Source organism: Arvicanthis niloticus, chromosome 1 (genome assembly GCF_011762505.2).
Source record: "Arvicanthis niloticus isolate mArvNil1 chromosome 1, mArvNil1.pat.X, whole genome shotgun sequence".
NCBI classification, from domain to species: Eukaryota; Metazoa; Chordata; class Mammalia; order Rodentia; family Muridae; genus Arvicanthis; species Arvicanthis niloticus.
In genome coordinates, this window is record NC_047658.1 from 119,840,708 (window position 1) to 119,912,796 (window position 72,089).

General features: G+C 39.5%; 3 protein-coding genes across 3 annotated transcripts; 1 reads left to right on the forward strand and 2 right to left on the reverse strand.

Moving 5' to 3' along the window:
* Positions 1–745: 745 nt before the first annotated feature.
* Oosp2 (oocyte secreted protein 2) lies at positions 746–16,128 on the reverse strand. The gene is made up of 5 exons (XM_076930514.1): positions 16,053–16,128; positions 9,304–9,485; positions 7,464–7,567; positions 5,350–5,545; positions 746–880 (listed from the first exon to the last, which is right to left on the reverse strand). The coding sequence occupies exons 1-5, from the start codon at positions 16,126–16,128 to the stop codon at positions 746–748; spliced, it is 693 nt and encodes a 230-aa protein (XP_076786629.1).
* Positions 16,129–25,704: 9,576 nt separating this feature from the next.
* Positions 25,705–33,835, reverse strand: LOC117704500 (oocyte-secreted protein 1-like). The gene is made up of 5 exons (XM_034496672.2): positions 33,760–33,835; positions 31,340–31,521; positions 30,633–30,730; positions 26,368–26,487; positions 25,705–25,894 (listed from the first exon to the last, which is right to left on the reverse strand). The coding sequence occupies exons 1-5, from the start codon at positions 33,833–33,835 to the stop codon at positions 25,837–25,839; spliced, it is 534 nt and encodes a 177-aa protein (XP_034352563.1). The 3' UTR covers positions 25,705–25,836.
* A 4,958-nt stretch (positions 33,836–38,793) lies between these two features.
* On the forward strand, positions 38,794–51,176 carry LOC117723331 (oocyte-secreted protein 3-like). The gene is made up of 5 exons (XM_034522923.1): positions 38,794–38,866; positions 41,613–41,791; positions 43,758–43,855; positions 46,195–46,333; positions 51,075–51,176. The coding sequence occupies exons 1-5, from the start codon at positions 38,794–38,796 to the stop codon at positions 51,174–51,176; spliced, it is 591 nt and encodes a 196-aa protein (XP_034378814.1).
* Positions 51,177–72,089: the final 20,913 nt, after the last annotated feature.

The following is a 72,089-nucleotide window of genomic DNA, read 5'->3' on the forward strand; positions in this document are numbered from 1 at the left end:
TCAGCTTAGGTTGGGACCCTGTGTCTGAAGCCCTCCAAGGCTAGAACTCAGGTAGTGTTGTATGGTAGAAATGGCTTGTTCCCATATATGGTCTCTGTGAGAGCTTTATTCCTACAACCATTTTCTGCCTAGGCATCTAAAGTGTCTGCAATAGTCTTTAAAATCTAAAAAATGGCCTTATAGCTCTTGCATCTTACATGCCTAAAGAATTGGTGACAAGGTTCACATCATGCACCTTCTCTGGGGCAGGCTCACATATTGCACCTTCTCTGGGGTAGGCTGACACCTAGGCTTACTTGAGCCATGGTTAAAGCATCTGGGAAGTGCTATTCTGGGATATTAGGAGCAGAGTATTAAGAGCTTTGTTAGGGAGCCCTTGGCATCTATCCTGCTTTCATATCCCCAAAGGATTCTGTTTTTCAAGAGCCCTGGGCTTAAAAAGCAGCTTTGAAAAGCTCCAAAATCCTTTGTGGGCTTCTCTCCCATCATCCATGATCCCTTTGTCTATGCTAATTTCAATTAGTCACACATGTGACTTTGCATTCTTCTACCGTCTGTAAATATTTCAACTCTGACCTTTTAGTTTATTTTTTCAATTACAAATTCCACCTGAAGCTCTTCTCCTCTTGGATCTTACTGTTGTGATAATGACCATACAGCAGTTGGAATCCTCTTAAATTCTACATTTTATAAAGTCCTAGGATGTAAACATGACCTCTTGTTATGTCACAGGGTATTACAGAGCTCAAGTTAGCCTCAGACTCACTGTGGAATTAAGAACAACCTTGAGCTTCTGAGCTTGCTCCCTCTGCAGGTTTCTCAGATTATAGGCATGCATCTTCACAGTGTTTGCAGAGTCCTGGGGATTCAAGTCTGAATTCTGGGAATAGCAAACAACCACTCTATCAAAAGAAGTACACAACCAGCCCATGCACGAAATCTTGCCAACTTCCTTGCAGCTATGTAATAAGGATTGTTGGCACCCGTACTCTGCCTCAATGCCTTGCCTCAACGCTTTGGGGCTAAGTGCTCTGGTCAAGAGAGAGAATGGGGCTCTTGGGGCAAGAGACTCAAGAATGGAGACAAGACAGGGAGTGATCAAGTCTCTTCTTTATCAAGTCTCTAGTCTCCTTTATCAAGTCTCTCTTCTTGAGTCTCTAGTCTCTCCTATTGAAGGGAATTCTGAGGTATTTATATACACAAGCAGGAGAACACAGGTGAAAACACTTTACCACATGCACCATACAGCTGAGGTCACTAAACAGCAAAACAAGCTATGTGGGATAAACAATATATTTATCAGAGTGTGCTTCAGCTGTTATAGGCTTTTGACAACCAAGTCTTTCATCAGGGTATATGGTTCCAGATGGCTGCAAAGTTGATCCAGCCGCTTTCTACTAAAGTTGGCTCCCAACAGGTCCCCCTTTTTAAATTTTTTCAAAAGGGAAGGCTGGGAAAACTTACGGAAACTGTGCCTGTCCTAGGTTGGAACAAAGGACCCCAGCCTCACTTAAGATGATGAGGCCTCCCTTATTTTAGGGGCAAGGGTCTCGATATGCTCTCTTACCCGTCATTGGCTATCCGGCTTAGCGCGTAAGTTAGGGGTTAATCCTGTCAATCTTGATGACAGAGTTTTCAGAGTCCCCTACTTCCAGCCTGTAATATTGGACCTGTATGGGTTTCATTTGTTATCTGTTGCCATACTAAAGCCATCAGTTTGTTGAACAGCATGAACCCGAGAGACAAGAGACTTAATATCTAAACTGTTGATATAAAAGCAACACTCTTTAAGGCAACACACAACTTCCCCTGTTGGAGAAGTGAAAGGTCTAAGCCTTGTACCCACAAATTTTCAATAGAAGAAATTATACCAATGAAATCCTTGATTTTTGCATCAGCTTAGTAACAATTATATAGATAAAAGACAGCCTAATATTAACCACCTCAGTCCCCAAGTCCAGGGAATTGGGGCGCCGACTCCTCATTAACTTCTTCAAGCTGAACATGGGCGTTGAGATATTAGAAGAGGGGTGAGGGGTAGGGTAAGTTGATAAGCCTCTGACATCTGTCTTAACTTCATCCAGCTGGAAGTCTTGGGCATCAGTGAACATGCAGGTGATATGAAGATTCATTCACCAAGGCTGTGTATTCTATAATATACAAATCTCAAAACAAGTTTTAGTATCAAGACAATTATTTTGATTCTCTGAAATCTAGTGTTCTGGAGGCCTACCTCTGTCATGTCTGATCCATATAATTCTGGAAGACATAACTACTACCTTAATGACCTCATCAGAAAACTCATAGAAAAACCTTTTTTTTTTTTCCAAATTAGCCTTTCCTTAAGCCAGTAACCAGAAAAACCTTTACATTGAGTTTTTATCCAGAAAAATATAACTATATAACTCAGAATCACACCCATTTTGAAGGTTAAATCAATTAACATTATCATTCTGCTTAGCTCTGTCTAGAGCAGCCTTCTATTTATTCCTCGCATCTTTAAAGCCTTTTTCATGTTTTTACTTATTTCTTGCCCCATTTTCATTACTATAACCTTTATTTATTTATCTGTTTGGCTCTCTTGACTCAGAGCAGTCTGCAATTTACTCCTTGCATCTTTAAAACCTTTTTCATCTGTTTCTACTTACTTATTTCTTGCCCCGTTTTTGTTACTATGCAATCACCTTTGTTTCACTTCCGAATTCAGCCAGCTCCGTCAGTCGACTGGTTCTCCAGCGCAGGGTGTCTTCCACTGTATCCCCCTTACTGGAGCCCGACGTTGGACGCCACAATGTTGTGGCTTTTACTCTACCTTAACGCTTTTGACTCAACGCTTTTGGGGCTCTGTGCTCTGGTCAAGAGAGAGAGAGAGGCTGCAGGGGCAGGAGACTCGAAGAATGGAGACAAGACAGGGTGTGATTCAGTCTCTCCTCTATTTTCTCAAGTCTCCTGTTTTTTTTTTTTGTTTTGTTTTGTTTTTTGTTTTTTTTTTGTCAAGTCTCTCTTCTTGAGTCTCTAGTCTCTCCTATTGAAGGGAATTCTGAGGTATTTATATACACAAGCAGGAGAACACAGGTGAAAACACTTTACCACATGCACCATACAGCTGAGGTCACTAAACAGCAAAACAAGCTATGTGGGATAAACAATATATTTATCAGAGTGTGCTTCAGCTGTTATAGGCTTTTGACAACCAAGTCTTTCATCAGGGTATATGGTTCCAGATGGCTGCAAAGTTGATCCAGCCGCTTTCTACTAAAGTTGGCTCCCAACAAAGGATGAACTTGACTCTAGTTCCCAGCCCCTTGTTCCTCGTTGCTACAATCGCATGAGAAACGCCTGTCACATCCATGTACCTGCCAATATCCCGAGTAATATCAAGAAAAAGGTAAGGTGGAGAGTCCATGGAAGAGAAAAAGGATGAAAAGTGGGGTCCTAGTAGTCATAAATACCAGATCCTGGGTGGAAACAGCACATGAAAGAGGAGGAGGGCATGATATCACAACTGAAGGATAGTTTGGGGGTAAGAGATTGTAGGGATGAGGTAAACAGAAGTTTGGCAGCGGCCCTATAGTCAAGGCTGACTCCAAAGCCCAGAGCCAAGTGCAAGGACAGGTGAAAGATAGACCTAAACAGAGGTCACAAGGAATTGGTGGGAAGGATGGCGGTAAAATACAAAACACTTTGCCACCTCTACTCCCAGGGCACCATTGCTTTTGATGCCGCTGCCACCACCTGAGAATTGTTTCAACAAAAGTCATTGCAGGTGGAATATCACAAAACAAAAAAAAATCAACAAGAACATTAATTAGAGGGTGAAGGAGGAAGCACGAGAAAATGGGGAAAAGCTGGTTTTTTTTTTTTAAATTTAGAGCTGAAAAGTCATAAAAAGAACTTGAAGTTTCAGCTGTGTTGTTTGTAAATTGAAAATGGAAGTAACCATTTCAACAAGCACTACAAATGGGTTCAAAGAATGGAAGGCATGTAAAGAAAGCACTTCAATCACACGAAGTGACATTTTAAAGGTCAAAAATCGGCACCTCTGTAAGCTTTAAACCAGCACTTTTTTTTTTTTAATAGAAAAACTAAGGCTATGAGAGAGAAGCTTACATAATTGGTGAAATGAAGAAGGGAACTGGATTTGTTTCTGGCTCATTCTTAAACCGCCATGTACATTTAAGATACATTGCTTCCTCACCTGAGTCTAACCAAATGGCCTGTGAGGTCAGGCACCTGGATAAGATGTTTTAGAATCATCTTCCTGAAGCCAGGCTGTTCCAGCACTGTTCACCTTATCCCCTAAGAATGTTGAAAGGAGAAATTCCACGCCACTTCCTCTATTAGTCAACTCTTCCACTGCCATGAAAAACTCCTCAAGAAACACACTTGAAGGAAGATATAGTTTGTATAAGTTACAGAGACATCACCTCTGTGCTAATGGGCTTGTGCTGAGTGAGGGCTTTCTGTTGAGAGGGAAAAAGATAGAAGTACTCAGAAATAAAAAAAAATCTTCCAGTGGGCTGACCCACAGGATGAATCCAGGCCTGCAAACCTTGGTCAGTTGTTACAAATGCAGATGAAACATTGCAGAAGGGGAGGAGACATCTGACATTAAACTTCAGTGATGGGAATATTTGCTTAAATTCAAACCATGAATTGAATTTAGATTAGAGTCTATTCTCATAATCATCTGAGTATGCTGTCACCTTAGTTTTAGAATGAGGCTTTTTTGAATTAGAACACTATAAACATTATTAAAGTATCTGCAAACAAGAGACTATTTGTCTTTCCTAGGAGTTAGCTTCTTAGTTGTTAAAATGTAAACTAGGCCCAAAGTTTTTATTCTGATGCATTAATACACCCATCCCTGTTTATTATTCTTCCTGAAAAACGTTTAAAACCTGTTTCTATTGGATCAAAATGTGTGGGCTGGTAGGATAAATAAGCAGCTAAAGGGGCCTACCACCTGTCCTGACAACCTGAGTTCTAGCCCTGGGACTCACATAGTTGAAGAGAAGAATCAACTCCCACAAGTGGTCCTCTGTCCTCTACACAAGCATCATGGTATGTGTGTGCTCCCACAAACACCACCAGCAGCAGCACAATTTAAAACTAAACATTAAATGTTCAAATTTCCCATTAAGGACATATTCTTGAATCTAGGTACAAAAGAGAAAACAAATTTTAATTGAATAATATAAATTGCCTAATAGGTAACATCTAATTTACAAGCCATACACATGAGTAAAATAATCAAAGAATACATCTTTATAATCAGAGCCTTTATTTAATTGGTGTATAGGAATGAGATATCTAAGGGAAAACTTAATGCCAATATTGTTTTCTTACTGAAAAAAAAGAGGTTTGTCTTGCAGGGAAATTTGTGATGCCAGCACTGTCCCTACTCCTATTCAAGGACGAAGCAGCGTGGTGAACATTTAATAACCCCAACTCTTCTGGTGTAGCTTCAAAATCAGTCATAAAGATACTCTCATGTGGTTTTAGGTCCTCCTCAGTAGACACTGGCATAAGCCACACTGACTTCCTAAAGAAAAGGGGAACAGAGAGAATCAAGATTGGAGTTCTTGGTGCCATAGCTTTCCAAATCAAAACTTTGAGTCAAATTATTCTTATCGTTATTAAACACCATCACATCATTATCAACTTGATAACTTATAAGGCAGAGACAACAGAATCACTGCAAGTTCAAGACCGTCTTTACCTAGTGAGTTCCTGGTCAGTAACTCGGTTGGATTTCTGAAGGTGAATGAATGGATGGATATTCAGGTACAACCTTAAAGTCTATGCACCAAAGCTCTGCTTGTGTCTGTTTGTCTGACTAGCCACCATTTTTTTTTATTTTAGATTTATTTATTTTATATGTAAGAAAGTTCTGCCTGCAGGTATGTATGCATACCATGTTCATCCCTTGGTGCCTGAGGAAGTCAGAAGAAGACTTCAGATCCCTGGAACAGGAGAGATTGATGGCTGTGAACCATCATGTGGGTGCTAGGAATTGAACCTAGAACATCTGCAAAAGCAGTAAGTATTCTTAATCACTGAGCCTTCTTCCCAGTCCATTGCCATCACTTTGTCAGGCCAAAAACAAGAACGTAATTATTGTTGACAGAGGAAAGTCCATTCATCTCTATTAATACGGAAGCCTCTGAAGAAGCACTAGCTATGAGACAATGGGTCAGAACTCCACATTACAACCAGCATTTAGTGGTATATGCAAAAGATGATACATTTGTGTATGTATATGCATGTGTGTATATATGACTTAATCAAGTTTGGCATTAATTGGGGTTCTGGTACATCCCCAGAATGTCACTAAATCCCTCAACCTAGTTTACCTTAGAAACATAGTTATATGGGAGGTCATAAATATTACCAAGGTAAATGCATTTTCTGCCACTGAAATCCACATGTGCGGGTGGTAATGATGGTAAATTTTATCTTATGTGTATTTTATCACTGTGAAACAAAAACAAACAGACATATAATTTGCCACATTAAAATATATTACACATTTTCTCTGAGCTCTAAATTCCTTTTTAATATGAAGTATTTTTGTACAGTAAATAAGGTTATAAGTTGTTTTATAATTTCTACATTTGCCCCCTAAGAGTTTTTAACATTCGATATAAACATTTCTATGACATGGCGAGTAGTGCATCAGGATGCTATTGCATTTCATCTCAAAGTTCCTATGGGGCACTTTCTGGATCCAATATTAGTTCCATAAAATTGCAAACAAGATATTTAATCATACAGGTGAACAAACCCTTCTTCATTCTCTACTAGTTCCTATTAAAACAGCAGATTTGTTTTCCACTAACATTTTAGCCATGTAGTCTCATAACATAAAATAAAGTTTATTACGAGAATTGTACTATAAGTGAGATAACAGCAGAATACATTGATGCCATGGACCAGCGGCTCAACAAGTAAAGGTTCATGCCAGATAGTCTTATGACCTAAGTTCAGTTCCCAGACCCCACAGGTTGGAAGCAGAGCAACAATTCCCACAACTTTCCCACTGACCTCCATACTGTGGCATATGCACCCACAAATATACACAAAATAATTAAATAAGTAAATATAAAACAAACTAAATTTCATATTCCCAAATTAATATGTGTGTGTCTCAATGCCTAATTCTTCTATTTATTAATGGTGATGAAGTACTTTATCTTGATTTGTAGCTGTAAACTACAAAACTGTAAAATAATCTCTGACTACTAGACTATATGTTAGGCCCTTTCAACTCCGTAGCGTTTTGATTGTAAAATTAAGTAATATATTTTACTTTTAAAAATGTAAAATAATAAGGTATCTACTGAGGTGTTTTATGAACAGTTACTTAGGGTTTGTTTGAATTCTTGTCATGGGCATGTCAGGATATAGTGTCTAAAGTCTCTGTTCAAGCAGCTCAAAGGAGAGAGAGCCACAGGACTCACCGAGATGCAGAACACTTCAAAGGGACTATCTGGTGTCTCAAACAAGGATTCCTTGGACGAAAGTACATCTCAGTTTCAAAACAGACTGTTTCTTCTGAGATAATCTAGGAAATCACACTGTTTAGGAGGAAGGTATCCTAGCAACAGAAGAGCCACTCAGAGGTGAACACAAAACAGAAATCATCGATATTTCAAAAGGTGGCTTCTGTCATTCTCAGGTGCATGTGAAGTTCCAGCCACTTAACAATGGGGCAGAAAAGGAGCACTGTAAGGGTGAACTGAAAGTACTTTTAGACAAGAGCATCCTAAGTCACTGGAGCAAACTGCCATTTAACAGTCTTTGTAATAGAATATCAGTGAAAAGCATTCGGTAGTTATTTCTGAGTGCCTTTGTCTCTCTGTCTTTCCACTTTTCCCTTTGCATCTCTCTGTCACATCTCCCTGCTCTCATGTGTGTGTATATGTACATGTGTGTTCACACATGCACACATGCGCCTACACGCATGCATGTATGTATTGTTCTCTTGTGTTTGTACATGGCCTGCATGTACTAGATGCACATAAGTGTGTGGATATACCCACCCATTTGTGCACCTGAAGAGGCCAGAGCATAATGTAGGTGTTTTCTTCTATCATGCTCCAACTTACTGCTTCAAAGCACGGTCATTACTAAACCAGAAGCTGACCATTTGGGCTAGGCTTGCTGGCCAGCAAGCCCTCATCACCCACCCATCTCTGCTCCCCAGTGCTAGGATTACAACCACACCTCCCTTTTCACATGGTTCGCAGACTTTCAAACTCAGGTTCTGATGTTTGCAGAGAAAGCAATCTTACCCACAGAATGATTTTTTCAGCCTTCAGCAGTTTTTTTAGTAATACAATTTAGAGCCAAATAACAACAAAAAAAATAGTTTAAAGCACAAGTTCTGGAGATAAATCAGTCTGTCTTATTAGTAAAACCTCACCAGCCCATTAACCACGCCTTGGCCAACTGTGCAAACCCCCCCCCATTTGAAGCTCCAGGTGCCTAATTTTCCAAATGCAGTGCCCTATCATAAGTGATAAGACAATCAGTGAATGGCTCCAAAATATTACTATAGTATAAATATAAACTTTAAAAATCTATAAGAAAACAATGTCCCAAAATGAAATTACAGTTTTAAATTCATTCCTAACTGAATAGCTAACAGATTTTTAATTACAATGAAAATCCACTCCTGTGTAGGCACACATCCTAATGAAGCATGGGTAAATTTCAGATGACTAAACTGACTTCACTACTGAATTGAACATTTCATATCATATGCATTACCAGGATTAGTGATATGAAATATTAGACATTGAATACAATTTAAAATTGTTTGTGAAGGGGCTAGGAAGATGGATAGGTGAATAGAAGTGCTTGAGACTCTCAACCCAGTTTGCGTTCCAAGCACCCATGTCAGGTGGCCTACAACTGTCTGTAATTCCAGGGGATCAGATGTCCTCTTTTGGTTTCATAGACACCTGTACATATTCATGCACAAATATAGATAAACAGAAATAAAATGTTGCTTAAAAACTTATTGCCAGGCTTCTGTGAAATAGACTAGAATCTTTTTAAATTACTTGAAATCATTGCCTGCATCATGAGAGTACAGATTTGTGCTACAAGTTTCTGGGCCTGAAAATGAACCAATAATTGTGGAGGAATGCGCATGGGAGCCTAGTGTGCTAGAGTAATTAGTTATTATTAGTACAATCATGGATATGGCTCAGTTAAGAAACCACAATGTTAGCAGTAAACAAATAAGCATGACAAAACACATTACTTTTACAAACAGAACTAAAAAGTTCTTACCTTTGTCCTGATGCCACACTGAGAAATAGGGTATATAAAATCATATTGATGTGTGTGTATTTTAGTTGCAGAACAGCCCTGTCCCAGGACTAATTCATCAGGAAAAACATATAGATTATATCTGTTGTGAGAAGTAGCACTAACGATGACCATCATCCAGTCCTGAGAACAATTTACATTCACTGCAGAAAGACACACATGAGAAACATCAAGTGTGTATTAACTTCGAGAAAGCACTAATTTTCTGTCAAGAGTAAATGTAGCTTTAAAAAGAGCCTATGACCGGTCTCCATCTACACCCCAGAGCTAAGGCTGTCCCACAGACCTCCTCATCCAAGTCCTGCCCAGAGAGAGCTGATCTCCCAGGAGTGCTCTCACTCCTAAGCCAACAGGTGAGAGTACCACTTTTGCTCCCATAACTGTCCAAAGAGAAACCCAGCAGGAGTGCACAGGGCACAGGAACAGCAGAGCAACTGATGGAGACTAGAAGTATCCTGTCCTCAGAAAACCTAGGAAAGAGCTCAGGAGTCATAGACACAAGCATCACCAACAGAATACAAGAGATAGAAGAGAGAACCTCAGGGGCAGAAGATACCATGAAAAACACTGACACAACAGTGAAAGAAAATACAAAGTGCAAAAAGCTCCTAGCCCAAAACATCCAGGAAATCCAGGACACAATGAGAAGACCAAACCTAAAGTTAATAGGTATAGAAGAGATTGACGATTTCTAACTTAAAGGGCAAGTAAACATCTTCAACAAAATTATAGAAGAAAACTTCCCTAATCTAAAGAATGAGATGCCCATAAACATACAAGAAGCCCACAGAACTCCAAATAGACTGGAGAAGAAAAGAAATTCCTCCCATCACATAATAGTCAAAACACCAAACACACAAAACAAAGAAAGAATATTAAAAGCAGTAAGGGGAAAACATCAAGCAACATATAAAGGCAGACCTATAAGAATCACACCAGACTTCGCATCAGAGACTATGAAAGCCAGAAGATCCTGAACAGATGTCATGCAGACCCTAAGAGGATACAAATGCCAGCCCAGATACTATACCCAGCAAAACTATCAATTTAACATACATGGAGAAACCAACATATTCCATGACAAACCAAAACCAAATTTACAAAATATCTTTCCACAAATTTAGCCCTACAAAGGATAATAGATGGAAAACTCCATCACAAGAAGAAAAACTACATCCTAGAAAAAGCAAGAAAGTAATCTGCTTTCAAACCCCCCCCCAAAAAAAAGATAGGCACACAAACATAATTGCATCCCTAACAACACAAATAACAGGAAGTAACAATCACTTTTCCTTAATATCTCTTAACATCAATGGACTCAATTCCACAATAAAAATACATAGAATAACAGACTGGGTACATAAACAGGACCCAGCATTTTTTGCACACAGGAAATGCACCTCAATGTCAAAGACAGACACTACCTCAGAGTAAAGAGCTCGAAAACAATTTTCCAAGCAAATGGTCCCAAGAAAAAAAGCTGGAATAGCCATTCTAATATCCAATAAAATCTACTTTCAACAAAAAGTTACCAAAAAAAGATAAGGAAGGACATTTTATACTCATCAAAGAGAAAATATACCAAGATGAACTCTCAATTATGAACATCTATGCCCCAAATGCAAGGGTACCCACATTAAAAAAAAAAAAAACTTTACTAAAGTTCAAAGCACACATTACACCTTACACAATAATAGTGGGAGACTTCAACACCACACTCTCATCAATGAACAGATCATGGAAACAGAAACCAAACAGAAACACAGTGAAACTCACAAGTTATGAACCAAATGGATTTAACAGATATCTATAAAACATTTCATCCACAAACAAATGAATATACCTCATGGTATCTTCTCTAAAACTGACCATACAATCCGTCACAAAACAGGCCTCAATAGATACAAGAAGGTTGAAATACTTCCCTCCTATCAGATCACCACAGACTAACGCTGGTCTTCAATAGCAACAAAACCAACAGAAAGCCCACATACACATGAAAGCTGAACAACTCCCTACTCAATGATAACTTGGTCAGGGAAGAAATAAAGAAATTAAAGACTTTTTAGAATTTAATGAAAATGAAGGGGTATATCATACCAAAAACTTATGGGACACAATGAAATAATGAAAGCAGTACCAAGAGGAAACTCACAGCTCTAAGTGCCTACATAAAGAAACTGGAGAGAGCATACACTAACAACTTGACAGCACACCTGCAAGCTCTAGAACAAAAAGAAGCAAATACATCCAAGAGGAGTAGACAGCAGTAAATAATCAAACTCAGGGCTGAAATCAACCAGGTAGAAACAAAAAGAACTATAGAAAGAATCAACAAAACCAGGAGCTGGTTCTTTGAAAAACTCAACAAGACAGATAAACCCTTTAGCCAGACTTAGGAGAGGGCAGAGAGACAGTATCCAAATTAATAAAATCAGAACTGAAAGGGGAGACATAACAGAAACTGAGGAAGTTAAAAAAAAAAAAACCATCCTATTACAAAAGCCTATACTCAACAACTGGAAAACTCTGGATGAACTGGACAATTTTCTAGACAGATACCAGGTACCAAAGTTAAATCAGGATCAGATAAACCATCTAAACAGTCCCATAACCCCTAAAGAAATAGAAGCATTCATTAAAAGTCTCCCAGCCAAAAGAAGCCCAGGATTATATGGGTTTAGTGCAAAATTCTATCAGACCTTCAAAGAAGACCTAATACCAATATTCTTTAAACTACTCCACAAAATAGAAGCAGAACAACACTACCCAATTGTGGTAAGCCACAATTACCCTCATACCTAAATCATACAAAGACACAACAAAGAAAGAGAACTTCAGACCAATTTCCATTACAAATATCTGTGCAAAAATACTCAATAAAATTCTCTCAAATCAAATCTAAAAACACGTCAAAACAATCACCCATCATGATCAAGTAGGCTTCATCCCAGGGATCAGGGATGGTTCAATATATGTTGAAAATCCATCAACATAATCAATGTTGAAAATCCATCAACATAATCCACTATATAAACAAAATCAAAGAAAAAACACATGACCATTTCATTAGATACTGAGAAAGCATTTGACAAAATGCAATAGTTCTTCATGGTAAAAGTCTTGGAAAGATCTGGCATTCAAGGCCCATACCTAAACATAATAAAAGCAATATACAGCAAGCCAGTAGCCAACATCCAACTAAATCGAGAGGAAATTGAAGCAATCCCACTAAAATCAGGAACTAGACAAGGCTGCTCACTCTCCCCCTATCTATTCAATATAGTACTTGAAGTTCTAGCCAGAGCAATTAGACAACAAAAGGAGGTCAAAGGGATCCAAATAGGAAAGGAAGATGTCAAAGTATCACCATTTGCAGATGATATGATAGTATACATAAGTAACCCCAAAAATTCCACCAGAGAACTCAAACATGATAAACAACTTCAACAAAGTGGCTGGATACAAAATTAACTCAAACAAATTGGTAGCCTTCCTCCACTCAAAGGATAAACAGGCTGAGAAAGAAATCAGGGAAATGATACCCTTCACAATAGTCACAAATAATATAAAATACCATGGTGTAACTCTAACCAAGCAAGTGAAACATCTGTATCTTTTGGAGAACTTCAAGTCTCCAAAGAAAAAAATAGAAGATCTCAGAAGATGGAAAGATCTCCCATGCTCATGGATTGGCAGGATTAATAGAGTAAAAATAGCCATCTTGACGAAAGCAATCTATAGATTCAATACAATCCCCATCACAGAGTTAGAAAGGGCAATTCTCAAATTCATTTGGAATAACAAAAAACCCAGGATAGTGAAACTATTCTCAACAATAAAAGAACTTTTGGGGAAATCACCATCCCTGACTTCAAGCTGTATTAAAGAGCAATAGTGATTAAAAAAAAAAAAAAAGTATGGTATTGGTACAGAGACAGGCAGGATGATCAATGCAACAGAACTCAAGACCCAGAAATGAACCCACACACCTATGGTCACATGATCTTTGACAAAGGAGCTAAAACCATCCAGTGGGAAAAAAGACAGCATTTTCAACAAGTGGTGCTGGTTCATCTGGAGACCAGGATGTAAAAGAATGCAAATCTATCCATTCTTATCTCCTTGTACAAAGCTCAAGTCCAAGTGGATCAAGGACCTCCACATAAGGCAAGATACACTGAAACTAATAGAAGAGAAAGTGGAGAAGAGCCTCAAACACATGGGCACAGGGGAAATTTTCCTGAACAGACACCAATGGCTTATGCTGTAAGATCAAGGATCAACAAATGGAACCTCACAAAATTGCAAAGCTTCTGTAAGGCAAAGGACACTGTCAGTAGGACCCATGGCTCCAGCCGTATATGTAGCAGAGGATGGTCTTGTCAGACATCAATGGGAGGAGAGGTCCTTGGTCCTAGGAAGACTCAATTCATCAGTGTAGGGGAATGCCAGAGCAGGGAGGCAGGCGTGGGTTGGTGGGGGAGCACCCTTATAGAATCAGGAGGAGGGAGGATGGGATAGGGAGTTTCTGGAAGGGAAACAGGGAAATGGGATAACATTTGAAATGTAAATAAATAAAATATCCCCCAAAAAAGCAACAAAAAAAAGTAAAGCACCAAAAAAGAGATAATTTATACAATTAATTATTTTGTAAGTCACCTTCTGCTACAAAAGAAAAAAAGAAAAAAAAAGAAAGAAAGAAAGAAAGAAAAAGAAAACCTGAAGGACTTTGGGATCAACATTATTTTCAAATACATCTGCCTAATTATTCTCAAATACATAAATAGATGTCTAATATTTCATAGGTGAAAACCAGCAACATCGGGGATGAGAAGATAAAATCACCTATGATTTTTTTTTCCTTCTGAAGAACTGAGATCCCAGAAAAGGTGCTATATTCAGGAGTGTGTGAAAGGGAATACTTTATCCCCACAACCTTTGTTGAAATGGATGTAGAGAAAATGTGGTCCAAAAATCTCAAAACATGAGAGAAAGGAGTCAGAAGAGAAAACTCACCCTCCTCACAGCTTCACGGTGCTGGAAAAGCCACCCTCAGATGAAACTTACCCTTAGCCTATACATTGAGATCTTCAGGAAGCCAACCACAAAAGTTACTTTTAATGCATGCATTGGGAGGAACTTCCCATAATGGAAAATATATGTGGTCAACGAGTGTGAGGCTACAGCGGCCTCCAAAAATCAACCGGGCCTGTGACTCTTTGAAGAAGCCATCATTAAAAACACAAGGTGAGTTTGGGGGAGTTTGGGGGAAGGCAGGTGTTCTACATCTATGTCTTTGTGTGTTTAAAATGTTATGCTAATATGCCCTAAATAGAATCAGGAAGAGCTTCCTTAAAAGAGAGAGATAGAGATAGAGATAGAGATAAAGATAGAGATAGAGATAGAGATAGAGAGGATATAGATATCACCACCTAAGATTAAAACTAGATTTGAAAAGGTAAGTGGACCTAGGCATACTGAAAGTCCATGCTCTTAAGCTTTGCTCCTGCCTCCCATCACTACATTTCAATCAGTTGGGCACTTTATGGTAGTCCCTCCAACATCTGAAAAACTACTGAGAACCACACATAGCTGTTGAATACATCAACTTAAGCAATTCTTCCTGCCCCCAAACAGTAATTAGGACCAGGGCACAAATACCTTATTCAATCTGTCCCAGAAAGCTGGAATCTGCTAGTACCACTTCCTCTACATGCGCTATTTCAGCCATTAACTGCTGCACTAGCCTAAAGACTGCATTGTAAAGTGAAAGGATACCAGAACCTGCATATGGCCCTCACTCCTACAAAGTTTACAAGCCAAACAGACAAAGAAACCTGTATTTTAGTTCTAAAAGAAACTCCACTTCTAACAAAAGGCAATAGACAAGCCAACTTTGAAAATAATAACACAAGAATTCTGCCTTGGAAAAGCTACCATTTAGATCTTAAAGCTAGGAAGTATCTTAATTCTAGGTGAAATGGCAGGGGGGGGATATTAAAATAAACCTTTAAACATGACAGACTTGATTATCTTGGTCTTCTTGGCTTCCTAGAACCATCACTATCTGATAAGGGTGACTGGCAGAGCAGTATGTTTGTGTGTGTGTTTCTGTAGCCCAGGCTACCCTCAAAATTGTTATGTAGCCAAAGGTGTCTTTGAAATCCTGATTCATCAGCTTCACTTTCCCAAGTACTAGAATTATATAGACTTGTGTCACCACAACCAGGTAGGGCAATACTTTTAAAGTAACAGGAAGCAATGTCATCATCAAGAAATATGGAGATTCTGAATGTGGGAAGGTCAGTTTCAGAGACACAGTACCACTAATTTCAATACTATCAAGTACAGATCATTGGCAGTAGGTTTGAAAAGGCAGACTGAGATGCAGAGCCATGGAATATTTCTGTAAATGAGATACGTTATACAGAAAAGACCAAAGCATAGGAAAGGAAGATGTCTGAGAACTTAGACATTAGGCAGAAAGAGGAAACATGTAGATTCACAAGTCTGCTTTGCCTGAAACTATTTGTCTTCCAGAAAATTTATAGCAACATCACAGCTCTTTAGGGAGGAAAGAACCTGCATGGAAATCAATCACTAAACCCTATGTTTTCAAGGAAGCATCCTCCAAAAGAGCCTGCATGGGAGGCAGCCAATCGTTCCACACCACCCTTTCTAGGAAGTATCTCCAAATGCTCATTTACCATCAATGTCCCAAGCACGAGTCCAAAGCAAGACAGTAAGGTGAACCAGGACCTCTAAAGCTGTAGAGACCCCCATTTGGGCAGACTTCCAGCTCAGCACCACTCAGAAACAAAGGGAAAATCACGGCTGATTTAAATGATTTTGTGTGGCAGCCCGTGCTCAGCTGCCTTCATTTTTCTTGTTTAGGTAGCCTGTAGAGGTGAGGGGGCTCTCGTTGATGTGCTAACTACCTAAAACTCAGGCTCTCCTGATTATTTACACCACAGATCTCAAAGAGGCATACCTGATAGGTGGATCTTGATCTAGTGGATGGCCCCACCACTGTGCAGCACAAATTAGATTCATTAAAGTATCACAAAAAGAAGACAGAAAGTTGGGGGTGAAAAGAGGGCTAGAGCTGAGAAAAAATAGGGGGAAGAGCCAGGACTAAGTATTATAAAAATACAGTGGTGAGTGTATGAATTTTTCAATAAGAAATATTTTAAATGTTTCAATTGATAACTATTTGCAATGGACTGTTAAAATGACCTAAATGCCCCCAATTACAATATTGACAGTAACTACTATGTTGTTGGAAATAGTTTTTATTGCATAATTTTTAGGCATTATAAGGTTTGAACTGATATGTGAATATTCTAAATCACATATATGTGAAATCAAAAACCAGTTATTTACTAATTGACATGATTGAATGGCCAATTCATAAAACAAATAAACAAAAAAGCATGATTAAAAAGTATATTAAGATTAAGAATATAAATCCCTAGAAAGGGGAAACCCAAAGGAAAACACACTTTTTTTAGTATGACAAAACCCTACAGATCCAGCTCAGCTGTTTCCTTCTAGCTGGTGTTTTAGTTACATCAGTCATTTCAAACCTTGTTATCATTTTACCAGAAGAAAATACTTTATATGGATGCATAACACACAACTTTATGCATAGCCCAATACTAAGCAATATAGGTGCCAGACAAGTATGTTTGCTTCATATTCTAAATCTGTCAGTCATGGCATGAGAATGACAGTGTAGTCTCTTTTTTTATTTTTGAAACTAAAATATAATTATCTCATTTCCCCATTCTCTTTCATCCCTTTGAAAACCCCTCAATGTGCCCCATCTCTATGTTCCCTCTCAAATTCACATCTGCCCTTCTTCTCTGTTGTTAAACATCAATACATATGTGTGTGTACATATCTATAAAGGAAATATAAATCTACATATTCCTAAGTATGTAGATACAACCCACTCAGTCTATATCATGTTAATTGTATGTATATGATATCAGAGCTAACCATTTGGAGTTGGATAATCAACTGGGGGTCTCCTGCCTTCAGTGTTCCTTACTTGCCTGTAATTCTCTTTGCATATGACAGAGACCATTACAGAAAACCATAGCCAATAAAACTGCAGAAAAGAAATGATCATGCAGTGCCCACAGATGCATCTACAATACAACTGTTGGAAATCAACAGCTAACAATACATAAGGAGTGTGAATTGAATGTGTATTATTGCTTAGTTACATGTGAGTAATATTTTCAAGGTTTCAATCTGTTTCAGGGTGTAGGGTCAATTCCATGTATGTTTTGGTTTCTCATCTGCAGAAACAAGCAATTCTGCAGGTAAATGTTTGAAAAGCCATGTATCTGCACTAACATCCTCAGACTCCTGCCATTATCTCAACATAGTGTGATGCTCTCTGCAGCATTTGTACTCTACCAAGTACCAGAAGCAATTTAGAGATGATTGAAAGCATTTGGAAGTACATATAGTGGATACACAAAAAGAAAAATTATGTGATATAAAGGGGAATTACATATATGAAGATGTGGGCATCTGTGGAGAGATCTGGAGCAAGTCCTCCAGATACTCTGGACAGATGTACAAGTGCAAGGCTTCTGTGAGTGTTACTGAGAGAATGTCCATTCCTAGCATCACATGAGCAGATGAGTAGCAAGATCCCTAAGTCTGTGCTTCACACTATGCTCTCCATCATGAGAGCTTGGATGGGGGCTGAAGAGATGGCTCAGCTGTTTAGAGCACTGGCTTCTTTTCCAGGTGAGCCGGGTTTGATTTCCAGCACCCACATGGCAATTAACAACTGCAACTCCAGTCCCAGAGGATCTGACACTCCTCCTGACCTCTGTGACACTATAAGCACACAGTGCACTAACATAAATATGGGCAAAGCACTCACACACATAACAATAAATAATTTTTTAAAAACTAAAACTTGAATAGCCCAGTCACCAACTACCAGAGGAGGATGAGATAAGCCATATGCTACTTTTCTCTCGTTTTCTTTTTCTAAACATTTCGCCCAATGTTACTAACATTTCTCTTGTCATCTGACATATGTTCGGGCTACATTTAATTTTAAACTATGGCGATATAAACCTTTAAGATAATTCGAAAAGACTTCTACTAGGTAATAGCTTGAACTCTAGACTTACTGGCCATCCTCTCCAGTCTACTCAGGTAAACATAGAAAATTAAACAAGCTAAGGCTAAGCTAGGGTTCGAGCATTGCTGGAAGAGATGCTGCCCATGCCCCACCTCTTACTAAGGAACTATTGGCAGGTGATAACTGATGGAGGATAACCATTCTTTTTGAGGGTGGAGCCACAGATAAGTTCCCCAAGCTTATGTGGGCAGCACTAACTAGACTGAGTTATCAAAAATAGCGATGGGGACTGGAGAGATGGCTCTGTGGTTAAGAGCACTGACTGCTCTTCAAGATGACCTGAGTTCAATTCCCGATACCCTCATGACAGCTTACAACCATATATAACTCCAGTTACAGGGGATCTAAGGCCTTCTTCTGACCTACTCAGTCACTAGACATACATGTGGTGCTCAGGCATATATGCAGGCAAAACACCTATACTTGTAAAATAAATTAATTTTAATTTAATTTTTAATTTAAAAACATGAAGTTGGGAGGCAAGGAATGAACACAACCCAGTCTTCACTTTGCATTTCTAATACAGAGTTTTGCTATTAGTGAGGAAATATAAAATATAACTAAAAAAAGAAACTGAATAGAGCTGGCAAAGCAGAGGTAAGATTTTTAAACCTTATTTAAGCACTTTTCAGGTGTTTGGAAACAAGAACTAATGTATTCCAAGCTAGTCTTGAGCTATATTATAGCTGAGGCTAACCTTGAGCTCCTGACTCTCCTGCCTCCATATGCCAGGTGCTGGGATTGCATGTGGGCCTGGATTTATTTAAGCAAATAAAGTCAATAGATGGTCCTAGGAAACCTGGGGATTCAGACTAAAACCGAACACTATATTCTTCATGTTGCTGCATGTTCAGATGTGTGCACACACTGCTGCCTGCTGAGTGCCTCTGGACAGGATCCCACACCGTCTGAGGCCATCCTTGTATTCATTCCTGTATCCTTGCTGAAAGTGGTAAAACATGTTTGCTTTATTAAATGTCGGCCCTTCAGTGCAATCTTCTCAAGGCTGTGAGTGACAAAGAGAAAGCAGTCAGAAAGCACTACAGCCGCACATCATCGGGCAAAGATCCTCTTAGTGGCAAGCTTTGTTCATTGGCTTGTACCACATACTTGACCAACCTTTTTATTCAGTAATCTAATGGGTTTGTACAGGAAATTGTACAAAATGTGTATTATAAGGCAGGGACCAGGAAGTAGAGGCTATGCTGGAAGGACCTCTCAAGCCTATCTATCTATCTATCTATCTATCTATCTATCTATCTATCTATCTACCTACCTACCTATCAGCACAGAGGTGCCAATTAGTGTGACTTGGCTGGATGAGCTCAACACAGGGGGAAGTATAAGGAATTAAGATTAGCCACATGGAGACTAACCTTTAATCCCAGAATATGAAGATTTCAATAAGGATGGGTCTCCTAAAGTTGGTACTCCCTAAGGAAGGGGATGTGTTATGGAAGTGGGGAATTCTTATGTTTTTTCAATAGGAAATAAATGATAGGGTCTGGTGCTGCTACTATGACTGAGAATCAGTTTTCTGGACTCTCCAGTATGGGAATCATGAATTGTCTTAGTTAAGGCTTGACTGAAGTAAGGTTAGTATGTGGGGACCTATATAAGGAAGCTGTGAACTGTGGACAGTACAGAGTGCAGAATGCTCTTCCCACTGGGTAGCCTGCTAGAAAGCATCGCATAAATTATGATAAGTGGATGCACATAAATGCAAAAACATGAAGGAAATGTCCAGGCATGTGGCACATTATCTCTGTGTGAAAGGCAAAGGCCTGGGTGGAATATTTATGACTCTTTTCACATGACTAAAGATGATAAGACATAATATCCAGTGTATTCCCTCACTGTATGTCCAGTTTGCTTAAGCAAACTGAAAATATGATCACGTGTTTTGCTTGATTTAATAATAAAATGAGACATGCTTTGTTTGCACTACTCCTAAGCTCAAATGCTTGGAGTCTCTTGGTTTCCCCACACAGATCTTTTGGCATATCCTTTGATCTGTGGAGACTTAGGCTTGCTGTCTATGGTTGACATAATAGATCAAAATGAAAACAAAAACAAAAAAGTTCATATGGGGTTACTTCACATCAACATAAATAAATGCCTACACTTAAAAATACTACTCATGGTTCAACGGCAAAAAAATAAGTACACCAAAAATATACCCTGAGGTGCAGCATACTAAATGTGAATTATTTCCATTATAAGCCCAATAAAGTAAGTCCATCTATTTGAAACAAAGACACTATTCACTTTCAAATAGTCAAATTTATCAAAATATCATAAAGAATTTAACAAGTATAAATTTACTTTTTAAAAACCAAAACAAAAGAACAACAAAACAAACAAACAAACAAACAAAACCCTGAGCACTTGCCAGGCATGATGGTTCATGCCTTTAATCCCAGAACTCAGGAGGGAGAGGGGTGGGAGCATCTCTGAGTTCAGGGCCAGTCTGGTCTACATATTGAATTCCAAGACAGACAGAATTACATGGTGAAACCCTGTCTTAGAAGAAGAAGGAGGAGGAGGAGGAGGAGGAGGAGGAGGAGGAGGAGGAGGAGGAGAAGAAGAAGGGGAAGAAAAAGAAGGGGAAGAGGAAGGAAAAGGGGAAGGGGAGGGGGAGGGGGAGGGGGGAGGGGGAGGGGGAGGGGGAGGGGGGAGGGGGACGGGGAGGGGGAGGGGGAGGGGGACGGGGAGGGGGAGGGGGAGGGGGAGGGGGAGGGGGAGGGGGAGGGGGAGGGGGAGGGGGACGGGGAGGGGAGGGGGACGGGGAGGGGGAGGGGGAGGGGGAGGGGGAGGGGGAGGGGGAGGGGGACGGGGAGGGGAGGGGGACGGGGAGGGGGAGGGGGAGGGGAGGGGGAAGAAGAAGAGGCTTTTAGCATTTACTGATTGGATTTACCGATTGTGGGGGTTTGAATGAGAATGACCCCCATCGTCTCATATTTGAATGATTGGTCACAGTTGGTGGAATGGTTTGGGAAGGATGAGGAAGTATAGTCTTGTTGGAGGAGAAGTGTCACTGGAAATGGGCTTTGAGGTTTCAGAAGCCCACAGCACCCCAGTTGTCTCTCTCTCTGCTTTGTGCTTGTGGATCACATGCAAGCTCTCAGCTACTGCTCAGTGCCATGCTTACCTACCTGCTGTCATGCTCCCCACCATGATAGTCATAGCTCCAATGTTCTACAACCATTTCCTCACACCAAAACAAATCAAATGCATTGTCATAAGTTGCTCTAGCCATGGTATCTCTACACAGAAATAGAAAGGTAAGTCAAAGAATTCTGGTTTTAATTATTCCCTTTTTTATTTTATATTTTATTTACATTTCAGATGCCATCCCCTTTCCCCATTTCCCCTCCCTAGAAAACCCCTAATTATTCCCAAACCTACATGGATCCTGTGGAAGGTATCCCACGGGCAGTTGCTTAGACTCATTTATTGTGTACGACTCTGGGAAGAGCTCAGGGCTGAGCTGTGTAGCTAACAGTCAGTGTGCTTTCTTTTACTTTATTGGTTGCACTCATTTTCATGTGATTTGGGCCAATTAGGATGAGTACTCCAGCACTCTTAGCAACATGTACTCAAAAAGCATAGAACTTCATGGTAAAGATATATCTGATCACTTAAATGCACAGATGAATTAGAACACTCTTTTGAAGCCCAAATCCAAGCTGAGATAAGCATCCTCTTGAGTATTCCATACATTAGTGGGGGAGAAGGAGCTATCATGCAGTCTAATTCACAAGCAAGCTCCCATACAGTAACCATAAAGAACAGGTTGCCAGAGACTTCAGAAACAACTGATATAATCTGACACCTGTGAAACAGCCAGATCCTGGCTTTAATGTTTTAAAGTTCCCATTTATAGTACTGTATAATGCCTACAACTTCACTAAGAGGAAAGCTTACAGAACATGCTTTATATAATTAAGATCAACTGAACTGTGATGATTGAAGAAGACTGTCACCACAGTTGGAGCATCAGAAATGTTCAATAGTGCTAAACTCCTATAACCCGTGTCTTGCTCAAACTTCAAATCATGTGATGTTTGTCATCTAGTTTTATACTACAACATAAATCAGCTATCATCAAAAGATACAAGACTTGGGGCTAGAGAAATGAGTCAGCAGCTAAAGTCATATGCTGGTCTCGCAAAGAGGTTGAGTTTGATTCCCATCACCCACATTGGGTGATTCACAACTACTTGTAACTCCAGCTCTAAGGAATCTAACCCTTTGGGCCCCACAAACACCTGTACACATGATGTAGATGCACACACTGAGACATACATGTATATGCATAATTAAAATAAGTGTTCTTTAAAATACAGGATTTGAAAAAAATGTCATTTACCATTCAGAGGCACATCAAGAGAACCCTGAATGTTTGATGAGCCATTGCCCACTATCCATCTAAATCACATGTGTTCTCATAAACAGCATTAAATGTAACATCCTATGACAAAGGCCATGTTCTAAATCTGCATTGTAAATCATCAGACATGCTGGCACTGAGCACTTGGGGTTAGGGAATCCTGCTTGACTAAATAACTAAATTCTAGTTTTGTGCAAAGATAAAAGTTACATGTGGTACTCCAGGTTACTGTGTTGGACAGGATGGTGTGGAGGTAACTTAAAGTTTGAAAGACACAGAATTTTCAACCCATCAGAAAACATGAGGTCATAGTGACAATCTGTGAAGGAAAATCACGAGTAACTGAAACTGACATTGCTAAGTCACAAGGTAACTTAAGAGTAGTCCAGACACTTCAATACCTGACACAAAGATCAAGTACATCAGTGGAACTTGAACAACAAATTAGAACACAGAACTGATTTGATAAATGTTTGTAAAGTGGAAACTTAAGGGTTCTTTGGAAAGTCAGTTGTGTCAGATGGTGTTTTGCTGCTGCAAACACATGAAGGAACATTTCTCTGAAGCAGACACAGGTCAAAGGATGTCCTGCTAATGCAAGCAAGTGAAAAGACATGTGTGAAGGATTCTTCTCTAATGACACACATGTGTTGGTCCACTTTACACTGTGTAGTTGAGCTCCATTTGTCAGGAATAGCTGATAAGTGGTGGTATAGCCCTCTCTGCTTCATCCAGTATGCATGTGTCTTTGTGTGTGCCTATTTTTTTCTTTTCTTTTCTTCCTTCTCTTCTCTTTTCTTTTTTCTCTGGCTCATGAAGAGTTAAGGAACTCTGAGCCTCTCGTGTGGCCAGTGAGAGGTTAATGAGTCAAAGAGAAAAGAGCCCAAGTAACAAAGATTCTTTTCTTATCCCCTGCCCCTAGTCATCAGCATTTGGCCCCAGTCACCAATGCCATCCTTTCTGCCTTACCAGGGTACCTGAATGTTGGGGCTGGAACCCAGCACAGTCTACAAAGCAATCACTTAGAACTGAACATAACTGAATAATGGTCAGTTCCAACTTTATAACACATGGTCAGAACATGAAGTCCTATGCAACTTCCTCTCAACACAAGTATTTTGTATACTACAAATCAGCAAGCAAATGTTCAGAAAAAGATTTAATCTGAAATTATATTTCAAAAAGAAGAAGTGGGATCAATTCTGGGTTAAAATAGGGCAAGTATTTGAGATGTGTAGGTGGCCCCATCCCTCAAGCAGGGGCTGTACCTATCAACTGGAAATGGTCTCTACAGGTTCTATCTCCCTTGTGTTGGGCATTTCAGCTAATGTCATCCCCATTGGGTTCTGGGAACCTCTTGCTTACCTGGCATCTGGGACTTTCTAGTGGCTATCCCCAGATCCCCATCCCCAACTGACACATACTTTCTTTCAATTTCCTGGCCCTCTGTACTTGTCCCCCAACTCCTCTCACACCTGATCCTGCCCTCCCTTTATTCTCCCACCCCTCTCTCTCCCAGTTTCCTCCCTCCATCTACCTCCTGTAATTTTGTTTCCCCTTCTGTGTAGGACTGAAGCATCCATACTTTGGCCTTCCTTCTTGAGCTTCATATGGTCTGTGAGATGTATCATGGGTATTCCAAGCTCTTGGGCTAACCACTTATCAGTGGGCACATACTATGTATGTTCTTTTGTGACTGGGTTACCTTGCTCAGGATGATATTTTCTAATTCTATCCATTTGCCTGCAAATTTCATGAAGTCATTATTTTTAACAGCTGCGTAGTACTCTATAGTATAAATGTACCACATTTTCTGTATCCATTCCCCAGTTGATGGGCATCTGGGTTGTTTCCAGTTTCTGGCTATTATAAATAAGGCTGATATAAACATAGGGACTAAGAGTGGAGCAGAAACTAAAGGAAAGGCCGTCCAGAGACTGCCCTACCTAGGGATCTATCCCATCTGCAGACATCAAACCCAGACACTATTGCTGATACCAAGAAGCACTTGCTGACAGAAGAAGCCTGGTAAACAGGCTCCCAAGAGGCTCTGCCAGAGCCTGACTAATACGGATGCAGATGCTTGAAGCCAACCACCAGACTGAGCACTGGGACCCCAAGGAAAGAGGGGAAAGACTGAAGGAGCTGAAGGGGACTGAAGCCCCATAGGAAGAAAACCAATTATCAATTAACCGGACCTCCCAGATCTTCCAGAGACTAAACCACCAACCAAAGATTACACATGAAGGGACCAATGGCTCCCGCTGTAGATGTAGTGGAGAATTGTCTTATCTGGCATCAATGGGAGAGAAGGTCCTTGGTCCTGTAGAGGTTTGATCCCCTGCATAGGGGGATAGTAGGACAGTGAGTTGGGAGTGGGTGGGTGGATAGGGGAGTACCCTCATAGAGGCAGGGGGAGGCAGGAGGGGATAGGGGCTTGCAGAGGGGAGACCAGGAAGGATGACAACATTTGAAATGTGAACAAGTAAAAGAAAAGGAAAAAGAAAAGAAGAAAAAGCAACATTCTTTGACCAGTGTAGTGAATGGTTTTAAGAGAAAACTCAATGGGGAGGACAGATACATGACATTCTCCCAGAATAAAGTATTATAGTAAAAGGTTTTTCAAGAAAAATAACTATTTATGACATTACACTTAAAAATATGCACATTAGTCCTTCAATAATTAGACACAGCATTAATGGGAAAATTTTATTCCTTAATCAGATTCTATACAGTTAAAAGCAGAGACAGTTCTCTTTTAAAAATGAGAATATATAAAGGTTGCATGCCACTTTACTTAAAATTGCAAATTAGTTTCGTTTTTAAAAGGGGATAAGAAATCACCAGACCATCTGCATTCTGGAGAAATGGAGAACCAAAAAGTTTTAATCCATGAAGCTGGATACTTCAGCAGGCTTAGGCCTGCTCATTCCGGAAGCCTGAGGCTCCCGGAGACCCAATAGTCTTCAGTTGATGTTGAAGAGCTGAAAAGATAAAATATGATGTCATCAGAGGACAGTGATGACAACTATAAATATGTGCTCAGGAAGAAGGCTATCCAGGTGACACTGCTTCTTTGGACCACCAATTGTAGGTCTCAACATAGGTACCACCCACTTTGAGGGCAAGCCCTACTCCACTCAGTTAATCTTCTTTGGAAAGATCCTTACAGACACACCCAGAGTTATGTCTCCTAGACTTGTCTTCAAGTAAGACCAACTATCACAGTACCCAAGAGGGACACCATTAATTCCTATGAGATCTCTACCATCTAGTAACAGACTAACAAGACCACTATCATCTTTAGCAATTTAAACAAACACAGGAAGGCCTGACCTAGAAGCTGTTTAAGAACAATGTGTCTTTAGTCAAACGGGACATGTCCTTGACTGTTTCCTTGGCATATTTTAAGTCATGCCTGACAAAGATGTAAAATATTAGTTTGGCTTCTCCTTACTTTGCTGGCATCGTTGGAACAGCTCGCTCATTTCTTCTTACCGTCATATCTACTTCCCATTCAGGAGGGTCACCAGTGAAATCTCCTCTACTTTCTGCTTCACAGAAAAGAGGAGACCGACTAAAACCGAGGAAGAAAAAAAAAAGAGAGAAATATCACAGGGTGCTGAAGATCTATTCAGACCTTAAGAGTTTAGAAAGCTCCACTCAAGGCCAAATTTCAGTGACTAATAGACTCACTGATTTCCTCTTATTTTTTCAAAACATTACAAAACAATGATTGTTGAGCATGGGTTCATGCTCTGATTCCAGCATTGACCAATCAATAATCTTGGGCAAGAAATTCAACTCCACTGTGCCTGTTTCCTCACCTGAGAATTGATGTCATAGCCATAATTCATGAAGTTGCCATAAGTAACAAATATTTCTATTTGTTCACTTGAATACCTTATTCAAGTGAAGCACTTACAACATAAGCCTATGATATTGGACTTTAAAATCCTAGCTGTGGTGGGCAGCCAAATTACAACTGATCAGGTACAGAAAACATGTGTCAGTAATCAGCCACAAATGAGTCATTTGTATTATCATCATATGCTCATGTGTACAACACACACACACACACACACACACACACACACACATTATAAAGGAAGAGGATATTTAAAGATGATAAGAGCTGAAGGTCAGGGAGGAACAGACAGAATATCTCTGAAAAAGGCAGGATGAAAATGGAAGGACCTCTGCACCCATGAGCTCACAGTGCCTGTGGTTCCCTTCATAAGACCTGCATAAGATCAATCCAAGTCACATATCATGGAATGGGAAGAGGTTTGAGCCCTCAGCCCTAACTGAAGAGTTATTAATACTTGATGGCATCTTGAGGAGGAAGAGTCAGGTTTTTTTTTTTTAATTTGGCTCCTGGTAGATCAATCATACTCTAATGGGTGACCCCACACCCAGCACAAATTGGAAGGGCACAATATTTTTTTTTAAATCAAAATATTAACTATCATATTTGATTCTGTTTTATTGGATATTTTATTTATTTACATTTCAAATATTATCACCCTCCGGAAACTCTCTACCCCATCCTTCCTCCTCCTGCTTCTATGAGGGTGCTTCCCAGCCCACCCACCCACTCCCGCCTCCACACCCTGGCATTCCCCTTCACCGAGGATGTGGAGAAAGAGGAAAACTTCTCCATTGTTGGTGGGATTGCAAGATGATACAACCACTCTGAAAATCAGTCTGGCGGTTCCTCAGAAAGTTGGACATAGCTGAGGACCCAGCTATAGCACTCTTAAGAATATACCCAAAAGATGCTCCAACATATAACAAGAGCACAATATTTTTTAAGTTCAAAGAGAACACAGGCTCCCCTAAAGACATGATATCCTGTGTCTTCCCAGAAGATCCCCTGCACTCAGAGCAGTTGGTAAGGACCCCCCCCCCCCTCAAAGTCCCAGGGCTGCTTCTGGAAGCCCAGTGGACTTGGGATACATCATCCCCCCAAATCCCTGCCCACTGAATACCACTCGCCTTCTGCCTGGTCCTTTCTGCTGGGGCAGACTGCTAGCTAGTCTGCTCCCCTGAAGACACCATATCCTGAGCCATCTCAGAAGATCTGTTGCACTCAGAGCAGTTGGTAAGAACCCCTACCCCAACCCACCCCATCCCATCCTGGAGAACATCTTCACTCAGGACAACAACTTGCCTACTCCTCTGAAAACCCAATAGTCTGAAGGCCTACCAGGAGATCTACTGCAGCCAGGGCAACAAATCAGTAGCTTCTCCATGCCTCTGAAGAGCACCCAGTTAGAAGGCCTCACAGATGGTCTGTTATAGTCAGGGCTGCAGACCTAACAGGAGACCTAAAGCAATCCAGGGGAGACAGACTCCAGACAGAGTCACCCAGACCAGCAAACACCAGAGATAACCAGATGGTGAGAGGTAAGCGCAAGGCCATATGCAACAGAAGTCAATATACATGGACATCATCAAAACCCAGTTCTCCCACCACAGCAAGCCATGAGTACACCAACACACCTAAAAAATCAGAAAGCTAAACTAAAATCCTATTTCATGAAGATAATAGAGTCATTTAAGGACAATATAAATAACTCACTGAAAGAAATACAGGAAAACACAGGTATGCAGGTAGAAGCCCCTAAAGAGGAAACAAATCCCTTTTAAAAAAATACAGGAAAACACAATCAAACAGGTGAAGGAATGGAATAAAGTGGTACAAAACCTAAAAGTGGAAGTAGAAACAATAAGGAAAACACAAACGGAGGCAAACCTGAAAATGGAAAACCTAGGAAAGAGGTCAGGAATTACAGATGTAAGTCTTACCAACAGAATACAAGCGATAGAATCTCAAGTGTAGAAAATACCATAGAAGATTGACACAACTGTCAAAATTCAAAATGATAAAAGTTTCTAACCCAAAGCATCCAAGAAATTCAGAACACAATGAAAAGACCAAATCTAAGAATAATTGGAATAGAGGAGAACGAAAATTCCCAACTCAAAGAACCTGAAAATTGTTGGGAGCCGAGTTTTAGCAGAAAGCAGCTATCAGCTTTGCAGCCATCTTGAGCCATATACCCTGACATGAGACTTGTTTTTCAACAGCCTACAACAGCTGAAGCACACTCTGATATCCCACATATTTTGTTTTGCTGTTTACTGCCCCCAGCTGCAAGGCACATGTGGTATCCATGCCTGCAAGGCATGCAGTTCACGTGCTGTCCACGTGCTATCCATGCCATACATGTCTGTAAGGTGCACGTGGTATCCACGCCTGTAAGGCTTATGTCATATCAACACCTGCAAGGCACATCGTATCCATGCGCCTACAAGGCACGTGACAAAAGCATATAAATACCCCAGATTTCCCTTCAATAAAGGAGACTTGATCAGACCCTCTGTCTTGTCTCCATTCTTCGAGTCTCTTCCCCTTTCTCTCTTTCTCTCTCCTCTCTCTCTCTCTCTCTCTCTCTCTCTCTCTCTCTCTCTCTCTCTCTCTCTCGACCCTGACCCGCAGACCAGAGTGGTAGCTTGGGCCAGGAAACAGTGGCCGCCAAGCATGGAGTGGAGAGGGCCACAACAGAAAATGTCTTCAACAAAATCATAGAAGAAAACTTCCCCGACCGAAAGAAAGAGATGGTCATAAAGGTACAAGAAGCCTACAGAACACCAAATAAATGGGACTAGAAAAGACAATCCTCTTGTCACATAATAAGGAGGAGAGATATGGGAGGGAGACAAAAACTGGACTGTAAAAAAAGATTAAAGAATAAAAAAATAAAAAAAATTTTTAAAAAGACTGGCTCACATTAAGTTACAGTGAGGTCTTTTAAACTACAAAAAAAAAAAAAGAAAGAAAAAAAAGAAAGAAAGAAAAGACAAAATGAATGGAGCAAGTCAGCCTACAGCCTGGGAGCGCTTTCAAACTTTAAACTAGGCTAATTCCTTCCATTACTATGCATTGTTCAAGGCTCAGGAACCTGTCTAGACTGAATGTCATATGTCATAAATGTCATTCTCAGCCCCTCTGCTGGAACCTGTGTGAATCCTGGGGCTGATCCCCAGCAGATATTAAATACCTTTAATTTTTTTCTTTAGATGATTTTGAACATAGAAATCCAATAGTTTGCTCCCTAAAACCCTGCCAAGTTTATCATAACTTTGCTAAGACCTGCTTAGAGTTGCTAATGATCTACACCTTAGACTTTCTCATGGGGATCAACTAATAAGACACAAAAAGAAGCTTAATCTCAGCCTGTGGGTATGATTTGAATCTGCTCTCTCTCCCTGTGGCTTCAGTGCCATGCACCCACCACCTATGCTGGATGCTGGCCTTAATTTGTCTGATATATTTCTGTATCTTTCAGGATTTTTTTCTCTCCATCCTGAGTAAACTTGAGTGTGGACTTGTTTCTAAAGACTTTCATTGATTAGCTAAGGGAAACTAGTGAGGTTTTCAGTCTCTCTGACTAGTACTAGAAAAGTGAATTAACCTCCTTCTTTTTTCCAGCATACTAACACTCTAGGAGATCACTGTAATTTTAAAAACCCAGGGCCAAGGATAAAGAGATTTATATTCCCATTAGGCTTTGGGTCCTCCTACCACCATACCCCTACACCCATGTCCATGCCCACCCTGGGTTGTGTGATTTAACATTTGGGGCTGGGGTCTTTTATCTAAAGGGTAGAGGGGAAGCCAGAGCCTTGGACCTGTGAATGGCATATGGCACTCACCTGTGCAGAACACAGGACAAACGCATCTCAGCTCGTAAGGAAGTATTTTTTGAGATATATGTAAGTTTAGTCTCAAGCAGAGTGACATCATGAAAAACCTACAAGAGTAAAAGAAAATTTTAAATCTATGTTTATCTCACAGATCTCAGGAGACTTCAAAGGATTTGAGTAGGAGCTTATAAGTACTTCAGGTTCTCAAAGAGAGAAGGTCATTTTTCCAACAATTACTCATAGAAAGCAGAACTAATTTCTAAATAAAGAGATGGGCTCAATCTGGTATACTTCCTGGATGTAAAAGCCATATAATACTTGTTTATTGAAAGATCAGATCATTTTTTTCATATTTTTAAAAAATCATGTGCTTACACCTTTTTTCCAGAAGCAGAGTAGAAGGTAAAGTGTTGCTTATTGCAGAGAACAGCAGCTTTCAGATAAGCCAAAGCCCATTTGGAATCAATACTTCTGAGAATTTCACTTAAATAATCAACTCTGGGCATTTGTTTTGATATTGGGACTCATATAATCTATGCTGTCCTTGACAGCATAGGTTACTGGTGTGCTCCACCAAGCCCAGTTTCTGTGCTGTTAGGGACTAAACACAGAGCCTCAGGGATGCCAGATGAGTATTATAGCCACTGGGATGCATAGACACAGCCACAGTCCCTGTGTCCAAGGAAGGGTCCATAGACACTAGTGTTTCTGCTTACTTTATTGACAATGCCGCAGGCGTAAGTACGGTAGGTAAACTCATAGACATCATTTGGCCAGACGGTGGTCACAGGGCAACCAATTCCTAAAAATACTTCATCAGGTTCCATAAAAATATGGGGAAATATCGTAGCCTTAACCCTGAGATAGAACCAGTGGTTGGCACATCGCAGACGAATGGCTAAGAAAGAGAAAGGAGAACATTTCTGTTAATAGGCTGTATGGGAATCATCACAGAACATTTGAGCAAAGCTAGTTAATACAAGGGTTCATCCCTTAAAAAAATAAAACATGTTAGAGAAGCAAGTCTGTAACAGATGATCGCCTGTGATTAGTTCATGCCTAAGAAACTCATATACACGCCTATCTACCAAATATATACTTTTAGTAAGCCTGTCAGAGAGAGAGACCAATACACATTTAAAACATTTTAATTCTATTCTTTTTAGTTAATATTTTTCTTAGAACGAGTCTGACTATGTAGCCCTGGCTGGCCTTGAACTCAGAGATCCACCTGCCTCTGCCTCCCAAGTGCTGAGATTAAAGGTGTGAGCCACCGTGCACCAGTCTCGAAGTCAGCAATTTATACAGCTGGAATATTAGAACACATTTCGATTGTAACATGTGTGATGGACAGAACATGCCCTGCACTCCTGATCACTCCTCCTCCTCTACTAGTCCTGTTTTCACTTCTCTACCCACACAGCCTCAGGGTTCATAAATGCTCAAGGGTTGATGTAGTGATAAGCACTTGTCAGTAACACTGTAACCTACTTATTAAACCATGCTTGTTTGATATCCCTGGAAGACCTGCTCTTTTGTTTGTTTGTTTGTTTGTTTTGTTTTGTTTTAAGGAAATGGAGGAGTGAATCTGGGGAAGAAGGAAGGTAGGGGGAGAGGGACTGGGAGGGATAGAGGGGAGGGGAAACTAGGATGTAATGTATGAGAGAATTTTTTTAAAGTAAAAACAAAACAAAAAAAACACTAAGTGTCAAAAGGGGAAAAAAAGAACACTACAACCAAACAATTTGGTATGCATGAAATTTGAGAGAAGATAATACCACATTCCTCTTTTTAACTCAGAATCTGGAGAAAATATTCACACGCATACACACACACACACACAGACACACACACAAATAACACATTAGAAGTCCTAACAATAAGAACAGAAAATAAAAACAATTTGAACAATTTGCAATGTATTCATTTCATGGATTACAAAGTAGTAATTAAAATAAACCAAATCAATGCTACAAATATCTTTAAATAATACTGAGCCAAGTAAAGCTGTAGAATGAACTATAAATAAGACTTCAGTTGCCTGCAAAACATACTTCTGTTTCTCAGAAGGTGAAGTGAAATTATGAAATATGCAGAGGAATGGCTGACTAGTAATCTTCCATGTGAATAGAGAGAAGATGCTGAGAAGATCAACCACAAGGACTCACACTGTGATTCCCACTGTATCCTAAGTAAACATAAGCAAAAGATGCAAGTCAATGGGAATTTAATAAGTCCAGATGATGAGGTAGTGGAGAGTAATACAATTCCTAGAGCTGTCTCCTTTAAAGAACTTCTAATTAAAAAAAAAAAAAAAAAAACATTAATCAATCCATTAAGAGTCTTGCAACTTCCCTGGCATCAAGACTGTATTGTCTTGTTGAAAGTAATTTGACAAAAATACATAACTTTTTATTGTAATTCTAAACTTTCAAACTAAGACTCTACATTCATATTTAGACAACTAAACATTTTAGTTTGCTTGAAGTAGACTTGTTGGCATTTAAGCTGAGGAAACTGGATCAGTTAGAAACCTTACTACAAGAAGCTGACCTTCCCTCTCAGAAACTGTGGCTCTATAACAGAGAAGGTCAAGGAAGGCTGAGCCACTGCAAACAGCCCTTTCCTGCAAGCCACAGGAAGCCTGGGTTCTTATACTTATTTATTTTTGGATTTTTGAGACAGAGTTTCTGTATATCTCTAGCTGTCCTGGAACTCCCTCTGTGGACCAGGCTGGCCTTGAACTCAAGAATCTCACCCCTGCCCCTGGCCCTGCCCCTGCCCCTGCCCCTGGCCCCAGAGTGCTGGATTAAAGATGTGTACAAGTAAGCCCAGTGAATTCTGGATTCTTAACAGCCCAAGAACACTTCTGTGCTTTCTAGTCCACTCCACTTTCCTTAAAACGAACTGACTTCAAGTATCGAGCCCCCAGAATGTGACATGGTCTGGAAAGAGTCAAAAGAAAAGGGGAGCTGGAGAAAGAAAAAACTCAAGTTAGGACAGTGTCTAGTCTCAGTAGAATTGTGACATTCTAAGAACATGCAACTGAAAGAAACCAATCTATATGAAAAGGTCTAAATGCCACATCCCTCAGCACATGTTAAGAAATTCCAGTTCTCTAAGTCATGAGTGATACCTGACCAATCATCAGCACAAGTCTTCATAAAGGAAAGAAGCAGGAGGAGTCCCTGTAAGCCCAGGAAAGGCTTCATTGCCCAGACTGAAAAATCAAACCCCACAGGGGAAATGAGAGACAGGAAAGAGTAAGAGGCCTTCTTATGTGCTGGACCAGAGGACCTTCAGGTGGGAGTAATTAACTAGCACCTTTAACAGCACATGTGCCTGCAGTTCCTTGTCTGACGTGTAACACTTTAAGTATTGAAAAGCTAGAGTGAACATGATGTAAAACCTGCCCCTGGAGTGTTCTCATAGCACACTTGAAACTCCAATCCAGCTCTCGATCATGGCTGCAGAGAGATGAGACTTCTGCAGGTGATTCACAAGAACAGAAGCCTAACTTTTGTTAGATCTGTACAATTATGTATAGATTAGTTTTATATACTTTCTTAAAACTCCCTAACATCCCAAAATATCTGTGTCTCTGTATCTGAATGTTGAAGGGCTGTCTAAGAATATAATTGTCCTGTGTAGATGAGAATGCAAAGACCCAACCCCATGAGGCCTCACATAATCATCCCACCAATCCACCTCTGAGTGTAGCTCTCAATCAGACTCACCTAAAGAGTGTTCTTTTTAATACACCACGGATGAATTACATCTGTTCTTTTTTCTGACTGAGCAAGACTAGAGTGGGACATGGAATTTACATTTCCAAGTTCCCAAGTTACACTGATACTAATACCTTCAGAATCTCTGGGGCATGGGGACTTGCCTTTACAGAGCATGCTACGTTGATGCTCGTTAGCAGGTTTTGTTTGCAAACTTAAAAAAATACACACATCACCTGAGTACCTTGTTACAGAGCAGGTTCTAACTCAGAAGTGGAGGTAAGACCCAGAGATGCTGAAGTTGTAATAAATTCTCAGGTGACACCAATGACTCTCTAGGACTACATTTCAAGTAGCAAGGCCTGAAAATAATTTACACCACATTTAAATGCCTTTCTTCCAAATGAAAAGTGACACTTCTCCAAAATGAGAAGTTAAACTCTCACTATGAAAAACATCTTAAGTGCACAGTTGAGTGTTGGGAATGTAACTTCATAGTGTGAAACTTATCTACTTTTCGAAGCCCTAAAAGTTTGATTCCTAGCACCCCAAAATATCAGATCCAGGCTCATCCTACTTTTTCATCTCTAGATCATCAGTTATTTGAGTTCATAATATTATAGCATGAAAGACAGAGCTACTGAAAGGTAACATGACTAGAGGACTGTACCATTTCTTGACTGTATTGCCTGAAATGTATTATTGCACTAACAGTCTTTTCTAATAGAAAGCTGGGGTTGTAACTGAAATAGTAGACATCTTGCCTAGCATACACAAACCCCTTGGTTTGATCCTCAGCACTCCAAAAATTAGGTGTGATTACGCATGGGGCTACATGAGATGCTCTCTCAAAACAAAACACACATACCAAAATAATTAATTAACTAATTAATTAATAACAGTTTTACATAGTCACTATCTCCAGGTCTTAGTAAATCTATTGCAAAAATAAGAGACAAAGATGTAAGAATAGAAAAAATGTAACTATTTACCACTTAACAATTTCTTGAGGTTGGTGAGTTAGTCCAGTGGTAGAGCACTTGCCCAAAAAATCTCAAGATCCTGGGTTCAAACCCCAGCACTTTAAAAAAAAGAATTTCTCAAGTATATTCAACCCACTTGTAGTACAAAAACATAGTCAACCTGAAGAAGTTCTTATATTTGCTGTCAAATAAATGAACAAAACATTCTACCATACTTAAATAATCATGTGTTCTCTCTCTCTCTCTCTCTCTCTCTCTCTCTCTCTCTCTCTCTCTCCCTCCCTCCCTCTCCCCACCCCCAACCGTGTGTGTGTGTGTGTATGTGTGTTTGTGTCTGTCTCTGTGTCTGTCTGTCTGTCTGTGAACATGCATTAGCAAAGGTTCAGTCTGGAATACAATGCTATCACCTATGGTCTCTATACATCTAAATTTCAGCATCTTAGATAACTGGGAGTTTGCACCCTGGGACCTACTTCTCCCCTTTTATATCCCTGCTATTTTTTATTTCTTAATACAATAAGGATGTATGCATCCAATCTCTAATTTTTCCTCTGCTTAAATTTATATAAATTCTCAGTTTTAAAAAATTCAAAGTATGGGAAGCTGGAGAGATGAATAAGCAGTTAAGATCACTATTTACTCTTCCAGGGCAACCTGTGTTCAACTCCTACCCACATGGTGGCTCACAAGCATCTGTAACTCCAGGAGACCCAACAGCCTCTTATGACTTTCACAGGCACACATATAATGTACAGACAAACATGCAGGTTATATATGTTAGTTAGTGTTTTTAAAACCCCGAGTACTTCTTTTTCACTAAATGGACACAGTGTCAAACTGCCATTAAATGTTTATGTTTGTGCCCATAGTTTAGCATTGCTCTCAGGTTTCATCAGAGAAGTTCTGTTTGCAGTGGGCCATGGTCAGTGCACAGACTCACAACTAGTCAGGGGGTTGAGAATAAGTACTGTTTGGAGTTTATCCCTAAATGGGCATCTACATTACCTTCACCAAGGTTCAAGGAGCATCTCTGTAGAAATGACCTCTATATGTACAGACATTCAAGGACCATCACATAATAAAGGCAGAAAGGATGTAAGATCTGGGGGACAGGGAGAGGAGATGTAAAATGTCCTCCAGAATGACATAGCTGTTGTACACATAAACTCACAGGAGGAGTGACTATTCTCAGGATAAATTGTACAAGATGACGTCCTCCAACATACCATTACAGATGAAAGAGAGGCTCGTAAAGTCTCACCCTTCCCTGAGGAACAATAGGCAATTAATGATTGCTGGAGGAGGGGAAGCCATATTCTTCTGTGATGGCATATATTTATATATACATACACATATACACTTCATACACACATGCATACCTTCTGGAAAACGTTAGAAAGAATCACAATATCTATATATCACTAAGGAATATATTAGTTAAGCATTTAGATTTATATTTTTAGCAAATTTTGTACTTACATTTTGAATCATTTCATGGATTTTCTTTCATTTTGGCTTTGTTTTAGGTCAGAGGTTTGAGACAGGTTTTACTATGTAGTCCTGGCTGTTGTAGAACTCCTTATATAAACCAGGCTGGCCTCAAACTCACAGAGTTCTGCCTGCTACTGCTTCCTGAGTTCTGGGATAAAATGTGTGTGCCACCACACCTGGCTAGGGGATTTCTTAAAGTTGCTTGGTTAACAGAACTCTTCCCCCTTTCTGCCCCAACATACTTAGGTGTCAAGTTTGCTATACCTAGTTTAACTTTTAAGATATTGTGAAAAATTAATGATATTTTCAGAACTATCTATCTGATGCCTCTCAAACTATCTCTGAAATGGAAAAAAACTGAACAGCATAGTATAGGAGGTTTGAGCTGGAAGCTGCATGTTTGATGTATTACAGTTTTATTCTAGGTATACATAAAACTTCTCTTTCATGCTATAATATCTTTTTCATGTGTATAAAACTGTTTTTCAGATAAGTCTTCCCCGGACATTTTCACATGCTCATTTTACTGTTGGTTATATTAAAAAACATAATACTAGCATCCTGAACTTGTACAATAAATACTAGTGTAGAAGTTTAAAAAACATTTATTGACATGCCTGGAGAAAACTTAAGACTTTTATGGTTTGTTGGTTTAAATGAGAATGTCCTCCATAAGCTCATATATTTGAATACTTGCTCCCCAGTTTGTGGAACTGTTTGGGAAGGATTAAGAGTACGGCTTTATTGGATTGGAAGAGGTGTGGTCAGTGGGCGAGGGTTCTGAGATTTCAAAAGAATCCCCAGTGCTCTGTGCCGCTCTCGGTCTCTCTCACTTTCTCTGTATCTATCTATCTATCTATCTATCTATCTATCTATCTATCTATCTATCTCTCTATCTGCCTATCTATCTATCTATCTATCTGCCTATCTGCCTATCTATCTATCTGCCTATCTATCTATCTATCTATCTCTCTATCTATCTATCTATCTATCTATCTGCCTATCTATCTATCTGCCTATCTATCTATCTATCTATCATCTATCTATCTGCCTATCTCATGGTTGTATCTCTAGATGTGAGCTCTCAGCTATTGCCCCAGCACCATGTCTGCCTGCCTACTGCCCAGCTCCCCACCATGATAGTCATGGGCTCTTTATTTCTGAACAGTAAGCCCCAAATAAATGCTTTCTTTTGTAAGTTGCAATAGAAAAGTAATACATGTGGATCATGGAAATTTTTTAAGCCTTCAGATGAAACACTCTCTCCAGAAGTACATATTACTCTCTTAGGACATCCTATAGTGCCTGGGACTTAAAACCTGTCTGTTGGTCTAGAAAGGCTCATTTACAAAGATATAAGATATTAAAGGCTTAGACATGTCACTCTAGTAAGGACATTATGAAAACACTGAAGAACACTGGGCTCTCTTAAGGTTGTTTTAGAAATGGTCAATATTTGAACCTCTATTTGCCTCTCCTTCCTGGGTTGTTAATAGTAAGTAACCTCCGCTAAGTTAGCTCCTTATACAACAATGAATTAACTAATTAATGAGTTACTCAAGTAAGCTAAATATTATAAACTTGGGACAGATGGCTTCAACCATAGATGACAAAGTACAGCATTGTGTAAGAATCAGTGGCATCCCTAAATCTACTCATAGAATACCAAAAACTGGTCAGCAAATTGGTTACCTAGTCAAGCATTTTCAGGTCTTACACAGTTAGTTCAAAAGCACCTCATAATGTGTGGCTGTATTCACTTAGCCAATACTATATATTTCTAGCCCATTTGATAAAGGAAGACTTGGGAGCTGGAGTTGATCCTGTGTTAAAGTTTTTTTTTTTTTTTCCTGAATTGGGTTCATTGAATACATCTGAGCATAGCCTTAGGTATAAAAACACTTTTGGCTTGCTAGTTCCTCTCAACTACCCAATACCTGAGGAGGTCCCAGGCTGAGGTCTCGCATGATGAAGGCCTTCATTGCTTCAGGACTGCTGCTGCTCATATTTGGGATGTGGAGCTGTTCTGGGATAGAGAAAGGTATCAGGGTGGACCTTGACTGGTGAGGTTTTCAAGGGGTAGTTCTTAATAGGGTTTTATCATTCCATCTGAAAAGTTAGAGACTTCATTCCTAGCCCTCTATGTTGTCTCTCCCTGGATTACTAGAACATTATTGGCCCGACATACACGTTTTACAAACTTAATTCTCATTATCCATGTCTTCTTCTCCCATCCTCCCATAAGTAAAGGTGTTCTGGACTCAAGTCATTACATTTGCTGAGGTTCTCAGAGTTGGATTTCCTACCACCCAGCCACTTCCTTCTACATAGGCACTCTTCAGGTTCCTACCAGGTCACCCTTGAGCCATCTGTTCTGCATGATTCTCTCTTCCTATTGTTATCTGTCTTTTAACAGTTTCCTACATGCGTTATTCAACCTTCTTAATTAGCTTTCCTTATGTAATCATCTCTCAAGCCCTCCCTATGTCATTGCACAATTCTTTTTAAAATATTCTCTATAAAAGCTTCTTAAACATTCCAGTGTTTTCCTACAGCCAACTCAGTGACACATAGACTGCATCCCATACAGACTAACCCCAGGCTGCTTTCAGATATGAGGAGGTCTAAGTTTCGCAAATGACTAAGCAACCTTGCTTGTTTCACCACTGGTATGATGGGACAGAAATCATTTAAAATACCTTCAAGTCCTGCAGACCACCACAGACTCAGCTCAAAAAAGACAAAAGTTAACTTAAGAGTTTTCCAAAGAAACTATTAGAATGTCTCAGAAGGAAAGTTGACTGAATCTGGGTACTAAGAATAATGTGTGTACAACACTAATGAAATACCTTGCTTTCAGATTTAAAAACAGTATTGAGGCTGAGAATGTGCTTATCATATGTGAGGCTCTTGCTTTGACCCCATGAGCCAAAGAAAGTATTTTCTGAGAACTGTAAAGTTCTTTAAGTATTATAAAATTTTTCCGAGATCAATTTTAGAGCCTAGCAGTCCCTGGGATCCCCTCACTGGCTAGTGGATCTCAGGCTGTACTGAGTGGTGTCAGCATTGCACTGCAATACTCTGAAACTAGTCAAGTACTGGTAAATACTGTTCAGCTTAGAGGAAAATGTACTGGCAGATGGAATTTTCTAAACATTAAGCTTTAAACTTTGTGTATTTATTACTGTTTTATAGTAATATTCGGCATAATATAGCATATTATATGCTGCTAATTCACTGTCATTTTATACTTAATATACTAATATTTTAGTGTCTAACTGAATTTGAAAGATAATCTTCCTATTGATGAGACTTTAGAAAAATTATAGAACTTCTTTAAGCCTCAGTTTTACCAACTGCAATAAAGTTTATACCAAACACACACAAAGAATAATGTGTGTAGTATTTGGAGGACAAAAAGGAATTCCTGGAGGTAACACAGTTATTGTGGAACCTTGGGAATAATATTGTCATTGCTTACAGGAAGGGTGGGGTGTTAGAGGGCAAGAAACATTCCCTACTCTTTGCCTTTTTATAAACAAAAGGAGAATTATGCAAAATACCTGTTGCAAATGTGATAGCCCAAGCTGATGAAATATGACCAAAAGTAATTAAACATTTTTAAAGAACTGGAAAAATATTACTTAAAAGTTAAAGAGCTTTCAAAGACCGAGAAGTGGGGGTCTCTGAGATGGTAGGAAAGGGATGTAAGCAAGAGGACCCTTCCATCAGCATAGAGCAGCTTCGAAGAATGAAAGAAATGAGGCTGGAGGCAGTGACCTCTGCAAGGCTGCTGAGGCGACCCACGTAACCAACAGTGATGGAGACGAAGGTACAGCCAAGTAGAAGTTGATGGGAGATCAATTTTGAAAGTAAAAGTGAATTGACTCAGTGGGAGACTGTGGGAAGGAAGAGATGTGGGAATTGGGACTAGATCCTAAGGCTTCAGGGTTGGTGAGTGTGGTGCCATTGACTGAGAATGAGGAAATACAAATTGAAGTGATGTAAAAAACATGGGTTCCATGTAAATCATGTGCATGCTGAGGAGGACTATTTCGAATATCCTTTGTATATCTGATAGCTAATTGAATATTTTTCCTAAAGCTCAGAAGAAGAGTCCAGCAGAGGCATAAATTAAACATTCTGATCTCCAGGGCGGTGCACTGAAGTGGGTCCATAAAGCATAATGTTCAGACTCTGCTCTTTATTCACTCTTGGATCTTGAAAGACTTGCATCTTCTCTACACATGAACTACATGTCTGCTACTATTTGGCATACAGCCATGGCCTGGAAATTAAAACCTAGGGGCCATGAAGATGGTTCAACTAGTAAAGTTACTTTTCATGCAAGCATAACATTTTGAACTCAGATCTCCACCACGCAGAAAAAGCCTGTAATCCTAGTGATTGGGAGGCAGAGACAGGATTGCCAGGGTTTGTTGGCAAACCTGTTGGCAGTTAATCTAGCAAAGATGGCAGGCTCTTGGTGAACCCAGTATTAGCACTCTAATAAAAGTACAGACCTCTGCTTTCATCCTAAATAGTCACTATGGTTAATCTCAGGCAGAACTTGTTTTTTGTGTTTTGCAAATTGATTCTATTTGAGGAATATCAATAGGAAGAAAAGAGAAGGGGAGTCATATCATGAAAGTAATCATCTTTGCCCACATCCCTAAACTCTATTAATTTTGATTGAATTAGGTTTTTCATTTCCCCTAATTTGGATCAAAGTTCTTTGCTATGTATTAAGGTGGAGCAGCTGATTCCTTTTTTATCTCTTTCAACAGTATCCATGAAATGCAATTACTTTAAACTCCTCGTTAGAGCTAAAAGGGCACTGTTTTATCCAAATGAACTGGTTGACCCTGATGAATTATTCCTGGGGCCAGACTGCCCAGTAACTTCCATGAGACCAGATGAACTTGAGTTTTATTATGATATCAGTTCCTGTGGGATTTTCATAGAGGTAAGGGAAGGAATTGTTTTTCTTAGTGCTATCTGTAAAGTCTTCTCAAGTATTGTTTCTGTTCTTGTAATATATACATAACACTAGTGTTACCATCCTAGTGCCTCAGCCTAAGAGAAACACAAAGAATTTTTTGTTATTTCTATTCATTCACCAGAGACTATGTATAGGATACTAGGCATGAATAAGAAAACTATAGGCTTTCTATAAAAATAAGTTAGTGTTCTATTAATATGACACACATTATTTTCACATGGCTTTTTACATACCTAATCCTACTGGATCAATCCTGCTTCTACTTATATAGAGTGAGGAATTGGGGCATAACAGTCAGCCATGTAAACCAACACATGTAGTTAGAACATAGCAGAGCAAGGATCAGAAAAGAGGCTTGCTGATGCCTAGTCTGAACTTGTTGCTTTAGTTCTATGATGACTCTGAGCAGAATGAAATGAACAACAATGATAAAAAAAAACATCCATAGAATATATCCCTAGGGAAGTATCCTATTGTACTTGACTTACAGATCTGTCTCTATCACTAACCTATAGCTTATTCTTGAGGGTAACTCCTTAGTGCACTGTGCTTAGTGCCCAGAACTTTAGACAATATAGAAAGTTTCAAGTACCTCCAAGGTAAATTTAAAATATTGTATTTATCTTCATTTGTGTTGCTGTAGTCATGGAAATAAATGTGTTCTTCTAGGAACCTAAACTTCATGTCGTATGTATGAGATAACATAACCAAACTGACACGAAGATCTTCCAGTTCTCTCTGCCTCAAAATATATTGTCTATCTTGGTCTATTTCTGAGCCTATGCTTACCCACAGCAAGATGATTTGTTTCTGATTTGTTTCCACGAATCCATCAAAAGAAATCCAAAGGCATTTTGAGGTTTTTAACGGCTAAAAGCAAGTGTCAAATATAGAGCCCTTCATAGAAGTGAAGTCCATCACTATCAAGTGGAGACAATCTTCTCTACATGGGGCAGTGGGCAATTTGGGGATACAATACTTATGACTCCATCCAAAGAGGGGAAGGTGCAGCTGATATCTGGTGAGGAGGAGCAGGCTTTTAGCACCTGCAGGCACAGGCCCCTCCACACATAACAGAGAGCTACCTATCCTATGGTACAAGGGCCACAGCTAAGAAACAGGTCAAAATACCTACACTGATTTCTCCTGGCCCCTTGCTCTGGGCAGATGTTTTCTACAAATGACCCAGCTTAAACTCTGCCAGCCATCATGAGGCCACTTCATAGTTTTAATAGTGTTTGTCTGCTTAACCTCTTGATTTGAAAGCCAGATGATATAAATCTTTCAGACCCTTCAATTACATGAATCATCTATCTTACAGGATACTCTTTAGCTAATCTATTTATTCAATGAGTTACTGATTTTGGAACGAATTAACTAGGATCATTCACCATATCTAATGTGATCCCCAAAGTACAGGAAAACCATAAGATTTGTGACTTACTATGAAATGCATATGCATTCCATGCTCAGGAAATGCAATTGGTCAGTACAAACACATCTCTTTTTTTTGTTAGCAGTCTTCCTCCTGTTTTAGAAACTTGGAAATACAAAGTAAAAGCCAAATACTGTGTTTGAAGTCAGTCATATCAGGAAGAGTCTTTCAGAATCCTTCAGCTAGCTTCTTCATCTTTTTAAATACTCATAAAGCAAGTTTCCATCTAAGTAATAAATACTTTTAGAAAGGCCAGTGGGAAAGCTCCAGGGATAATGTGACCAGCCTCATGCCAATCTAAATCACAAATCCTTTGTCGATGGTGTTGCTTTATTTTCTGTTCGTTAAGTACTTCCACATTGGAGCGAGAACTTTAAGCACATTGATTTAACTGCATATCTTTCTTTCTTGGGGTGGTAGTTTTTCAATTTCTTATTTGAATATATTAAAATGTGTTGTGACAATGTATACTTCAAAGATCTCTTATCTCAACAGCATGCATTTGATGGAACTATTGTCAATACCTGGCTCACCTATAAGCCCAAGAATATATCTTTTTCTGCTGAGCTTCAGCTGCAGTGTGTCATTCGCAGGTCAGTGCAAAACACCCATTGATTCCTTGATTCAATTCCAACAGCTCTTGGCCAAAATGTATCATTGCTTGTCCACAAACCTGGAAATTCATGACGTCTTATGTAGCTGTGTATCTGCAGTCAGTCCATCTTAACCTCTACTGCAGTCCTTACTCAAGAGACCAAATTTTAGGCCAATAAAGTGACACAGGTTAGAAACCGTGGGTAGGTTTTTGCTGTTCATCTATTTACTCCTTGAAAGGTTATTAGAACATGCTGCCAAAACAAATGCATCACACCAACATTGGTACACAGTATCTAAAGAAATTTCTTAAGTGTACAGACTGGCTTTGACCTTCTGAACAATCCAAAGGAGTCTAGCTGAGTCTCATGGAACCAGCTACTCAAAAGGCTTAGGAGGACTGACTATAAAGAGACCTACCTGACATTACTCAGTGAGTTCAAGGCCAGTAATAAAAAAAAAAAAAAAAAAAAAGGTAAAGCCACAATATGAAAAAAGGACTGGAACTAGAGCCCAGTGGTAGAGTACTTACCTAGCAAGTGTACACACACACACACGCACACGCATATACACAGAGAGAGACAGAGACACACAGGGAGAGACACACAGGGAGAGACACACAGGGAGAGACACACAGGGAGAGACACACAGGGAGAGAGACACAGGGAGAGAGACACAGGGAGAGAGACACAGGGAGAGAGACACTCAGAGAGAGACACACAGGGAGAGAGACACAGGGAGAGAGACACTCAGAGAGAGACACACAGGGAGAGAGACACAGGGAGAGAGACACTCAGAGAGAGACACTCAGAGAGAGACACTCAGAGAGAGACACTCAGAGAGAGACACTCACAAGAGAGAGACACTCACAAGAGAGAGACACTCACAAGAGAGAGACACTCACAAGAGAGAGACACACACAAGAGAGAGACACACACAAGAGAGAGACACACACAAGAGAGAGACACACACAAGAGAGAGACACACACAAGAGAGAGACACACAGAGAGAGAAGAAGGGTGGGAAAAGATGGGCAGGAAGGTGGAGAAGGTAGAGAAGGAGGGGAAGAGAGGGGAGACTGAGACTCTAGGTTATTTGAAGATTAGAAAAGGTTATTTGAAGTTCAGAAAGTCTAATAAAAATTAGTTTTACCTTGTAAGTTTGAAAACCAGTAATAATGACATACAAGATGAAGCTTTTTAAAACCAGCCATCTGGCTTAAACAGTAAATTTAGAATTCCTGAAGGAAGTTGGGATTCAATAAGACAAAAACATTAGGAAGTTTGATAACTTATTTTTTGTTTTTTAAGTACTTCCACATTAAGACTGTGTATGACATCAGCATTTAGGTAAGAACATGATTCTCTACAGCATTTGGGAGTCCAGGACACTTGAATCCTCATCATCAACTCTATGTGTACCGCACGAATACCGTGCCAACTTGGTTGAAGGGAAGATGTTCTTAAAATCTCTCAAAGTTGAATGAACAGGTTACTTGGAGCTAATAAAGTCTACTTTTATTTAAAGACCATTATTTGATGTTATATATATTCTGTAAGAGAGTGACAGAAAATTAGATACAAACACATTAAATAATTTTCCAGATTCACATAGCCAGAAAGTTCCAGATTTAAATTTGGCAAAGTTACCTGAAATGCTGTTTATGCTTTGGTGCACTGAGATGGCTAATAAGTTTGCGGAACTCATGTTCCAAGATGACTCACTGACATAGTCTCAACAGTCAGGGGCTGGAGAGATAGCTCAGTGGTTAAGAGCACTTATTGCTTTTACAGGGGACCTGAGTTTGGTTCTTAACACCCACCTCTGGCAGTTCACAACAAACCCTTAGATCCACCTCCAGGGGAATCTGTGGGCACTGCATTTGTGTGTGTGTGTGTGTGTGTGTGTGTGTGTGTGTGTGTGTGTGTGTGTGTAATATGATCTTTAAATAGAAGCAACCAGACTTCATTAGCTCCAAGTAACCTGTTAATCTGAGATATTTTAGGAGCATCATCCCTTCAATGAATTACTTCAGCAAAGAATTTTCTGGAAGTTTTTTTTTTTTTGAACAATTTTTGTGCCCATAAAACTTATTATCTCTCAGTGGGGGATTATGAGTGAGTCTGAGGCTGTTGAATAAGAGAAACACAGTCATCTTAAAGCTATAAAAAGATATGAAATATATTACATTTTTACATCAAGGCTGCTAAATCACTAAACTGTTGGGTTGAGGCTAGCATTAAAGCCCAGGGATGGTGACCTTTAGGTCTCTGCATTGATACCTAATTGATAGAATTGATACCTAATTCCTATTTTTATTGTTTTGTTTCCCCTGTAGACACTCTTATGATGAGGATCCCTTTAAAGACTCTTTTTATGACATTGATCTAAACTGTTACCTTCTTCCTCAATGCTGGTACCTCATACTGAGGAGATACTGCAGTATTTGTGGCCATGTCCACTTCCTAGAAAACTGGGTAAGAATTCCTACAAGGGCCTATTTTAAGATTTGAAAAGATATAATTATCCATTACATTTGTTTGTTTGAAGAGGACCCTACACTTATCTCCACCAAGTACTCAGTGGAAGAGAGTCACACATAGTCATGGTACAACTTGGTAAGAGGCTACCATAAGATCCAGTCTCATCATTCTCTCATCATTCTTGAGTGTCTTTCCTTGGCAGTATTATTTTACCTTACAGCATCTGAATTACGGAATATCTGAATCCAACGCCAAGGTTTGGAATGGAAGGAAGGGTGAAAAGTAATTAACAATTTGGACCATTTCTCTTTGTGTCTTTTCATTAAAAAGACCAAATGTCTTAAGATAAAGGTGGCCCTGGAAAGAAACAATATGAGTAAAACAGTCACTATTTACTACTGGGTTTTTGTCAAGTATATTCAAGATTTTTTTGAGAGTTGTTTTCCCTCTTTTTCTGTAAGCTTTAGAAAATGACCTATGTTGCTCCCATTCATAAAGGATGGATTATGGACCATTTTGCTCCTATTTTAAAGGTCTAAATTTAGCTATCTCCAAGTGCTTGATTTTTAAAATTACTCTTGAGCCATGAGGGAGGGGCTCATGATGCTCCACCCTTCCCAGGGGAACTATTTGCAGTTAATGGTGCAGGAGAGTCATCCTCTTCCGTGGTGAAGCCACTGCTGGGTTGATCATGCTTCAGTAAATGTACTCTACCTGTGTTCTGGAAAAGGAGGTGATTCTATAGGAATGAAATGGCTGAGAGAAACTCATTGGTAGAAAAGAATAAAGTATATTATGCAAATGTTGTAAATGTACAAATTTGTCAAAGAATAATATATTTAATTTTTTCTTTTATTGAAAGTAGACTTTTCTCTTCCCTCTACTCCTCCCAGCTCCTCTCCACCACCCTTCATGTCTGGATTCACCACCTTTCTGTCTCCCATTAGAAAAACAAAACAGCTTCTATAGAATAATTAAAATAAAATAAAACTAAAACATCAGAATAAGACAAAACAAACAGAAGGAAAGGAACCCAAGAAAAGGCACAAGAAACAGAGACACAGAAACACTCATTGACACACTCAGGAATCCCATAAAAATGTAAAAGTGAAAGCCACTATATATACTCAAAAGGCTGGTAGGGCAAAGAGACAGAAGGGTTAGGGACATACAATTTAAAAAAATTTTAAAAAGATAAACTTTTTAAAAAGGGAGAAAGACCTGACACGACATTATATAAAAAGGAACCTCCATAGATTCAATTGAGTTTATTTTCTGTTGATCATCTACTGCTGGGCATTCGGCCTACCCATAAGAACAGTTTCTCCAGTGAGACTCCCTTGGAGAAAACTAAATTTTCATTCCCAAGTGATTATTGATTGGAGCTAGCTTCTATGTTAAGGATAGGAGCATGTGTCTACTTCTTTCAGATCTAGGACCTCATCAAGTGCAGACTAATGGGGGTCCTGTGCATGCTGCAATCCCTAGGAATTAATATTGTGTCAATCTTGTTGCGTTTAGAGGGTTTTGTTTCCTTGGTGTCCGGAATCCCCTCTGGTTTTTACATTCTTTCCACCTCTTCTTCCTCTGGGTTCCCTGAAGGGGAGGGATTTGATGGAGACATCTCATTTAGGGTAGTGTTCCCTCTGCATTCTATCTGGCTTTGGTCTTTATTTGTTACCATCTGATGGAGAGAGAAGCTTCTCTGATGATGGCTGAGCAAGGCAATGATCTATGAATGTAGCAGGATGTCATTTGGAGTCATTTTATTGTTATGTTCCTTTAGTAGACCTGTAGTATTTGCCTTACCTGCTAGGTCTCTCCCTGGGCTATCTAGTCTGAAGTTTTTGGTCACCAGAGCAGCAACAGGTATGGTTTCTATCTTTTACTTAAGGAGTGGGCCTTAAGGAAATCAGATATTGGTGGGTTCCTTCCACAAGCTTTGTGCCAACATTGCACTAGCATATCTTGCAGACAGGATACCATTGCAGATTAAAGCATTTGTAGATGGTTTGGTGTTATGTTTCTTCTTTGGTAGCATGCAGAGTACTTTCCAATACCAAGAACACTATCCATAATGGTGACGGTTCTAGGTGGCCCCAGCTCAACTTCTCTGTGTTCAGTGAATTGTGGAAGTATTGTCATCAGCAATAAGGCAGTGCTATGTTTGTAGAAAGCAACCAAAAGCTTTGACAACAACCTTGGTTGTTCAGAGTTCCCATGATACCCCTTTGTCCAACAATTGAGTTAGATGTAACCTATTCCCAGTACTGGAAGCTTCATTTGGTGACACATGTCCTTTTGGGCTTTGTCTTTCCTGTTATTTGGTAGTTTCATTTAAATCTTCTTCATATATGTACATGTTTTAGGAAGCTTCTACTATATTAGGTTTCCATACTTCCCCTCAAATGGCCCTTAATGTTAGATATATCCCCTCACTCATTCTGCTCCATACTTGATCCTCCGTTCTAAATACTCACTTTTTTTCCATCCATATCTAATCTATTTCCCTTTCCTAAAGGAGGTCTATTTGCCTCCCTCGTCCCTTACTCTATACACAACCTCTGTGGCTCTACAGATTGGAGTTTGCTTACCATTGAATTAACAGCTAATATCCACATCAGTAAATAATATTTGTTTTTCTGAATCTGGGTTACCTCACTCAGAATAATACAATTTTTTACCTGTGAATTTCATAATTTCTTTCTGGCTGTTGTGAACAAGTATCTTTATGGTAGGATGAAGTATCCTTTGGGTATATGTCCATGGATATACCTGGAACTCGTGGTAGATCTATTCCCTCCTTCTTGAGGTACAACCACACTGATTTCCATAGTGGCTGTACAAGTTTGCACTCCCACCAGTAGTGAATGACTGTTCCCCTTACTCCACATTCTCTCCAGCATGTGTTGTCACTTGTTTTATGTATTAGCCATTCTTATGTGCATAAGATGAAATTTAAAGTAGTTTTAATTTGTATTTCCAGGATGACTCAAAAATGTTGAACATTTCTCAGCCATTTGAGTTTTCTCTTTTGAGGATTCACTGTTTATATCTTTACTCCATTTTTATATCTTTACTCCATTTTTGACTGGGTTATTTGTTTCTTCAATGCCTAGTTTCTTGAGTTCTTCATATATTTTGGATATTATTCCTCTACCAGATGTGTAGTTTGGAAAAACCTTTCCCCACTCTGTAGGTTGCTACTTATGGAATGATGGTGCCCTTTGCTATGCAGAAGCATCTTTTTTTCATGAGGTCCCATTAATTAATATTTTTATCTTAGTGCCATGCTAACAGTGTTCTGTTTAGAAAGTCTTTTTCTATGCCAATGAGTTCAAGGTTCTTGTCTACTTTCTCTTCTATCATGGTCAATTTATCTGTTTTTATATCGAGGTCTTCTATCTATTTGAAGTTGAATTTTGTACAAAGTGATCAATATGGATCTATTTACATTCTTCTACATATAGACATCAAGTTTGGCTAGCACCATTTGTTTAAAATGTTGTCTTTTTCCAGTGTGTATTTTTTACTTCTTTATCAAAATCAGTTGCCCATAGGTGTATGGATTTATGTCTGGGTCATCAATTCAATTGAACTGATCAACAATGACTGTTTTGTGCTAATACCATGCTGGTTTTATTACTATTGCTTTGTAGTACAACCTGAAATAGGGAACAGCAATACTTCCAGCAGTTCTTCTATTACTCAGAATTGTTTGAGCTATCCTGGCTTTTACAGTGTTTCCATATGAAACTAAAATTTACCCTTTCAAGGTCTGTGAAAAATTGTGTTGGAATTTTGATAGGAATTGCATTGAATCTGAAGATTGCTTTTGGGAGAATGGCCATTTTTACTATTGAAAACTTCAACTTGAATTAACCACACCCCCAAAAATCCTACAGGAAATAAGAAACAGCACAGTACAACAACTCTGAACATCAACAGTTTTAATTCCCCATAAGTGGTGGTTATATCTTTCTTGGTAGGGAATTCTGGGATCCTACAAGGTATTGTCACTGGGTATTCCAGAAAAAATGTGTTTTTAGGTATTGGGAGCTGATACTTAGGAATGGGAAAGAAGGGCATGGGGCTGAGATCATCCACAGGAGGAATACAATCAGAGTGTTCCACCAGTATTTGCTTAATGCCTCTGGGAATGGTGGAGAAGCCACTACTGGTGGTCTGCTAGAAAGCTGGGGTCACCAACCTATTAAAGTAAGATGACTTATTTGCTTCTCTGTCAGGCTTGGCTGGTAAGTTCCTAGGGAATGCCTGATGGAGTTGGGGCCTGGATAATGGGATGAGTGGGAGAAGGAAGGTTGGAAGGAAATATCTGTGTAAACCACTGGAGATGGGGCAAGGAGGTTGCAGCAGGTGGTCTGCTAAGGAGTTAGAGGTGAGACTGAAGATTGGAGGGAGAGGCGAAGGTCTTCAGTTAGCCTACATCCATTTAAGGTTTTTTCATATATTTTATTTTTATTATTTAAAATAATTTTAAATTGGAATGTATTTTGGATCCTGTTCTTCCCTTCCCCCAAGTCTTTAGTCATAATCACCACCTAAAGAATTTTTAGAACAGTGATTGATATATATTGAAGAATCAATATTGTTATTGCTATTACTTTGTTTAAAATTTAAAATACAAAAAGATGCCCAATAATGAAAGAAAAATATTCTTGAGCCTTTGTATCTCAAAATAGTAATATGAGTTGCTGACCTTTTGTTTTCACAGTCAAGGCCTTTTCATGGGTGGAGGAACGACTCCTTTCAAAGACTTTTTCATCCAGTATTTCACCATTGGCTCGACACAGCAACACAACATTTAAGAATTTGATGTGGATGTAGATATTTATATATTTGCATGTTTTAATTTTATTTTAATAGACTCTAACTCTTTTGTAGTACCTATGAAAATCAGTGTTTTTAACCTTTACTGCAACCACAATCTATAAATAAAACATTTTATTGTATTATTGTGCTTCTAAATCTAGCTGATTCAGTATTTATATTCCTAGGCTAAATTGCAGAAAAACGGGAGCTGGGGCAAAGTAATTACTAATCTTGTTTTCAGTACCTTGTTTTTAATATTTGCCGATTGAAAACTAGTTCTCCTTGGGGCTGGAGAGATAGCTCAGCAGTTAAAAGCATTGACTGCTCTTCCAGAGGTTCTGAGTTCAATTCCTAGCAACCATATGGTGGCTCACAGCCATCTGTAATGGGATCTGATGTCCTCTTCTGGTGTGTCTGAAGACAGCCACAGTGTACTCACATACATAAAGTAAATAAATAAAGAAAGAAATCTTAGAAAGAAAGAAAAAAAGAGAGAGAGAGAAAAGAAAGAAAGAAAGAAAGAAAGAAAGAAAGAAAGAAAGAAGAAAACTAGTCCTCATTGTATGTAGTAATGTGGTATATGAACTTACTTGAAAAACAGTCAGTGGAGACTGAAGCCCACCAGAAGTATGGAGAACTCAGGTATGTAAACAGAACATGTATTAGGATCTTCCCCCACAGCTAGGTTGGTGGTGGCACATGCCTTTAATTCCAGGCTCAGGAGGCAGAGGCAGTCAGATCTCCTTCAATGCCAACCTGGTCTACAAAGTTCCAAGACAGCCAGGACTACACACACACACACACACACACACACACACACACACACACAAAGAAAGAAAAAAACTGTCTCCAAAAAATAAAAAAACAAAAAAACATTACCCTGGGGCTGCGTAAATAGATCACTAAATAAGAAGCTTGCAGTGACAAACTGGAACTTGGATCCCAAACACATTGAAATTAAGTGGAGGGGGGGCATGATGATCTGCATACCATCCAAGTGTTCTGGAAGCAGAGACAAAAGGATCCTCTGGACAAGCTAGCTAGCTGGACTTGCCAGCAAAAGACCCTGCCTCAGTAGATAGTGTGAAAAGCTGTAAAGGAAGACATCTGACATAGGCCCCTGGCCTCCACAAGCATGTGCAACACAGAGGCAAATGAAAAAAAAAGTGAAAATAGATGCTACTCCTCCTGAACCAAACCATTCTGCAACAGAAGTTCAGGGGCAGATAGTTTGACTCATTGACACAGTTATTCTGTCTTGAATATATCTTCCTTTTTTCTTTTCCCATTCTAAAGTCACTTAGCTCCCACAGAAACCAAAGGGTATAGCAAATAAACAAGGTGGTCCTTAAAAGAACAGAAACAGCACATTTCTGCACTAGGGAACAGTTAACAGGAGGCTTAGGACCAGGCTGTTTCCAGTGTCAGCCATTGACCCTCAATACATTACACGAGATGTTTACTAGGAAACCTTATCTGGACACCTGGGCTTCCAATTCAGGAAAGACTGGTCAATGGCTCTTTCAGTTATTAATCCCCATGAAAATCTCTGACATTGAAAGAGAGAGAAGGGGGGGCGGGGACATGGAGGCAGATGTTCACGTGTCTCCACCAGTCAAAAATAGTTTATATATCTAGGTTGGGTTTTGGGTTACACTTCTGATTGAGCATTACCAAACTTATAAAGCCTTTGATTAACATTTTAAAAAAATGTATAAAAGCAAAAAGGAAAAGGGGGCATGGGATAGCGGTTTTCTAGGAAGGGGAAATGGGAAAGGGGGATGGCATCTGAAGTGTAAATAAAATATAAAAAAAATAAAAAATTGTAAATGCATAAAATTTATGCAAAAAAATCTCTGACATTACCTAGAAAGAAGCCATAAGACTCTCATGTCCTTCAGGAACTTTGGGAAGAGTCACTGAGTAAAATGTTTTTCTAAAACTAGTATCAATAGAGTATTAAATAGAAATGTTTTGCCGGGCAGTGGTAGCACACGCCTTTAATCCCAGCACTTGGGAGGCAGAGGCAGGCGGATTTCTGAGTTCGAGGCCAGCCTGGTCTACAGAGTGAGTTCCAGGACAGCCAGGGCTACACAGAAAAACCCTGTCTTGAAAGACAAAAAAAGAAAAAAGAAAAAGAAAAAAAAATGTTTTATTTTTTGTTTTTGTCTTGTTGTGTTGTTGCTTTGTTTTGAGACAAGCTCTCAAGACCAAACAATGGCCTTGAACTCTTGGTCCTCTTGAGCGTTGGAATCAAAGCCATCATCTAAAAATAGATCCCGTAAAGATTAACACCAAAACCACAGAATGCAGACTTTTATACATACATAGCTGTTAACAGTTGTGTGCTCAGATATCTTAAACTTAAAACCTATCTCCAAAAGAATAATGTCTGCCTGCCAGAGAACACATTTCCTAAAGTGTGTTGGAGATTTCTTCTGATACAGCTGTAAAGGAAAATTCAGTAATTTACAAAAACAAAATGTGATTCAGACTTTGAATGTAAGCTTTCTTGATAAGATGGATCTATGTTGAACTCTTCTACAGTGTATGCATGTTTCAAAAGATCACACGGTGCATGGTAGATAGGGTTTTTTATTTTAAATCAGTCAATCAGAATTAAGTTTTCTAAAGTACAAAGAGGATGTCTCCTGAGTCTTAGGTACAGGGGTCACATTATATTTATACACCAGTTATATCTAGGCTCTCTACACTCATGTATTCTCTGCATTTCAATAGTTGTGAGTCTCTGTAGCCTACACCTGCTGAAAAAAAAAAAAAAAAAAAAAAAAAAAAGACAAAGGAAAAAAAACTTCTTCAATGAGTGGTGGGAACCACACTTTCCTATAGGTATAAAGATAAATATTGGTAAAACAGTGAGGAACTATATTGATTCTTCAAACTGGAACTAGAAGGTTCTGGGGTCCATGACCTCTTCAACCACATGTACTTGGCTAGTTTTATAATATCAGGCACCAGCAAAGGAGGAGTGCTTCCCGTGCTCCCACATCCTCACCTGAATGAGCTGCTATCACTTGTGTAATTGATCTTAGCTGTTGTGTCAGGTGTAAGATGGAATCTCAGAGTCATTTTGATTTGCATTTCCCCGATGGTTAAGGGTGTTAAACATTTCTTTGTTTCTGAACAATCTGAGATTCTTCTGTTGAGAATTCTCTGTTTAGATCTGTACCTCATTTTAACTGGATTATTTGGGGGGGTTTTTGGTATCTAAGTTCTTAAGTTCTTAATATATTTCAGATACTAGTCCTCTATTGAATGTGGAATTGGTAAAAATATTTTCCCACTCTAGGCTGCTCCTTTATCTGATTAATGGTGCCCTTTGCTTTACAAGGTGTTTGAGCTTCACAGGGTCTCATTTATCATTTGTGCCTGCATTGCTGGTGTTCTGTTCAGAAAGTCTCCTCCTATTCAAGGCTATTCCCCATTTGCTCTTCTGTCAGATTCAGTATAAAAGTAACTTTTATTTTCCTGTTGTAATTGTCTTGGATGCTTACTGCCTCCATCTGCTAAGCTAGGCCTAGTCCTGAAACTTCTAGCCTCAATAAAATCTTACCTAGGCCTAGAGTATTTGCTGCCTCTGAACTTGCTGCTGAATAAGCACACTCATTCCAAGTTCTTTCTGATCTCTTTCTGACTGGTTCAACTCAGATGTTCTGGCTCAAATTCCTTTCTACTCTAACTGATTCAATATGGCTTTTCTCTCAGCCTCTGACTTTTTGCTCTGCTAGGCCTCAAACTAACTCTGGCAATCTGTTCTAATCTTCTGGCTCATTCTCATTCTCTGGCTTGTTCTCTCATCAACCTGTGTAAAACTCTCCTGGTAAAACTGCCTCCTCTCCTTTTTTTCTCTGAGCTGCTCGTTCTTATGTAGCCTCTCTTTTTTCTCTGTTGGGCATATCCTATTCTGTCAAACCTTTCTCTGATTCATCACTTTGTCTGCCATTCAATTAGACATCACTTTCAAACATAGGTTCTTCCTTCTACAAACTAACTTTACCTTCTGTCTTCATTCTTTGGTATTAAGTATGTGTGCTAGGGGAATGTCTGCTTTCTAGCCAGAGGGATGAAAGGTGTGTGCTAAGGTGGAGCCACACAACTAGAAACAGATTTTTCTAATAAATAAAAAAATCTTGTGATTCACAGTGTGATCAAATATTCTGCAACAATTCAATAAATCTGATTTTATGTTGAGGTCTTTGATCCACTTGGACTTGAGTTTTGTGCAGCAAGATAAGAATAGATAACTTTCTCTACTTTGAAAGTCTGGTAGAATTCTATGATAAAATGATCTGGCCTTGGGCTTTCTTTGTTGTTGAAAGACTTAACGACTGCTTCCATTTCACCAGTGGTTATATTGAAATTACTTATCTTATCTTGATTTAACTTGGGTAAGTGGTATCTATCAATAAAATTATCCATTTCATTTAGGTTTTCAAATTTGGCAGAGTACAGGTTTTAAAGTATGTCCTTATGATTCAGTGGATTTTCTTGGCATCTGTTTTTATGTCCCCTTTTGTTTCTCATTTTGTTAATTTGGATGTTTGCTCTGTCTTTTAGTTAGTTTGGATTGCTGAGGTTCAGGAATCTCCACACAAACCATACAAACAACAATCTCAGTTAAGCAAGGATGGTTTACTGAATGCACACCCAAAGACTGATCAATCAGGACCACAAAAAAGGAGCCAAACTGTGGTGCCAGTCTGTTCTTAGGACAAGCTTTTTGTATGAAAAAATAAGGTCAGAAATTCAGAAGGCAAGGATGGAGGCAGTACTACATTTTGGCTAACTAGACAAAATATTATCAGCTGATTTTTAATCTGATTGGTCCTAAGTGAGGTAAGAGAAGTAGTGGACAGGTGTTGAACAGGGGAGTTTCGGAGCATTGAGATAACAAAGTATAAGTAATACAACCATTGTGTTATGAGCTTTTAGGAGAATTTTTCAATGTCATTTATGGGTAATTACTTCTGAAAAGTAGAGTCTGAGAACCTGAGCTTAATTTCTCCTTATGAGCAAAATGAAGACAGAAGACAAAATGGTTAAGTCATGTTAAAAGGAACAGGCTTCAACATGGAAAAGAGTTTGTCTATCTTGTTAATTTTCTTAAATAAACAACTCTTTGTTTCTCTAATCATTCTATTGTTTTGTTTGTTTATGTTATTGATTTCAGCCCTCATTTTGATTAATTCTTGTCATCTACTCCTCTTGCATGTGCTTACTTCGCTTTGCTCTAGAGATTTCAGATGTGCTGTTAAGTTCCTAGTAGGAGATCTCTCTAATTTCTTCATGAACTCACTTTAGTGCTATGAACTTTCCTCTCAACACTGCTTTCATTGTGTCCCATAAGTTCTGGGTATGCTGTATATTCATTTTCATTGAAATCTAGAAACTCTTTAATTTTTTCTTTCTTTCTGACCCATTTTTCATTCAGTAAGAGTTGTTCAGTTTGCATTACTCTGTTAGCTTTCAGTTGTTTCTATTGTTGTTGATATCTAGATTTAATCTGCAGGTTGTGGTTTGATAGGATTCAGGAAGTTGTTTCAATTTTCTTGTATCTGTTGATTCATGGTTTGTGTCTGTGTATATGGGTGATTTTATAGAAAGTGCCATAAAGTGCAAAGAAGAAGGTGTATTCTTTTGTGTTTGGGTGAAATGTTTTATAAATATCTGTTATGGCCATTTGGTTTATAACATCTGTTAGCTCCAGTATTTCCCTATTTAAGATTTGTCTGGATGACCAGTCTATTTGTGATGCAGGGTATTGTAGTCTCACACTATCAGTGTGTGAGGGTCAATATATTATTTAAGCTGATCTTTTACAAAAGTGTGTGCCCTTGTATTTGGGGCAGACATGTTAATAGCTGAAATGTCATCTTAGTGGATTTTTCTTTTGATGAGTATATAGTGTTCTTCCCTATCTCTTTTGATTTGCTTTGGTTTAAAGTCTATTTTGCTAGATATTAAGATGGCTATACCAGCTTGCTTCATAGATCCACTTTCTTAGGATATCTTTTCTTAATCTTTTACCCTGAAGTAATGTCTATCCTTGATGTTGAGGTGTGTTTCTTGTATGCAGCAGAAAAAAGAATCCTGTTTTTGCATCATTCTTTAGTCTGTGTTTTTAATTGGGAAATAATACCATTGATACAATGACCAAGATTGTTGACTTGCTACTGATGTTATTGGCAGTGGGCTGAAAGTAGAGCAAAACGTGACTGGTCATTTAAAAAAAAAGTCAATGAAATAATCTCTAATCATATTCTGATACACTCAAAACTCAGTGCCTTGTCCAGTTATCATCAAAGAGGACACCTCCTGCATCAGATAGGAGCATATGCAGAGATCTACAGCCAGACATTATGTGGAGAGAGAATCTAAATTGGAGGTCTCCATTGGGTTTCTAATCTTAGAGCTTGGGGAACTCCCCTAAACATGGGGCAAAAGAATTACAGGAGCCAGAGAGGATGGAGAACACCAGAAAAACATGGCCTACTGAATCAACTTAGCAGGATGCATATGGTCTCACAGAGACTGATGTGGCAAGAAAGGGCCTGCATGGGTCTGCACCAGGTCCTCTGTGTTTCTGTTGTGGCAGTTAGCTTGGTGTTTTGTGGGACTTCTAACAGTAAGATCAAGTATGTCTTTAACTCTTGCCTTTTCTTGGAACTCTTTTCATCCTATTGCATTGCCTGGTCCAATTTCAAGAGCTTTTGCCTTATCTTATTGTGTTTTGTTTTGCTGTTTGGTTGTTGTCTCTTAAAGAACTGCTCTTTACTAATGGAAGACTGAGGGAAGAGGGGAATATAGACTTTCTTGATTATGGAGAAATACTAGGTAGATGACTACACCATACTTAATGCTTGGGCCACATTAAGTAGACTCTATGCTTAAATCAACTCTCTCCTAAGCCAAGTCACTTCACCTATTTAATTTTTCAAGCTTACTGATCTGGGTTTTCTTTCAGCAAATATTTGGCAAACGTTTAGATCATAGACTTTTTGCATTGTGCAATAGGAATACAATAGTGAACATGAGAGACTTACACCTGCCTTGAGTCTGGCAGGGAGACAAATGTAAACAAAGTTAAGAAACAATCCTACAAATATTTAACTGAAGTTTCTATAAGTGCTATGAAGGAAAGTACTATGTCAACAGAGTGGTCAAAAACCAGATCTAAGAGTTCAGAGAGAGTGGCCCTGATGAAGCAGCATTTGCACAGCTGGGTGGGCTGGCCATTTGACAAAGAAGGCTGCAACAGCAACTGAGAGCAAGAGCGTAAGAGTAGGAAAGCACATTCACAAAAGCCCTACAATACGGCATTTGAAACATTGGAGGTCTCAGAAAATGACAGTTTTGGCACAAGGTACAAGCCAGTGAAGTGACAATTGAGAGAAAGATAGTGGGGGGGGGGAAAGTAAATACATTTAGAGATCATATTTAAATTTGGACGTTTATCCAAAATGAAATGACCAGGAAGAGGTTTTTTAAAAAAAAAAAAAATTAAAAATGAAGCAAAGACTGAAGGAAAGGCCATTCAGAGACTGCCCCACCTTGGGATCCATCCCATCTGCAGACACCAAACCACAATATTATTACTGGTGCCAAGAAGTGCTTGCTGACAGGAACCTGGTATAGCTAGCTCTCTTGAGAGTCTCTGCCAGAGCCTGACCAATGCAGATGCAGATGCAAACAGCCAACCATCTGACTGCATGTGGGGACCCCAATGGAAGAGTTAGGGGAAGGACTGAAGGGGATTGCAACCCTATAGGAAAAACAACAATATTAACTAACCAGAACCCCCAGAGCTCCCAGGGACTAAACCACCAACCAAAGAGTATATGTGAGTGGGTCCATGGCTCCAGCTACTTATGTAGCAGAGGATTGCCTTATCTGGCATGATTGGGAGGAAAGGCCCTTGGTCCTGTGAAGGCTTGATGCCCCAGCATAGGGGGATGCTAGAGTGGTGAGGTGGGAGTGAGTGGGTGGGTGGCTGAGCACCCTCTTAGAGGCAAAGGGGAGAGGGGATGAGATGGAGGGGTATTGTGGAGGGGAGACCAGGAAGGGGGACAGCATTTGAAATGTAAATAAATAAAATAACCAATAAAAATAAATAAATAAAAATTTTAAACTGTACAGTTGTACAAAAAAATTCAAAATTACTATTTTCATAAATTATAGATTAAAAGCCACAGTTACAAATTATGTTCCCTAGGAATTTATTTTCTTTAAATATGGTCTCATTTGAAAACACTTCTGTAAGGCCACAGTAAAGAATGACTTAGAAAGGGACAAAGGTAAATAAATGCTCAGACACAGATTTCAGTGTAGTCAGTATTGAAACACACTGTGGTAATGTTAACCTTGAAATGAACTAGGTAAGGGCAGAAAGCAAGAGTCTGCCCCAGATCAGACTGTAGTAACTATTAGGCAACTGACTAAAGAAAAAAACAACAGGGTCAAACAACATAATCAGCAGACTCCAGGCAAAGACAACAGTTGGCAGCTTTTAGTGAGATAAAAATGGTTGTTAATTTCTTACTGCTTACTATGTACCAGGTACTGTTCTGAGCATGCTCTGTGTAGTAACTCATCTTATCCTCAAAAACCCCTAAGAGTTAAGGACTGTTAATGTTTACATTTTACTGATAAAAAGATTGACCAAGACTCAATGAAGTTAAGCTATGATCACATAAATATTAAATTGGCAAAGATGAAAGCATGGGTTTAAAAGGCTAATTTCCAATAATGTAAATGAATTTAATATGGAAGCTAAAAAATACCAAGATAAGATAAATACAGACTCTAGAGTCTGGGCTTCTTAAAAGTGGCACTTTTTCAATAGCTGTGTAATTAGGGGTGGGACTTCATGAGCCTTTCTCCTATCCATGCTGGGATTTGGACTGGCTTGGTCATGTGCAGGCCTTATGCATGCAGTCATGACTGCTATGATTTCATGCTGGAAATAGTCCCATCATTTTGATCAAAATGGTTTCACTGCCAGAAATCCACTACCTCTAGCCCTTACAATCTTACCATCAGTCTTCCATAATTATCCCTGATAATTGAATATTGAGGGATGGCTAGGATACAGATGTCCATTCAGAGATGAACACTCCATAGTCTCTTATTCGCTGCATGGTGTCATTTCACAGCCCTTCTGCTTATTTTCTGGATCATGCATTCTGACCCTCTTCCATGATATTCTCTGAGCCATAGAGAAGATTATATTAATGTCTTGTTCAACTATAAACATTAATTCATTACTTCTTAACACCTTTTGAATCCAATAGACTCTCCATTCATCACTTATTTGACATGGCAATGCGATTGTTCTGTGATATTTTATGTTGAGTAAGTATTTTCTGAATCTATTTTATGGGTTGGACAAGACAAAACTCTGTTTTTAAAAAGTTGTATTATTAGCTGTGTTTTTCAAGGAAACTTAACTATAAACCACAAAGGTAGGGAGGGCCATGAGGAGACAATACTACATTCAATTACAGAAACTAAGGAATCTGATAGCCTGTTGTCTACAAGTTGGAGACCCAGAATATCCTCAATGTCATTCAATCTAGATCTAAAGACCTGAGAGCCAAAGAATCCAATAATGTGAATTCCCATTCAAAGGGCTACAATGATGATAAGATGCCCCAACTAAAGCAAAGTTATGAAAAATAAAAAGTGTTTTGTTCTATTCATCCCCCCCCCCACATAATATCATATCTGAAAAAAAAAATCTACTTAACCCAATTATTCAAATTCTAGTCTCATGAGGAAAAACCCTCACAGGTACATCAAGAAATAACATTTCCCTTGGTCTTCCTGTGACCCAGTCAAGTCAACACAGAGAATTAACCACCAAGAGAATCAATGCTAATAGAGAGGCACAAATTATAACAAAACTCTCAGTTTACACTAGGAAGCAAAGAAAAATTATCTTCAGCCTGGGACAGTATCCTTCTGGTTTTTGTCTACATGCCAAGCTGATCCTTTGCCATGGTGCTCCATACCCAAATACCAGGAGAGAGTTGGTCTCCCAGGAGTGCTGGCACACCTGTGAGCACAGGTAACACCACCACTTCTGCTCCAGTAGACCCATCCAGAGGCCTCAGGACACAGAAACCAAGGAGCAGCCTGGGACAGGATTCTTCTGGTTTCAGTCTGTGCCTAGACCTGATCCTAGGCCACAGCACCCAGAACTGACCCTGTGCCACAGCACTCCATACCCAAATACCGCCAGGAGAGACCTGGTCTCCCCAGAATGCTGGCACACCTGTGAGCACAGGTAACACCACCACTTCTGCTCAAATTTCTGGCCCAAGAGGGACCAGCCCAGAATCATCAAGACACAGGAACCAAGGAACAGCCAGGGGCAGGATCCTTCAGGTTTCCGTCTGTGCCCCAGAGCTGACCCTGTGCCATAGCTCTCTATATCCAAATTTATCCTAAAGAGAACTGGTCTCCCAGTAGTACTGGCAGACAGGCTTGCAGGAGGGACAAGCCACAGTCAGAGACAGCAAGACCAGCTAATACCAGAGATATCCAGATAGAAAGAGGTAAGGACAAAAACAAAAGCAACAAAAATCAAGGTTACTTGGCATCATCAGAACCCAGTTCTCCCACCACAGTGAGCCCTGGATAGCCCAATACACCAGAAAAGCAAAACTCTGATTTAAAATCACATCTCATGATGATGATAGAGGACTTTAAGAAGGACATAAATAACTCCCTTAAAGAAATACAAGAGAACACAGGTAAACAGGTAGAAGCCCTTAAAGAGAAAAACATAAATCTCTTAAATGCAGGAAAACACAACCAAACAGATGAAGGAATTGAACAAAACCATCCAGAATCTAAAAATGGAAATAGAATCAATAAAGAAATCACAAATGAAGAGAACCCTGGATATAGAAAACCTAGGAAACAGATCAGGAGTCATACATGCAAGCATCACCAACAGAATACAAGAGATAGACAAGAGAATCTCAGGGGCAGAAGATATCATAGAAAATATTGACACAACAAAGAAAATGCAAAATGCAAAAAGTTCCTAATCCAAAACATCCAGGAAATCCAGGACATAATGAGAAAACCAAACCTAAGGATAATAGGTATAGAAGAGAGTGAAGATTCCCAACTTAAAGGGCAAATAAATATCTTCAACAAAATTATAGAAGAAACCTTCCTTAACCTAAAGAAAGAGATGTCTATGAGCATACAAGAAGCCTATGGAACTCCAAATAGACTAGACCAGAAAAGAAATACCTTCTATCACATAATAGTCAAAACACTAAATGCACAAAACAAAGAAAGAATATTAAAAGCAGTAAGGGAAATAGGTCAAATAACATATAAAGGTAGACATATGAGAATTACACCAGACTTCTCACCAGAGACTATGAAAGCCAGAAGATGCTGGGCAGATGTCACACAGACCCTAAGAGAACATAAATGCCAGCCCAGCCTACTATACCCAGCTAAACTCTCAATCATTATAGATGGAGAAACCAAGATATTCCATGACAAAAACAAATTTCACAATATCTTTCCACAAATCCAGCCCTACAAAGGATAATAAATGGAAAACTCCAGCACAAAGAGGGAAGCTACACCCTAAAAGAAGGCTAGAAAGTAATTTTCTTTTAACAACCCCAAAAGAAGATAGCCACTCTAACAACAGAATTCCACCACTAACAACAAAAATAACAGGAAGCAACAATCACTAGTCCTTAATATCTCTTAACCTCAATGGACTCAATTTCCCCAATAAAAAGACATAGATACATACATAGATAAGAGACTGAATACATAAACAGGACCCAGCATTTCACTGCATACAGGAAATGTACCTCAGTGTCAAAGACTGACAATGCCTCAGAGTAAAGGGCTGAAAAACAATTTTCCAAGCAAATGGTCCCAAGAAACAAGCTGGAGTAGCCATTCTAACATCCAATAAAATCTACTTTCAAGCAAAAGTTATCAAAAAAGATAAGGAAGGACACTTCATACTCTGCCCCAGGCCGAGTTAAAGAAAAAAAATCTACCAAGAAGAATCCTCAATTCTAAACATCTATGCTCCAAATGCAAGGGCACTCACATTCATAGAAGAAACTTTACTAAGGCTCAAAACATACATTACACTGCACACAATAATAGTGGGAGATTTCAACACCCCACTCTCATCAATAGACAGATCATAGAAACAGAAACTAAACAAAGACACAGTAAAACTAACAGAAGTGATGTACCAAATGGATTTAACAGACAACTATAAAACATTTCATCCTAAAACAAAAGAATATACCTTTTTCTCAGCACCTCATGGTACCTTCTCCAAAACTGACCATATAAATGGTCACAAACAGGCCTCAACAGATACAAGAAGATTGAAATGATACCATGCATCCTATCAGATCACAACAAACTAAGGTTGGTCTTCAATAACAACAAAAACAACAGAAAGTCCACATTCCCATAGAAGCTTCACAACGCCCTACTCAATGATAACTTGGTCAAGGAAGAAATAAAGAAAGAAATTAAAGACATTTTAGAACTTAACTAAAATAAAGGCACAACATACCCAAACTTACGGGACACAGTGAAAGCAGCACTAAGAGAAAAACTCATAGCTCTAAATGCCTTCAAAAAGAAACTGGAGAGTGCATACATTAGCAGCTTAACAGCACACCTGAAAGCTCTAGAACAAAAAGAAGCAAATACACCCAAGAGGAGTAGAAGGCAGAAAATAATCAAACTCAGGGTTGGAATCAACCAAGAAGAAACAAAAAGAACTATACAAAGAATCAAAAAAAAAAAAAAAAAAAAAAAAAAAAACAGGAGCTAGTTCTTTGAGAAAATCTTTCTTTCTTTTTTTCTTTCTTTCTTTCACTCTTTCTTTGTTTTTTAACAAATATAGTCTAACAGGAGTCAAACTGAAAAAGGAAACTTGAAAGCGTTGTGAAGCTTCTATGGGAATGTGGACTTTCTGTTGTTTTTGTTGTTATTGAAGACCAACCTTAGTTTGTTGTGATCTGATAGGATGCATGGTATCATTTCAATCTTCTTGTATCTGTTGAGGCCTGTTTGTGACCATTTTTTTTTTGATAGAGAAAATGTCTCTATCAGATTGTCTAGTAGGCACTTCACTGAATATTTTCTTGATTGATGATTTACTATTTCAAGTGCCATCCTTGAACAGCTGGAATAAGAAATCAGGCTGCACAAGATAATTCTATAGTAATTCTATTCCTTCATGACCTCTTCTTCAGTGCCTGCTTCCAAGTTCATGTTTGATTTCCTGTCCTGACTACCATTCATAATGTATGTTAGATATAAGATGAAATAAACTTTTTCCTCTTTAAAAGAAAGGAAAAAGAAAAATTATCTTCTCATTCTCTACTTGTAGACCTTTCAGTTCTTCCTGACTCAGCACATTACTTGGAGAGATGTTTGACTCCACCTCTTGATATTGCTCAGTATATTATGGCACCTTGAAGAAGCTCTCATTACTCATCCATCACCAAGCCAAGCCATCAACATTGCTGAGCCAGGCAAGCCCTAAATGGGTCTGCTAAAGAGGTGAGATCATCACATCAACTGTCCTCTGTGGGGGCTCATACTGATTCCTCTTATTCCAAACCAACTATGTGATATGTGTCATAAGTACACTTTATGACAAATTGGCCTAGTGAGGACGTTGTAAGAGCTAAGGGCAGGATGGCCCATGAAACATGAACTAAGAAATGACTCTGTGTTGGCTCATATGTGTTTGGACTCCATGAGAGATAAAGAAAAATTAAAGAAAAAAAAAGCTATAATGTCAAAATTTTTAAGTAAAACTAAATAAGTAGCCTTTTAAGCTAATATTTCACCAAACTTGACTAAATCCAGAGACCATGGCCTCATTTCTATTACTCTAAACCACAAGATGATCTGGACATGGGTGGGATTGCCTCTCAAAATTATAGATAAAGCATATCTCTGAGAAACTGTTTAAAGTGGTAACTAATTCTAGATCTCTTTTACTTCGTCAGGAAACTGGATCTTCTCTCTGTCCTTGCTCCTGGAATTTGGCGTAACATTAGGCTAACACTGAAAGACTCCCAGAGTTAAATGATAATGATCTTAAAGCCTGTCTAGACTGTGCAATCACCAACACAATACAAAACTTTTGTCTTCATTTCCTCAGTACTGATGCAATTAAGTTACAAAAAGAGGATAAAAGTTGAAAAGGTACGAAGATCCTCTCTCTACCAGAAGGGCTAAGAGACATAACATATGCCTCATTGAATGATAAATTTCATCATAAATGTGATCAGAATCAGTCTGGTGGTTCCTCAGAAAATTGGAAATAGTTCTACCTGAGGACCCCACTCCTGGGCATATTCCCAAAAGATGCTCCAACATATAACAAGGACACATGCTCCACTGTGTTCATAGCAGCCTTATTTATAATAACCAGAACCTGGAAAGAACCCAGATGTCCTTCAACAGAGGAATGAATACAGAAAATGTGATACATTTACATACATATATACAATGGAGTACTTATTTACATTAAAAACAATGACTTCATGAAATGGATGAAACAGACAAATGGATGGAACTTGAAAATATCATCCTGAGTGAGGAAACCCAGATAGAAGAACACACATGATATGTACTCACTGATTAGTAGATATTAGCCAAAAAAGCTCAGAATACCCATGATACAACTCACAGACCATATGAAACCCAAGAATAAAGAAGATCAAAGTGTGGGTGCTTCAGTCCTACTCAGAAAGGGGAAGAAAATAATCTCAGGAGGTAGAGGGATCTGGGAGGGAGGGAGGAGGAGAAGAAAAGGGGGAAAGTTTGGATGCAGGAGGAGATGGGGGAGAAGTACAGAGGGTCAGGATAGCAGTGTAGCAGTAAGGGATGGGGAACTGGGGGTAGCCACTAGAGAGTCCCAGATGCCAGGGACCCAAGGGATTCCCAAGACCCAACAGAGATGACATTAGCTGAAATACCCAACAAAAAGGGAAATAGGACCTGCAGAGACCACATCCAGTGGATAGGCATGGCCCCCTGGTTGAGGGATGCTCCCAGAATTGCTCCTGTCAAAAGGAAATGCAGGGACAAAGAGCAGAGCAGAGACTGAAGAAAAGGCCACCCAGAGACTGCCCCACCTAGGCATCCATTCTATCTGCAGACACCAAACTCAGACACTATTGCTGATGCCTAGAAGTGTTTGCTGACAGGAGCCTGGTATAGCTATCTCCTGAGAGGCTCTGTCAGAGCCTGACCAATACAGATGCAGATGCAAACAGCCAACCATCGGACTGTGTATGGGGATCCCAATGGAGAAGTTAGGGGAAGGACTAAAGGAGCTGGACAGGTTTACAACCCCATAGGAAGAACAACAATATCAACCAACCAGATCCCTCCCCCAAAACTCCCAGGGACTAAACCACCAACCAAAGAGTACACATGGAGGGACCCATGGCTCCAGCTGCATATGTAGCAGAGGATGGCCTTATCTGGCATCAATGGTATGGGAGCACCTTGGTCCTGTGGAGGCTCCATGACCCAACGTAGGGGAATGCTAGAGTGCTGAGGTGTGAGTGGGTGGGAGGGTGGGGGAGCACCCTCATAGAGGTAGCGGGATGCGGGAAAAGGATAGGGGATTTGTGGAGGGAAACTGGGAAAGGGGATAACATTAAAATGTAAATAAATAAAATAACCAATAACTTAAAAAAAGAAAGATATTTTATCACAACAGATACTTCTTTCATAAATATTTAGTAAAATGTAAATGTTTAAAATTACTAAGCCTGTCTGCCAGCATCCTGCTGTCCCTCGGACTTGCTGGAATTCAGAACCAAAACCTAACCTAACAGTTCTTTCACCAAGGTAAGTACTTGGAAGAGCCCCTGCAGGTGACATGGCAAGCAGGGAAAACATCCACAAAGAGGCGAGAATAAAACTCAGTTCAGCTGTGACTCATAGCAGTGGGAATATGAAACCTGCAGAGGCCACTTCCTGTAGCCAGGCAGGAACCCCAATGGAGCAATATGGACATCAACCCAACCATAAACTTTCCACCCAAAATTTATCCTGTCTACAAGAAATGCAGGGATGTGGGATGGAGCAAAGACTGTGGGAACAGCCAAGTAATAACTGGCAGAAATTGAGACACATCTCATAGGTAAACACCAACCTCTGACACTATTAGTGATATTCTGCTATGCTTGCAGATGGGAGTCTAGCATGGCTGTCCTCTGAGAGGATATACCCAGTAGCTGACTCAGACAGATGCAGACACACACAGCCAAACAGAGGATGAAGCTTGGGAACTCTTATGGAAGAATAGGAGGAAGGATTGCAGCCCCTAAGGGGATAGGAACTCCACAGGAAACCAATAGAATCAATTAACCTGGACCCTTGGGGCTGTAAGAGACTGAACCACCAACCAAAGAGCATACATGGGCTGTACCTAGGCCTCCTCGCACGTATGTACCATATATATGGCTTTGTCTTCATGTGGGTCCCAAACAACTGGAGCAGGGACTATCCCAAAGGCTGTTTCTTGTCTATAGAATATGTTCTTTTAGCTGGGCTGCCTTGTCTATCTTCAGTGGGAGAAGATGCACCTAGCCTCATGGAAACTTAGTGTGCCAGGATGGGGTGGGGATAATCCAGAGGGAACCCCACTCACTCAGAGGAGAAGGGGAGGGAAAAAGGATTGTAGAAGGGGATGGCCAGGAAGGGAGTAGTGAGTGAGATGAAAAGTCAATAAATAAATTAATAATAATAATAATAATAATAAATTAATTCAGTTCAGTTTGACTTTGTCAAACTGAATTAAGCTTTGGAGAGTCTGTTGTCAGGCAGTTTATTGTCAGCATATTTAAATTCAATATAATTGGGAAAAAAATGTTTCTTGGTATAATATGTTAAAACTCAACTTAGAGTATATATCATTTATTCCAAGAAAATAGGTTCTGAAGATAGGCTATTAGCTGTAGTAGCTTAAGAACCAAAGAAGGATCTGACCTGGTCTCAGTCAAACAGATAGCCTGCAGATCATCTGTGCTATTAGCTACTTCTGGTCCTGGCTATAGGAGCCTGGAAAAGCCCCTGGCTGTACAGGTAATGTACGGTATCTCTGATTCTGGTTGTGGAAGCTCAGTGGAGCCTCTGGCTACACAGATAATATAAGGGTCATTTAGATTCCTAGCCACCTCCAGAGTTAATTGTAGGAGCTTGATGTGGCTGGCCCAACAGATAATATAGATCACCAGGCTGTCAATTACAGCCTTCTGGAAAAACAAACTATATGTCTTTTCCATTGAAAAGACAATCCTGGGTACTTAACCCAAAAAGGGAAGAAGTTGTGAGATTTTATGTTCATAATTTGAATTATATAATAGGAAATACAGAAAATATAAACACTTGCAATGAATCTTTAGACATTTGAGGCCGCTAGTCCTAGAAATCCTCTCCCATCACCAATTGCCTTCAGCAACCATCCTAGTTACTCCACTGGTGCAATGGCTGTCCTGATTCACTTGTGCAAAAAGGTCCTTTTATTTTAAAAAGGGCAGAGAGAGCATATGAAAAGTATACATATACTATTAATTTTTTCCTAATGTCACTGGTACATAGGGTTGTGGTTAATATGAAAGAAAATGGTCTCACTGGAAAGGAATATAACACAGAAGTTATGCATATGAGTCAGGAAGCAGAGGAAAGAATCATGGAGAAAAGGAATGTCAGGGGCCCTTTGACTGTATATTATGTGTGTCCTATATTAATTGTCATTTGCAATTATTCCCCTCCAGTGCCTGAAACACACTCTCTTACTCTTAGGCTTCACTGTTCCATACCCAATGATTCTAGGATGCTTTTTCCAGGTTGGCTTGGGATGAGAGAACCGTCATGGGAGAAAGGACAGCAATGACAGAGACTAAAAACATGAAATGGTGTCGGTCCTTTATGGCTGAGGTGAACAGTGTGGGCAGCACAGGACCCAAGGGAAAGTTACAAGATGCAGCATGTTACATACGCACAAGTTTGAGATTTTGCTCTCTCTGGACTCAGAATAGTACTTTCTGACTCTTGCTGCACATCTGGGTAACCTGAAGGAGCTCTCAGCAATCACTAACATCCAAGCCTCACACAGTCCCCTTATTACAGAAACTGAGGGAAAATGGGTTTAGAGGTTGCTTAAAGACCCTCAGTTAATATTAATATACAGCAAGATTGAGAATTACTTCTCTTTCTTCATTCGAACAGACTTCACTGTGACATTTACACATATGTATACAGCGTATTTTGATCATTCACATTGGCTTTGTGTCAGCCCACTGCTCAGCTCTTATCTGCTTCCTCTTTATGCCCAGTTCTTCTTTCATACCTTTTCTGTCTGTCCGTTTATGATGCAATGTGTCTCACTGTGTTATACGCAGGGGCATTGGTGCAGAGCTATCTATAGGAGCACAGACCCCTTTTCAATACTTTTTAAGAGGTGTAATATTATCAGTCTTGCTTTGTTCTTAATATGTCAAGAATGCTCATGAACTAACTGGGGTGGAAAAACCTGCAAGGAACTTTGAGAAGGGCTGCTTATCCCCCTGAAAAGCTAAAGAGTGACATGTTCACCATGAAGTGCTCCAGCTCTTCTCTTTCCCAGGCTGATACTGTCCTAACTTTTGAAACCTCATTATTTTGGCCCTTCAGCTGAACTTCCCTTTGCTATGTGGGGAGGTGCTGTTCAGCATAACATTATGCTCTGCCCTGTTGGTCAGATGATGCCACCTCAATTCGAGCACCTGCAATATGGCCTGTCTAATCCAGCCTATTCTTCCACAGTTGCACTGAGATTTTTCTCCATACCAGGCCTTCTGGACAAGGAAGGGATCCCTGGTACATCACTAAAGTACAGACACTATTATCACTGTCTGCCCATCTCTGTCATTTCTTTCTTGGACCTTTTCTTGTGTAGTTGCCCCTAAATAATGAGTTCCCCTCTTCTCACCTGACAAAGTTCCATCACCTTATCAAAGTGTATTTCTAGTATCCCCTTCTCCAGTGAATCCTCCCCTGGGCCTCACTAAGTGTTGATAAGCTCCCCTTCTCTTTGGAAAAGCCATGCCAATGGAGCCCTTTATCAGAGAGTTCATCCCAGGACTCCTTCTACTATGCTTTGGCTGTTAGCCATAGTTAGTGAGCACTACCTCTAAGCCAGGTACCTCCCTGAGCTGAATACAGAAGTAAATATGGCAGAGACACCTGTCCTACTGGGGAGGCTAGTAATGTGGTAAATGGTTTCTCATATCTCCACCCAAATTAGCTATAAGCTTCTTGATATTAATTATCTAAGATGATGTAAGCACATCAGTGTTCAAATTGAGTTTGTTGGGTGTAGTCTTCTACTATAATTAAAGTGCTCTCTCTCTCTCTCTCTCTCTCTCTTCCTCCCTCCTTCCCTCCCTCTTGGTTGCAACAAAGTTTTACAGAGTGTATGAATGAAACTGTGAGCAAACTCAGGACACGATACTCAAGAACATTTCTCAGGAAATATTCAATCCATCAACTTATGCAGCTTAGGTCCTACCTGCCCTGCTTGGAAAGACTTATGCATGTTAACAAATATGGCCAATGTGCTCATGGCTTAGGTGTAAGCACTAAAGCTGTCTTTAAGCAAAACACCCAAAGCATGTGGGGTGGAAGTGTCCATGGCAATCCAAAATAAGCTTCTAAGTAAAGTGTAGTCCTTCCCGGGGGGGAATTCAGTTCTCATTATATCATCAGGAATTGGAACCAGCTGAATAGTCACTCTTAGGGAGGTAGAGATTGTTTTGTTTGCAACTCTAGAAATAAAGGTAGATTATCATTAAAAAGGTGTTTTCCAATTGTTGGATATATAAAAATCTGAACATCATGACCATTACATAGAAGATGGACATCCTGTTTCTGGCTTTTCATTATTCATACTGTAAACTCAGCAGAAAATAAAATATTTGTATGGAAGTCACATGGCAGTATTCTATGAGAAATGCAGCATAAGTCACCTGTTCAAATAAAGTATTTTTGCACTGAGGTTTAGAGGAGAAACTTCCTTTTATCTTCCTTTTATTCTTGAGTAGGCTACTAAAAAATATAGGGAATATGAGTACAATATTTAACCTCAAAGCTTCACTTTTCCAATGAAAAGGCTGGGGATGGTGACAGTGCCTACTTCAGGTTTTCATAAGAACTAAGCTAAATAATCCATTTAAAGTGACTAGTGCAGTGTGAGCCATATAACATGTTCTCAGTAAATGTCAAGCAAAATGGGGAGGGGGGAGGCAAGCATTACTGGAGGTATACCAAGACAAAATGAAGAAGCAGGAGAGAGGAGGAGGAGAGAGAAACACAGAAGACAGAGAGTCAGAGATGGAGACAGCAAGAGGAAGGAAAGAGAAAGGGGGGAGAGAGAGAGAGAGAGACAGAGAGAGAGCAACGGATGTCAGGGGCCTATGTAAGAAAAGGATGTAAATTATGGTGGAGTAATAGAATTGCACAACATGTGGAAGTTGAGCACAGTGAGCATTCAGAAGCCAGTGGTTCTCTGGTTTTTGTTTCTGCTTTAAGTAGTGGCAAATCTGCCTCTTGATTGGTAACATTTGCTTTCTCTAACAAGTCATCTTTGCATAAAGAAAGAGTCCTTTGGTAGAGTGGGTAGACATACAATCTCTGACCTTTTTATTATCTTGAATGTTTCTCTCTGCCTTTTATTCTCTGCCAGGTGACTTCAACATTGTCATTTAAATGATTACACTTGTGACTCCTTTACCCTTACACACCTGTCCATTGCTCTGTGAATATCAATGACATGTATTCCAATATCACTGTGCATGTGGTTCTGTCTTCC

Bases quoted from the DNA above. Each gene is read 5' to 3' on its own strand.
- Oosp2 (XM_076930514.1), bottom strand. From the start codon at position 16,128: ATGGGGGTCTCTACAGCTTTAGAGGTCCTGGTTCACCTTACTGTCTTG. The intron at 9,486-16,052 runs GTAAATGAGCAT...GTCTTTCTGCAG, and splicing joins TCGTGCTTGGGACATTGATG to TGAATGTAAATTGTTCTCAG. The intron at 5,546-7,463 runs GTGAGTCCTGTG...CCTTTTCTTTAG, and splicing joins TTGAAGTGTTCTGCATCTCG to GAAGTCAGTGTGGCTTATGC.
- LOC117704500 (XM_034496672.2), bottom strand. From the start codon at position 33,835: ATGAAGCCTTTCCTGGGCTTACAGGGACTCCTCCTGCTTCTTTCCTTT. The intron at 30,731-31,339 runs GTAAGCAGAAAC...TTACTCTTGTAG, and splicing joins CCTGCGGCATTGTCAATAAA to GTTTTTCATGATGTCACTCT. The intron at 26,488-30,632 runs GTGAGTGCCATA...CCTCGGTTTTAG, and splicing joins TTGTCCTGTGTTCTGCACAG to TCGGTCTCCTCTTTTCTGTG.
- LOC117723331 (XM_034522923.1), top strand. From the start codon at position 38,794: ATGAAGGCCTTCATTGCTTCAGGACTGCTGCTGCTCATATTTGGGATG. The intron at 38,867-41,612 runs GTATCAGGGTGG...CTCTTTCAACAG, and splicing joins CTGTTCTGGGATAGAGAAAG to TATCCATGAAATGCAATTAC. The intron at 46,334-51,074 runs GTAAGAATTCCT...TTGTTTTCACAG, and splicing joins TCCACTTCCTAGAAAACTGG to TCAAGGCCTTTTCATGGGTG.